We start from the raw sequence: 69,433 nt of genomic DNA, 5'->3' as shown, positions 1-69,433 counted from the left end.
CCACAAATGGTGACATTCATTTATTTAAAATCTGAGGTTTAAGGCTGGAGAGATGGCTTAGCGATTAAAGTGCTTGTCTCTGAGCCTAAGGACACAGGTTAGATTCTACAGGCCCCATGTTAGCCAGATGCATAAGGTGGTGCATGCATCTGGAGTTCATTTGCAGTGGCTAGAGGCCCTGGTGCACTCTTTCTCTCTGACCCTCATCCTCTGACCCTCTATATTTAGTAAATAAATAAATAAAACAATAAAAAAATCAGAGGTTTTAAAAAAGGTCTGGGCTAGGCATTGGGGTACACACCTTTAATCCCAGCACTTGGGAGGCAAAGGTAGGAGGACTGCAGTGAGTTTGCAGCCACCCTGAGACTACATAATGTATTCCAGGTCAGCTTGGGCTAAAGTAAAATCCTACCTCAAAAAACAAAACAAAACAAAAACAAAAACAAAAAAAAAACCAACAACAAACTATTTGATAGCCTAGTGTCTTATGATTTGATGTTACATTATGATGGCAGGGTGGGAGCAATGTGATCAAATCACCACTGAGTTCCTCTGAAGTGGTCAGTGTTAGGGCATGGGGCATGGGGCCCAGGGATCAGCCAGGCTCACTCTGAAATCAGGCTCTGACTTCCAGCTTGATTCCCTGAATGCTCTTCCATCTTCTCCCCCCTCCCCCCCCCCCACACACACTCCCAAACACCTGTCAAGCCAGGGCCAAAGGAGCGGTTGAGAAGTGTGCCCAGAGGTGTATAAGCTCCCCTAGCAGATCTTGTTCTTTCCTCAGCCCTGTCAGGCCTTTGGGAGCCATGTAGACCAGCAGCAGCCACCAGCCCCCATCCCCACCTCCACCAAGTTTTCTTCCTGAACATTTTTAGCCACTGATGCTCCCCAGAGACTCAAGTTGAGCCAAGATTGACTGGCTCACAGCCCAGCCAGGATCTCCCTCCCTTTCCTGACCCTCTGCCTGCTTACCGTCCACGGAGACCTCACGAGAGCGCACCAGGTCACTCTTGTTGCCCACAAGAATGATGGGCACATTGTCTGTTTGCCGTGCCCGACGCAGCTGGACTCGAAGTTCTGAGGCCTTCTCAAAGCTGCCCTTGTCCGTTATTGAGTACACAATGACATATGCATCTCCCATAGCCATGCAGTGACCAGGCAGCCAGCGGGCCCCATCCTAGAACACACACATACTTATTCAGCAGTCTTCGTGCCCCTACAGAAGCCTGTCACTCCTGGTGGGACTCTACTCCCACTCATTTCTTCCTCCACCCTCCACCTGGGGTCCAAGCCTGCATCCTACCTGCTCCCAAATGTCATAGACCATGAGTGATGCTTCTTCTCCATCCACTGTGATGGACCGATCATACGTGTGCCCTAAGCAGGAGACGGCCAAAAATCAGGTTACCAGTTTGTTGTGAAAAGCCCTCACTGGGGCTGTAGAGATTGCTTAGTGGTTAAGGCACTTGCCTGAGAAGCTTAAGGACCCAGGTTCAATTCCCCAGTACCCATGTAAGCCAGATGCATAATAAGGTGGCACATGCATCTGGAGTTTGTTTGCTGTGGCTAGAGGCAGTGGCATGCCCATTTTTGCTCTCTGTCTCTCAAAAAACGAAACAAAACAAAACCCTCACTGTCCAGCTTCCCATTCTGGCCACACCCTCCCACTTGTACTCAGAGCCCCCTTAATGCTCCCCTGCACTTGTAGGTGGCTGCTATGGGCAACAGAAGTGACAAGGCCCGGAGCTAGGGCTAGAGGGCATAGTACAACTGACCTCCACCTTCTTGCCCCCAAGCCAACAATGCCCTGGGTGTCCACTTCAGAGTTCCTTGCCCTCCTGCTGTCTGGGCCCAGCGTAACTGTGATCACAGTAGCTGGAGTTGGAATACTGACTGTCACAACTCCCTAAAGACCTTGGCCACCTCAGGCTCCTCTCTTAGACACTCCCTCTGGTTGTGTTCTTGCCAGCTGTAGCAGGGAGGAACGTCCTGCCTCCATGCCACAGAAAAGTCATATCCAACCTTTGGGTCTTCTATTCTGGGCATTTCTTCCCTACCAAGGACTAGCATGTGGCCAAGAGGGGAGCGGTATGAGGACAGTTAGCAGTGGCTCTTTTCGCTTCCTTTCCCCATCTTGAAATGGGAAGGTAAAGAAATAATTCTGAAGGAGTCCTAAATCCCATTGAATTTGTCACTTTCAGTCCAGGGTCCCAGCCTTCCAGTGCCCCTTCCCCACTCTGGGACCCCCCCCCCCTCTCCTTGAACAGCCGGATGCCCTCACCTGCCGCTTCTGCTTCGGACCCATCTTCCACGCCACCGAAGATGCGTGCCAGAGCGCTCTTGCCCACGCCGGGCGCTCCCAGCAGCAGCACCTTGTAGACGCTCTCGTCCGAGCCGCTGCCTCCCGAACTGAGCGAGTCGGAGGAGCCGCCCTCGGGCCAGTCGGGCCTGGGAGCCTGGGTCTCCTTTCCGGCCGCAGCGGCTGCCAGGGCGCCGGGCGTGAGCGCCGCCTGCAGGTCGCGCTCGTCCACCGGCATGCTCCGGCGGTGCAGCGGGGGCGCGGGGCCCCAGGGGGTGCTGCCCCGACGGCGCTCGCGCTCCCGGCCCGCGCCGCGGCTCCCACCCGCTGCGCTGCCGTTGCCATTCAGGGTCATCGCGTCCCACGGGGTCTTGGGCAACCAGGAACAGAGAGATGGCAACCTGGGTTGTGGAAGAGGCAGGACCCGGGAGTCAAGAAAGATGCTCGGGCCAGAGGACCTGCCCTAACCCTCTCTGGTACCCACTGCCAGCCAGCGGGGCCTTTGCGCCCTTAATCCTTGACCCAACTGGGCCTGGCCTATTCATCCCTCACCCAAATACTCAACCACTCGCACACAGACGCGGTCAGGACCGGGATCCGGGCTCCAACCCACTGGCAGATCTGGGTTCAGACACTTGGACCCTTGTCGCTGGCGCCGGTGCAGCCTGGCTCTGCTGCCTCCACAGCCCCTGGGCTGGCTCTGGGTCCCGGCTCGAGGGCAGCCTATTTAAACCTCCGCCCGCCTCCGCCCTCGCCCCCATCCCGCCCCCGCTCCTGTCCCCGGTCCGCGCCGCAGCGGGGCTGACGTGTCTACCCGCCCCCGGGAATCCCCCACCTTCCTTCTAGGACCTCACACCCGCCGGGGGCGGGGCAGGTAGCTGAGAAAAGGGAGGGAAGAGCGGGAGTGTGTTTTGAGAAGGAGCGTGATGGGGAGGATACAGGCGGGTAAACTGGACCAGCCAAGCACCACTCCCTCTGGGGAAAATTAGGTCTGGCCCTTTAAGAGTGAATTCTCCCTTTCCTGGCTCAGGACTGTCCTTTACCCAAACCAGTAGGCCAGTTATGGACTCAACACTCCCAGGCCTTAACACCCACTCCTCACAGGTCCAGATTGTAGCTAGAATTTAGGGGGTCCTAAACTGGTCTTTCTAACCTTCAACACTTATGCAACACTTACTCTAGCTTCAACTAGTTTATCCCCCTCTGTGTTCTGGGGAGTGGGAAGATTCTCCTGAAGAAGACTGTCCCTTCAGGGTGAGGGGCTGGTTACCCAATATCCCGGGGAGCTCTGAGAGGGTATCTGGGGAAGGGGAATCCTCTGTTAGTGCCTAGCTTGTATTCGGCAGAGGGAAGACAGGTCCAGAGAAGGGAAAAGATGAACTCAGTCCCCACCCCACCTCCTAGCATTGCCAAGCAGCTGCCAGCAACTCTGCTAAAAATATCTGCCTTGGCTATTCTGCTCCTGGGCTGGAGGTTGCCCAGGGTTGGGGAGATCCAGGCTGACAGTGTGGGACACCAGGAGCTACCCCCTTCATAGTCTTCAGGTTCTTTGTGCTTCCCTAGCCCCAGACTGGACCTTCTGCTCAATGCACTACACAGGACACATAAATGCAGAGTGTAGGCAAGCAGTGGGAAAGGTCAAAGCCACCACTGCCCAGAGCTCACCCCTCTCCAATGTCGGGCAAGAACTGGGTAGGGTGCTCGGAGGGAAGGAGAGGATATGGGGAGGCTGTCTAGTCCTGGCTCTGGCTCTGGCTCTGGCTCTGGCTCTCCCAGCCCCAGGGTACATAGCCATAAATTGGGCATCATGACCTATTTCCCCTCTTGCTCATCTCTTAGGGGAGAACTGGGGGTGGACAGGCTGTGAAGTACTTTGAGACAGACTTGCTATCAGATTCTGACGTTTGATTATAATGAGGTGAGAGGGCATCCACTTGAGGCTTAGGTGACATCACTGATAGACGACCCTAGTAGGCCATAGCAGGTTGTCATGGAGACCTGGGCCAGACTTTCTAACTGCTGCACCAGTTTCCTTGGCAACACCTAAGAGGACCTTGGATTGAGGAGAACCTGGCTAGGTAAGGTTATACTGGAAAGGTCCATGCCGGGCCTTCTTGCTCTTGGGGTCCCCAAAGTAGGCAGGAACTAGGCTGAGGGGCATAGGCATTCTCTTAATGGTGGAAGGTAATTATGACAGCCTGAACACCCCATGCTGGCTTTGGCTTTTTGGATAAAATTCAGTGGTAAGAGACAGTCATGGGCTCAGCCTTCCCTCACAGGACAGATGTTTCTAGAGACAGCATACTGCTTCCCATCAGGAATCCTGGCTAGTTATTTATGAATACCCCTCCCCCACGCACTGTATGGCTGGAAAGAACCCTTAGGTGTCCCAGAAGAGTGTCTGGCAGAAAATAGGTGTGGGGGTAGCTATGAACCTTCCCAGCAGGGGCTATGCAGGGAAACAGGCCTGGCTTTCCCCTCTTGTAATCTGAGCTTTTGACTTCAGCAGTGTGTCTTCATTGCCAAGGAAACAGCATCCACACAGGGCCACTCAGACCCCAGGCATTCTGGTGACTGTCTCAACAGACCAAAGAACATCATCACAAGTCTAGGTATAACCAGAAGCCCTAGGATCCAATATCAGGACATGACCTTGAGACAGTTCCATTCTCATTACCAGGTCACCCCAGGTCTCTTGGCTGAACTTGGCTGCCCAGAAGATACAAACTATGGCTGGAACCAGCCCTAGGACCCTCTGTCCCCCACTAGCAGTTTCACCTCTGCCCATTTGTCTTGCCCAAGCCTCAGTTTCATTCTGTGTAGACCAGGATAATGTCTCCCTGGCAGTGGCTCAGGACTGATACATGCTACCATCTTAGCAGGCACACCTACTCCCATCAGCCTTGGTTGGATGGGGTAGGTTGAGTGAATCCATAGATTGTCTCTTGCTTCTGCTTCACTTTCTTTACAATGATGGTTTACCCAGGAGGCTAGAGATTCCACAAAAAATACAGGTAATTCTTCCCCACCCCCATTTCTTCTTTGTGGGACCCCCAAGCTCTCTCCTCTTCCCTGAGATGACTAAATGTTGAAAAAAGAATTTGGCTGGTCATTAATCTTCATTGCCAGTTTAACTGGACTTAGAATCACCATAGAAACATGCCTCTGAGTGTGTCTACGATAGTGTTTACAGAAAGCTGTAAATAAGGAAGACCCATCTTTTTTTTTTTAATTTTATTTGCAAGGAGGTAGAGAATGAATGAATGAATGAATGTGGGTGCACCAGGGCCTTAAGCCACTATAAATGAACTCCAGGTGCATGTGCCACTTTGAGCATCTGGCTTTACATTGGTATTGGGAAACTGAACCTGGGTCCTTAGCCTTTGCAGGAAAGCACCTTAACAGCTGAGCCATCCCGCCACCTCAAGACCCATCTTGAATGTGGGCAGCACTAGTCTATGGGCTGGGGTTCAAGAGAAAAGGAGAAAGACAGTGGGCACCAACATTCATCTCTTTATTGTCCAACTACAGGTGCAACGCGACCAGCTGCCTCACACTTCTGAGGCCATGCCTTCCCCCCGTAATAGGTTGTATCCTCTCCAACTGTAAGCCAAAATAAATCCTTTCTCCCTTACGTTGCTTGTCAGGTACTTTGTCACAGCAATGAGAAAAGTACCTAATGCAGCTTGACTTGAGTCCCCACCCCTCCTTACACCACAGCCCCCATGCCCTCGGGCCTCTGCTCTATTCCAAGGTGGAATTCAGACCCTTGTGCAGGATAAGCCAAAATAGACATAGCTATGTGTGTTCATATGTCATCTGATCCCTGGGCCAATCTCATTTAGCTATGATTTGTTATTCCTAATGTGTATATAAATATAAATGTGTAGATATAGTAACCAAGGCCTGATGGTTCACAGGCCAGAAATAGCAGAGGCCAGATGTGCCTGATGGAGGGTTTCAGAGATCTTAAACCACCTGATACATGCATACCACTGCGTCCTCATACAGCCACTGGGGTTCCAGAAAGTTCCTCTGGTGCTGGTCCAGAATGCACAGATGGTGTCCTGCAAGCATCCAGGGACCAGGCACAGATGAGTCAAGACTGTCAAGGGGACTCTCCAAAAGGCTAGCCACTTGATGTCCCTCATCCACTGTGGCCTGGCCACCAGAAGAGCCAATAAAATGACTCAGCAACACCTGTCTACCATGCGATGCTCTCCCCCACTTCACCGTGGCCACTTCAGACACATGGGGCCTGGCAGGCAGAGGCTCACATGTGGTGAGGCCTGCAGCTCAGGAAGACTCCTTGGGCTTAATCACCCCGGTGGGTCACTTGTATCTCTGAAACATTCAGCTGCCTCATATGTGGAAATGGGGGATCCAGTGCCTGGAAGATCATCTGAGATAAGCCCAAGGCCAGTTTATATTTGCACAGAGCAGTCCCAAGAGATTTCCCTAGCTTCACTACATATCACCAATGATGAAATTCAGTGTCATGGACTGACAGCCTCATCTCCTTGGTCTTGGGCAGTCACATGGTTCAGCATGGCCTCAGCCATCAGGTGGCCAGGACACACTTGCTCAGAGGGAACTGTGAAGACAACAGCTGGGGTCTGGGGTGGGCTTAGGCCCTTCTGTGGAGCCCACAGCGCCCCCTGCCAGTTGAGTAGCACCTTTATTTACTCAGCTGGAAGTCTTCAGGAAACTATTCTAAAAGCTCATTTCTCACCTGCAAACTGGGAACCACTGCACAGGGCTAGATGGAGTACTGACTCCGAGGCAGTAAATGTAAAGCCCTCTTCCAATGCCCACACTCAGGGCAGGCTCAGTGTTAGCTAGCCCTCAAAACTGATTTGCCAAGCCAGGAATGGTGGCTCACATGTATAATCCCAATACTCAGGAGGCTGAGGCAGGACTGGGAGTCCCAGGTAAGCTGGGCTACACAGTGAGTTCAAATCTAGCTTGGGCCACACACAGAAACCAAAATGGCAGGAGGGAAGAACATATGACAAGCACCCAGCCAGGTTCCAAAGCAACAGGGTCAACTAACCATGGACTGATGACCTCCAAAACTATGAATCAAAATAAACTCATTTTCTTTATAAGTTGCTTACTTTAGGTATTTGTTGTAATGATAGAAATCTGACAACACAGTGGGGGGGGGGAGAAAACTATAGAAGCTAAATGGAAATAAACAAATGCAATACATAAACCTTGACTGGGCCTGATAACCACTTCTGGGAAATGTCTGTAAGACTGGATCTTAGACAGTATTGAGGAACTTCCCTCCTTTTTGCTAGATGAAAGAATTATGGTTATAAAGGCTTATAGATGTAGGACACAGGTGTTTTAAAGTGAAGGGTCATGTTTCTGTACACTGCTCTAAAAATATTATGTATTATATAAACACACATAAATAAGGCCAATGTTGCAACAGGTCACCTAAATCTACTGAATTGAATCTACTGGTGGTACTGGGTGTCCAAGTATATTTATTTATTATTCTTTCATTTTTATATTTTATCTATTTGAGAGAGGCAGTCTGACAGAGAGAGAACAAGAGAGAGAAGGGGGAGAGTATGAGCACATCAGGGCCTCCTGCCACTGTGAATGAACTCCAGACACATGTGCCACTTGTGCATCTGGCTTTACTTGGGTACCGGGTAACCAAACCTGTCACTATTTTGTACTTGCAACTTCCCTAATCAAAACACCAGAGCTTTTAGAAATAATGAACTACACCAGTGGATTCACACTGAGAAGGCACTCACTACTACACTACCCCTCCCCATTCCACATAATTCTACACTACCCCTCCCCATTCCACATAATTCTACAAAGATAAAAGACACTCAGGCAACCTGGGAAGTGAATATAAATTAAGGGTTTATTACAAAATGCACAATGTTGGTTTCTCATTGCCAGTGATTCAAGAAAACAGAGCCATGAGCTCTAGGTGGAGCTTGGGCCAGGACACCAGTGTGCAGGCTTGAGACCAAAAGCCAGGCTCAAGAGCGGGCTGACAGACACTGATTCACAACCTCTAGCAGGTGGGTGTTCTCCAGCGCAGCCGCCACTCGCTCCTTATCTGCAAGCTGTTTGTTCACTGGGTAGTCAGGAGGGTAAGAAAGGTAGGGTCAAAGCAAACACGGGGCCAGTCCACTAGCCAGCCCACCTCTGAGTATAGGCTACATCCACACCAATTTGGCTCTCCTGTCTCCTCCATTCCAGGACCCCCAAATGTAAGTCATGCTATCCCAATCACTCGAGCCTACACTCTCCTGCTTGAGACCCATCCTCCCAAGGCTACTCTTGCCTGCTCCCAGCACTGCTGAAGCCTGACAGTGACAATGAGCATGCAGGGAGTTTACAGGAAACAGAACTAGCTTCAATCTAGGATCTTTTCTTTCTTTTCCTTTCTTTTCTTTTCTTTTCTTTTCTTTCTTTTTTTTTTTTTTTTTTTTTTTTAGGTAGGGTCTCTCTTCAGCCCAGACTGACCTAGAATTCACTGTGTAGTCCCAGGCTGGCCTCTAACACACAGTGATCCTCTTACCTCTGCCTCCTGAGTGCTGGGATTAAACGCATGTGCCACCATGCCTGGCTCTAGGATCCTATTTTAATTGAAGAGTCTTACACTTTCACCCCCAATCTTGTCCAATAAACTGTGGCAAGGAGGAATATTCAAGAAGCCTAGTGCCTCAAATCAACACTCTTACCTCCAGCCCACACTTACCTGCATGCTCCGAGGCATGGGTCCCAGGTGTAATGTGCACATCCATCTGGGAGGAAGACAACTTGAGTCTGAGCAATTACCCACCTGCCTACTTTTCTGTCCCCTCTACCCCAGCCCCTCAGACATCACCTCCAACCCATCTTTCCTTCCAACCTCTCTTCTGGACTCTGGCTCTTCCAATGCACCCCAAGCCCACCTGTAGCCACTCAATCTCTACCCAACAAATCTGTCAGTATTGTTGATTGTTGACAGGCTTGCCTGTGCTCCATCCCCAATCCAAATTTACACACACACAGAAATCCCCATTACCCTTCTTGACACACTTCTCACTACTTAAAAAAAAATACGTTTATTTATTTATTTATTTGACAGAGGGCAGCGAGGGAGAGAATGAATCACTTTGTATGTCTGGCTTTAGGGAGATACTGGGAAAATGAACCCTGATCATCAGGCTTTACAAGTAAGCACCTTTAACCTCGGAGCCATCACTATAGCTCCATTACTAGTTTTCAGTTCAGATCTTTATTCTTTTTTTGTATTATTTATTTATTTACAAGGGGAAAGGAAAGAATGAACGAATAAATGAATATGGGCATGCCAGGGCCCCTGCAAACAAACTCCAAATGCAAGTGCCACTTTGTGCATCTAGCTTTATATAGGTACTGGGGAATCTAATTTGGGTCGTTAGGCTTTGCAGATAAGTGCCTTAACCACTGAGCAATCTCTGCAGCTCAGATCCTTTTTTTTTTTTTTTTTTTTTTAATTTCATGGGCTGGAGAGATGGCTTAGTGATTAAGGCGCTTGACTAGGAAGCACAAGAACCCAGGTTCCACTCTCCAGGTCCCACCTAAGCCAGATGCACAAGGTGGCACATGCGTCGAGTAGCTAGAGTCCCTGGCATGCCCATTCTCTCTTTCTCTCCCTCTCTCTCCGTCTGTAGCAAATAACAAATCTTAAAAAAAAAAAAAAGTTTTCATCTGTGTTGGGGGGGACACACCAGGGATTCTTGAACTGCAAACGAACTTCAGCCACTTATTGCATCCATCTTTACACGGGCTCTGGGGAACTGAACCTGGCTGGGAGGTTTTGCAAGCCGATGCCTTTAACCACTGGACATCTCCCCAGCCTGAGATCTTTATTCTTGTTGTCATATTAACTTGGAGACTTTCCTGTCAGTTTCACACCACTTGGTGGGATCCTTCCGTACTCTTTTCTGATATCCTCTCAGTGTCCATGCTTTCCCTGACCCCTCTCCTCAGTAGCAGACCCTCGACGTTGCTTCATTCCTGGGGCTCAATTCCAACTCACCTTGAACCGCTGAGGAAGGGAGCGCAGAAGCTTGACTTTGATGGACAGGCCAATAAGAGTGGCCATGCTACAGTGCGGGATGGTAGGTGTGAAGGCCACCGCCACTGTGCTCTCGGGGTCACTAACCTGGAGGATGGGAGAGACGTCAAAGATCACAAGGCCACCCCATCCCTTTGCTTAGTTGGTTGTTTTGGGTAAGCATCCACAAAATGCTCCCAAACAACCTTCCTGTTCAAAGAGGAGAACGGAGAGAACGCCAGCCCCCGATGTACAGTGGAACCTTTCTGCGTGCTCCAGCAAAGCTGCTCCCCTCGGACACCCCCGGTGACTCACCTGAACCCGAACTTGCTCTACTACGTTCAATTCTTCTAGCGTCAGTGGATGCTCCGGGTCGTTGATGGAGCGAATAAGATGTGTCAAGTGAAGGAAAGGGGACTCTACCTTTTTGCCCACTCACACCCTCCGCCAGTCATGCCTGGCTGGGCTGGGACACTCCTCTGCCCGGTTACCCTCAGCCCCCAAGACCCCGGTAGCGGCGGATATCGAAGATCTCGCGGGCGTCGATGCTGTCCGGCACTTGCTCGTCTTCCTCGCCCGCCGTCACCGGCCGCTCCCCGGAGCGTTCGTAGATGAGCGGGTTCGCGTTCTCCAGGAGACCACCGCCCACGCCCCCGCCGCCGCCGCCGCTGCCGCCGCCGCCCACCATCCCGGAGCCGCAGCCCACCCCAGTGGCTGTACACTTCCGCTCCTGCGGGAGCGCTTCCTGGGCACGAAAGAGGGCGTGGTGTGACTACGGGGTCGCGTAAGGGACAAGGCGGCGCGTCCAGGAGTTCGCGAGAATCCCTGCGGGACTCCTGAGGGACTCTGGCTGTGCGAGGTCGTGCGACCCGGTGGGGAGCTGAAAGGCAGAGCCCAGTGCCATTTGATGAAGGCACTAAAGGATGACTTTGAACCTTGATATCACTTCTTCCGGAAGAACAGGCTGCGTCTAGGCTTGCGTCCTGCTATCTCGGCTGGCTGAATAATTGGGAAATTTCCCGCTGTTGCGCCTGCCTCCCTCGTGGAACCATAGGCCCAGGAGTGACCTGCCAGGTTCCCAGAGCAGGGTGCAGCAGGCACTTGTTAAATATCTGTTAGATGGATGAGTAACTGTGAACTCGTCCTCGATCGGAAAGGGAAGAGTGAAAAGACTAAGGGAGCCAGGCGTGGTGGCGCACGCCTTTAATCCCAGCACTTGGGAGGCAGAAGTAGGTGGATCACCCTGAGTCCGAGGCCGCCCTGAGACTACCTAGTGAATTCCAGGTCAGCTCGGGCTAGAGTGAGACCCTACCTTGTAAAACAACAAAAACAAAATAAAATAAAAATAAGGAAGAGGGCTGTGGATGTGGAGCTCTTTTGCAGTGACAAGAGGCCCTGGTGTGTCCATTCTCATTCATTCATTCATTCTTCTCTCTCTTTCCCTCCCCTTGCAAAAATAAAATATTTTGACCAAAAGGAGTCTTGAAAGAGTAGGGAAGGGCTAACGCAGGTCCTTAACAGGGACTATAATGGATGAAGGACCGTGAAGGTAGTGAACTTGGGTCTCTAAAGCAAGGAGTTTGAAGAATGAAAAACTCACAGCTTCCGGGGCGCGGTCATGCAGTTCCCTTCACCCAGGTCAAAGGTCGGTCCATTCTCCTGTGCAATCCTGAGCTAGTACCAGTTACAGCTTTCTGCTCCCTTCTCTCTGCTTCAACGTCCCCATGGGACTGTGGCTACAAGGACAGTGAACACAGTGATTCAAGATTTGAGGAGAGGGTTCTGGGTTTCCCAGAGGGGCTGCACGAGCCACTTTGCCTCTTTGGAGGTGGCCATCCCTTGCTTGCTGGACAGAGCTTCCTGCATCCTGTGACCTCTGTCTGCTCAGTAAAGCTCTCCTGCAGAAGCATCCTTCTCAGGCCCACCCCTTGCCCTACTACCTGCTGCCTTGGCCCAACTCCTCCCCAGGGTGAGTGGGGCAGGGCTGTTATGATGCTGCCTGTAGCACACCTCCAGGCAGTGCAGATACAGGCCATGAGGCTGAAGATACTGTGGCCTGTGGGCTCCTGCTTCCCCTGGGGCAGGATGAGACTCCTGCAGGGAACAGGGATTGTGGTCAAAGTTACATCATTGTGAAGAAGCAAGACTGATACTGCAGATGGGGAGACACCATGGAGAAGAGCTGGCAGACAAACCAACTGACTGGGAAACGTGTGCCCACCCAATGACCCCCCCCCCCAAAGCATACTCATTATGGGCCATCTGCAACACAAGAAGGTTCAGAAATGTCCGAGAACATGGAACACTAAGGATCCAGTCCAGTATGTGGACTTGTGAGTTAGAAGCTTCTAGACAGAGGGGCAAGGGTATTTCCATTCTCTGTGTTGATGCAGGTGTAGCTGCTCCTCGCCATTTTATTGTTATTATTGTATAATAACAATAGTAATAGTACCTTACCTCTGCCATTTGGCTCTGAGTGCCCCCCTCCCCACTGACCAGAATAAAGCGACCCAGGCCAGGTTCCTGTTCCTGGGTATTACAGAAGAGTCTGGCCCCACATCCCACAGGCCCTGGGTTCCCTTCTCATGCATCCAACCTGGGTCAAAGGAGCAATTTGGCTTCTAGGCCAAAGAGCATGTACTCTGGGCCTGCCAGGCAGTCTGTTGGCCCTTATCAGAAGAGGAGCCTGGAAGGTACTATGCCCAGGGTGTGTTCAGTCTTTGATGCCTCTCATCCCAAGGCATCCTGGTGTGTGGACTCCAGTGACCTCCCATTAGGCCTCCTGAATCTAATCTGCCCTGAGGAGACTGCACTCACTTTACCCCATGGCCTCTCCCTGATAGACCTTCTCCCTTGCCTGCTGCTGGCCAGGCTCTGGGAAGTAACCCAGGCTTTCTAGGCAGGATGATCCTCTTGACCCACTCCTGTTTAAGAGACTTGGGCTTGGATTCCTGAGGTCAGGACCACTGGCAACCATTAGAGGGCACAGAGCTGAGTCCTATTTCATTCTGTTTTACCCAGGCCTGACTCCTTAGGGACCATCAAAGTGGCAGGGTCTTACATGAGTGTCAGTCCAGGATTTACTTGAGATGTGACATGCTTACTTTTCACCTAAACAGTCACAAACTGCCCCCTCAGAGTTAGACCCTTAAATCGTTATGAGATGGGTGGCAACTCAGGGCTGAATCGGGACACAGAGGGGCTCTGGGACTGCATCTGGAATCCCCACTTAATCTTGTACAGCAGGTTGTCAGCAATGCTCTCTTGGGCCTGTGTCCCTACCTGCCTACCTGTAAAAGAAAACTAGCTTGGGCTGGAGAGATGGCTTAGCGGTTAAGGCACTTGCCTGTAAAGACAAAGGACCCAGGTTTGATTACCTCAGACCCACATAAGCCAGATACACATGTATCTGGAGTTCATTTGCAGCAGCTGGAGGCCCTGGTGCACTCTCATTCTCTCTCTCTCTCTCTCCCCCTCTCTCTCTATATATATATATATCGGCCTGTTTCTCTCTCTCTGAAATAAACAAATAAAAATAAATATTTTTAGAAAAAGAAAACTAACCGGATCCCATTCTTTATCACTCCTGTGTTTTATAGTCCTGTCTCCTGCCCCAGTACCTCCCAGCCATCTGTGGCACTCCTATTCTATTGGACCTTCATATGAATATTTATTTATTTATTTTTATTTATTTATTTATTTATTTTTGCTTTTTGAGGTAGGGTCTTGCTCTGGCTCAGACTGACCTGGAATTCACTATGCAATCTCAGGCTGGCCTCCAACTCATGGTGATCCTCCTACCTCTGCCTCCCGAGTGCTGGGATTAAAGGCGTGAGCCACCACGCCCAGTCATATGGCTAATTTTTTAAAAATTTTTATTCTTATTTAATTATTGTTCTTAATGTCTTTGGCCCCTCCAATAAAAACTCTCTGTAATATTTTGTCATGATACAAAGGTACCACATACTGCTCAGCCTGCCTCTGAGGTCCCCAAACCATTTTTTCTCTGTCTTTAAGTAGCTGGATAATTTGTCTTAAAGACCCTGAGATGTTCATTCCCACAACCCTACCTTTGACTTCCAGGGACACCACTGTTGGCAAAGTCCTTTCATGCATTATGTTGAAGACCAAGCATAACAAATCATGCGCCATGAAAGCAGTCAACATGGAAATTTTTGTGTTGCCCACTTGTGGACACCAGGGGGCAGACGAAGATAATGTTCAGTTTGGAGTTAGAGAAGAGCCCTTTCCTTCAATGCAGGAGGACTAGTGCCTGTTAATTCCACTGGGGGGTGGGGGGGGGGTGAATGCATTATTATGCTCCTGCTGCATACATGCCTCTGTGTGGTTTTTCAGTACTACTGATGCACAGGACACTTAACCAAAGGGAGTTCACGGAACAGTTTTTAGACTTTCTGTAGTTGTCTTATTTATTTATTTTAGTTTTTTGAGGTAAGGTTTCACTCTAGCTCAGGCTGGCCTGGCATTTACTATGTACTCAGGGTGGCCTCAAACTCACAGCGATCCTCCTACCTTTGCCTCCCAAGTGCTGGGATTAAAGTTGTCTTCTTTTTAAAGACTTTTACTGGGCTGGAGAAATGGCTCAGCGGTTAAGGTGCTTGTCTGCAATGCTTAACAACCTGGGTTTGATTCCCCAGTACACACAGAAAGCCAGATGCACAAAGTGGTGCATGCCTCTAGAGTTCGTTTTCAGTAGCTGGAGGCCCTGGAACATCCATTCTCTCCCTCCTTCGTTCCCTCCCCACTTTTTACTGTGACGCAATATTTAAAGACTTTTACTCCTGAATGAATTGTAAGTGATCAAATTTACCTAATTGCTTGCATAGCTTGGTAAGTTTGAGAAAAATTTTGAAACATTCAACCACCCCAACTTCAAGTATGAGAACGTTTCCTTCACTTGAAAAATGCCCTTGTGCTCTTTGATGTTCATCAATGCTCTGAACCCTGCTGCCTGGCAACCAGCCCACTGCTTCTGGTGCAGCACTTTGGAAACTGCACATACTTTGGAGACATTGGAGCCTTTTCTATCCCATCATGGGAAAAAGGAAAAATTTTTGGCTCTGTCAGTAAGTACATTGTCTTTAAGATTCAAGTTGTATTTTCTTTTGGTTATGAATGTAACAGATTATATAAACACATACATTTCATCTACTCACCAGTGGTTGAACATCTGAGTGACTTCTCATTAGGGATACTTTTAATCACATTATAAACACTTTCAGAAGGATTAAAGAAGGATTTCTATAATCACATACTCTCATTTCTTTAGGGTGAAGACCTGAGAGTAGAATTGCTGACTCATACAAGTGTGTGATTAACTTTTAAAGAAAAGGCCAAACTGTTTCCCAAAATGACTATAGCATTTTGTATCCCCTGTAAGAAAGTACCATTTGTTTCATGTCTTCTTTTTAAAAATATTAATTTATTTGAGAGAAAGAGAAATATTTGACATAGAGAGAAAATGGGCATGCCAGGGCCTCCAGCCACTGCAAATGAACTCCAAATACATGCGCCACCTTGTGCATCTGGCTTAGACAGGTACTGGGGAATCGAACCTGGATCCTTAGACTTCTCAGGCAAGTGCCTTAACCACAAAGCCATCTCTCTAGCCCCTTCATGTCTTCTTCTTAAAAAAAAAAAAAAGTTATTTATTTGAGAGAGAGAGAGGAAAAGGCAGATAGAGAGAAAGAGAGAATGGGAATGCCAGGGCCTCCAGCCACTGCAAATGAACTCCAGACACATGTGCCACTTTGTACATCTGTATTACGTGGGTCCTGGGGAATTGAACCAGGGTCCCTAGGCTTCACAGGCAAATGCCTTAACCGCTAAGCCATTTCCCCACCCCCCTTCATGTCTTCTTGAGGACTTGAACACACTTGGCCTTATGAGTTTAAAATCTGATTACAATGATGATGATGTTAGAGGTGCCTCAATGCCGATGTTTCCCTGAACTTTTAGCTTCTACATCTTTCTTGCATGTGTTCTCTCCCATCAGTATATGTAGGTTAGTACTCACAATCACCACTCCCACACACTCAGAGATGCTCCTGAGACTCTTCTGTGCTCCATATTTTCTATGATCTTGGCCATCATCAATGCAGGGCCTCTCAGTGATGGTTCAGTAAGTGGCAGAACATATGGGAACTGTATACCTAGCAGTGGTCACAGCAGCTAAGATTAGGAAGAAGCACTGGGCTGTTCAAGTAACATAAAGCAAGGGGCTCCATGACCTTGAGCTGGGTTAAGCCAGAGACCTCTCAGGCCCCATAGCCCAGCTGTTCCTTCAGGGAATTGTGGGTAGAGAGAACATTCTATAGGTTACTATGTCAATGCTGAGAACAAATACCTGACCAAAAACAACTTAGGGAAAGAAAGGGTTTGTTTTCATTTACAACACTGAGGTGTGGGAAGCCAGCTTGCTACATGATCAGGAAGTCGAACCAGAAGTGGGCCAGGCTAAAAACCTCAGGTCCCACCCGCAGTGACTAAGTCCCTCCAGTTAGGATCTACCTTCTAAAAGTTCCAAAACCTTCCCAAGCAGTGCCACTTGCTCATGATTAAGTGTTCAAATATATGAGCCTATGGGGCAGCATTTTACCTTTCAACCACAGTATTCTGCTCCTGACCTCCAAAGGCTGCACAGCCAACTCATGATGCTGAACACATTCAGTCTAATGTCAAAGGTCCCCATAGTCTTTAAAAGTCTCCATGCTGGGGCTGGAGAGATGTCTTAGCAGTTCAGACACATGCCTGTGAAGCCTAAGGACCCATGTTTGACTCTCCAGATCTCATGTAAGCCAGACACACAAAGGTGAGGCAAGCACAAGGTCGCACATGCCCACTAGATGGTGCAAACATCTGGAGTTTGATTGCAGTGGCTGAGGCCCTGGTGTGCTAATTCTCTCATTCTCTCTCTCTCTCTCTTTCTCTTTCTCTCTCTCTCATAAAATAAAATGAGATAAAATAAGTCTCCATTCTGGCTGGGCCTGGTGGTACATGCCTTTAATCCTAGCACTCAGGAGGCTGACTCAGGAGAACTGCTGAGTTCAAGGACAGCCTGAGACTACATGGTGAATTCCAAGTCAATCGGGCTACAGCAAGACCCTACTTCAAAAGAAAAAAAACAACAAGGGCTGGAGAAATGGCTTAGTGGTTAAGGCACTTGCCTGAAAAGCCAAAGGACCCAGGTTCAGGATCCCCAGGACCCATGTAAACCAGATGCACAAGGGGGCAAATGCATCTGGAGTTCATTTGCAGCAGCTGGAAGCCCTGGTGTGCCCATTCTCTCTCTCTCTTTTTTTTTTAAAAAAATTTTTTTTTGTTTATTTTTATTTATTTATTTGAGAGTGTGTGTGAGAGAGAGAGAGAGAATGGGCACGCCAGGGCTTCCAGCCACTGCAAACGAATTCCAGATGCGTGCGCCCCCCTGGTGCATCTGGATAACGTGGGTCCTGGAGAATCGAGCCTCAAACCGGGGTCCTTAGGCTTCACAGGCAAGCACTTAACCACTAAGCCATCTCTCCAGCCCCATTTTCTCTCTCTCTTTCTCCCTCCTCTCTCCCTCCCCACCCTCTCCCTCCCTATTTCTCTCTCCCATATAAATAAAGAAAAATAAAAGCTATTTTAAAACAACAACAACAACAACAAAAAGGGCTGGAGAGATGGCTTAGAAGTTAAGGCACTTGCCTGCAAAGCCTAGGGATCCAAGTTGGACTCCCCAGAACCCACATAAGCCAGACACACAAGGTGACACTTGTGCAAAAGGTTATACATATACACAAGGTGGCACATGCACACATCTGGAGTTCACTTGCAGTGGCTAAAGGACCTGGTGTGCCAGGTCTCTCTCTGTCTCACATTAAAAGTTTCCTTACTGTTCAGTAGTCCAAAATCTTACCTGGGGCTGGAGGTAGCCTCTGAATTGTAAACAAAACACAAGTTACATACTTCTAGCATATAATGGTACAGAATAAGCATTTCTGTTCCAAAAGGGGAGGAATGGAATATAGCAAGGAAAGGAAAAAAGCAAGATCAAAACCCAGCAGGGCAAATACCACACCCTGTAGCTCCGTATATACTATCTTGGATTTGTGATGAGATTCACTGTATTCCAAAAGTCTTGAGTAGTCCCACCCCTCCAATTCTATTGCCTGTAGTGCTCATATCTCATCATGAGGGCTGTTGTCTCCATTCTGACTCTGTGATGTTTCTTGGTGGACATCCCATGGTCCTGACATCTCCAGCATCTTGGGGCCTCCACTGCTAACCAGGGTTCACCTTCACAGCTTCATGCATTGGTCTTCCAGGGCTTCTTTGCAGGGAATCCAACACTGCCATACATTTCTTGGAGTCAGCAGCTCATTGGAACTGTTGTTCAATATTATATGGCCCTCTCAACCTTGGAGATTTTGTCTTCAAAATGTGTACAGCATAGAGAGCACTGTCAAGTTCTGTTCAGGCTCAGGATGAAACCTGGCCTTGGACCACAATTGTAGCAGCTTCTTTATTAGGAGTATAGACAGCAGGAAACTCCTTCTGCATTCTCCTTTCAGGCCTTTGCCATTCAAAAGAATTCACATTCTGAGCTGGGGAGATGGCTCAGTGGCTCAAGGAACTGTTTGCAAAGCCTGCTGGCCTAGGTTTGATTCCCCAGTCTCCATGTAAAGCCAGGTACACCAAGTGGTGCATGAATCTGGAATCTGTTTGCAGCAGCAAGGCCCTGGTATACATCTCTCTTTCTCACACACTCTCTCCTTGCAAATCTATCAATCACTAAATAAAAGAAGTACATAAATTTTTAATTTTTAAAAATATTTTAAAATTTTAGTATTTATTTTATTTTGAGAGAGAGAAAGACACAGCGAGAGAGACAGAGAGAGAGAATGGGCTCACCAGGGCCTTCAGCCATTGTAAACGAACTCCAAACGCATGCAGCACCTTGTGCATCTGGCTTACGTGGTCCTGGGGAATTGACCCAAGGTCCTTTGGCTTTGTAGGCAAATGCCTTAAATGCTAAGCCATCTCTCCAGCCCCAATTTTCTTTTTTCTTTTTTTTTTTTTTTTTTTTTGGTTTTTCGAGGTAGGGTCTCACTCTGGTCCAGGCTGACCTGGAATAAACTCTGTCATCTCAGGGTGGCCTTGAACTCATGGAAATCCTCCTACCTCTGCCTTCCGAGTGCTGGGATTAAAGGCGTGCGCCACCACGCCCAGCTCCAATTTTCTATTTTTTGAAAAAGCATTCACATTCTTGCTACAGCCTTCAGTGTTTTGGATCTTGCCCTCGGGCATCTTTCCTATTGTCCCAGTGCAGAACTAACTTACTTACTTATTTTCTTTCTTTCTTTCTTTCTTTCTTTCTTTCTTTCTTTCTTTCTTTCTTTCTTTCTTTCTTTCCTTCCTTCCTTCCTTCCTTCTTTCTTTCTTTCTTTTTTGAGGTATGATCTTGCAAGCAAAGAACAGTAGAGAGAAAAGCGACAAGACAGAGAAAATGGACACACCAGATGCATGTGTCATTTTGTGCATCTGGCTTCACACGGGTACCAGGGAATCAAATCCAGGTTGTTAAGCTTTGCAGGTAAGCGCCTTAACTGCTGAGCCACCTCTCTAGCCCTTTGGTTCTCTTTTAACTGTGCTACTCTTAACAATTGTAACCACTTTGTCCAGAACTTTAAACTTGCTCAGATTTTTTACCAGACATATGTTTTTGTATCTTTCTAATCTGTATTTTGCTCTCTTTCATTTTAAATTTAAATAAAAACAGCCAAAAGCAGCCACTCACAGATTCAATTCTATTCTGCTTTGAAATTTCCTCTGCCAAATACATTAGTCTTCACTTTTATGTAAATTCAGCCTCACTGAAGTTCTCAGGACATGGGCAGAAGGCAGCCCAATTCTTTGCCAGAACATCATAAACTTCCACTAGCCCAATTCTCAAAAGAACACTTATTCCCCTCTTAAAACCCCATGAGCTCTGTCACCATTGCCCACATTTCTCACAGCTTTATGACCCTCTAAACTCACACCAGAATGGCTCATTAAACTCTACTTACAGCATTCTAAGGCTTCTGTAGCCCAAAGTTCCAACTGCTTACATGTTCTTTCCTCAAACCAGTTCCAAAAGGAACTAGGAATCAAATGGTATAATGGCCCCACTCCTGATACCAATTTTGTGTATGAGTTACTTTCTCATTCTGTAAACATGACCAAAAGCAACTAAGGAAAAGAAAGGGTGTATTTTTCACTTGGAATTTCAAGGAGATGTTTTATCAAGTCAGGGAAGTCAGGGGAAAAGCAGGAAGCCAGCTTCTCTCACTGTCAGGCAGGAAGCAGAAAGATAAGCAGGAAGTGTGGCTGAGCCCCAGTAAGCCAGTTCCTCCAGTAAGGCTTTACCCTTGAAAGTTTCATAGGGTTCTCAAGCAGTGCCACAGGCTGGGAATTAAGGGGCCTACCAAATGAGCTATGGGGACATTTTAAATCTTTTATTTTATTTATATTTGTTTATTTATTTATTTGACAGAGAAAGAGGGAGTGGGAGAGAGAGAGAGAAAATAGGCATGCCAGGGCTCCAGCCACTACAAAAGAACTCCAGATGCTTGTGCATCTGGCTAATGTGGGTGCGTCCTGTGGAATCAAACCTGGGTCCTTTGGCTTTGCAGGCAAGCACCTTAATGGCTAAGCCATCCCTCCAGCCCTATGGGGACATTTTACATTCAAACCACAGCAGCATCTATACAGACAGGGGCTGGAACCACAGATTGGAGCAAAGTACCTTGAAGGGGAGATACTGAGTCCACCATAGGCCTTAAGGACTGGGAAATAAGAAAAGCCCTGCTTTTGCTCTGTCTGGGGGAGAAGCACCCAGAAAGGCACCAAAGTGGAAGGCCTGTAATACCCGGATGTGGATGCTATGCACTACCAGGACTGGAAAGACAATGTCAAGGAGGCACATTCTCAGCTGGCACTCAAGGCTGTCTAAAGTTGGTCCGCACACCACTTCCTCCAGAAAGTCAGACTGGGCTGGATGGGAGCTCTAGATCCTAACAGCCTTGATGTATGTACACAGGTTTTCTGTGTTTCTGAAACTCCTGCTTATGGGCCTGTAACTGACCCCACTCCCACCCAGCTAAATCATAGGCCTTAAGACCACTAAAGGACCCCCACTGACCGGCATTCCAGAAGGGCTCAGAAGCCTCGCTATGCCCTCTAAGGAGACCAAAGAAGGAGCACAGAGGAGGTGACATTGTCCTGGCTCCTGTTAGCTCTGCTTAGTCACTGTGCAGTTTCGCAACAACTATCTTGCCCTGCCCACTGAGCTCCTGCCTCCTTCTCTTTGAGTCCAAATTCCTGGAGGGACAGACCCATTATATTTTGCTTCCTGTTGGTGAAACACAGTGCTTCCAAGATCAGTACAGACTCAAGTCTGGAGCTAATCATGCCACTGAACCACCGACTTTCTGAATGCCTGAATGCTGTAGCCTGTGGTCTCCTGCTTCTTCTCTGCGTGCAGGGTGAGACTCCCTAAGGGGACAGTGAATAAGGGTCAGAGCTGCCAATTCTGTATAGTTACCTACCCAGACCATGGTTGGGGAAGAGGGAGGGAGGACTTACTCAGGACAGTACAGGAAAGTACACCATCCAGTGCATTCACCAAAGCTCTCAGGGAGGGTCACACACAGGTCAGAAATGCAAGATACTCAACTCTGAGGACCTCGGTTTGATTCCCCAGCACCCACGTAAGCCAGATGCACAAGGTGGCGCATGCATCTAGAGTTCATTTGCAGGGGCTGGAAGCCCTGGCACATGTATTCTCTCTCTCTCTCTTTTTCTCTCTCTCTCCCTCCCTTTCCCTCTTTCCCTCTCTCAAATAAATACATAAATACAGATAAAATATTTTTTTAAAAAAGAAACAAAAGTAGACAAAGAAGAATGTGTGTACCTATCCTGGTTTTCTCCTGTGGATCCCAGCTACCTCCTTTTCCAGGCTGGACTTTGCCACTTCCTGGCAGGAAGGATGCTTCATCTCACTACATACCATTTCCTGGGGGACTTCTCTTTGAGGATGAAGCGACACCATTTTCAGCAACAGGCATCAATGGCTGGTGGCCTCCATGAGTTACATGGACAGAGATGCCATGTGACAAGACATCCATCTTGTGTAGCTATCACACAAACTGGGGACAAGGGTGTGACTTTGGACTTAGGCATATGATAAATTGTCCTCTGGTGTCCAAGAGTGGCCATTGCCCTGGCCTCAGTCATACCAGTTGGCACCAAACACACTGATTCATGTGAAGCATGTGGGGCGAGGACAGCAACAGATCACCAGGGTGGTTGGAGTTTTCTTGCTTATCTTATGGGAACAGGTCAGACCTTCTGTGCTTCAGTGACAGAATGTAATGCTGTGGGAGAGAGTGGGAACTGGTGGAGATGACACACCCAGCAGGGAAAGGTGGGCATACTGGACACCTTCATGCCTATCTGAAGAGTGCACAACATTTATGGCAAGAACCAGTCCAAGGTAGAGGAGCATTAGCAAACCCACTGTGTTCATCATTAACCTGTACCAGTACCAGGACTTGGGGTCATTTGGTGACCTTCTTTTTAAAAAAAATTCCTTTTCTTTTTATTTATTTATTTGTTTGGTGGAGAAAGAGGGAGGAAGGGAAGGAGAGAGAGAGAGAGAGAGAGAATGGGCACGCCAGGGCCTCCAGCCACTGCAAACAAACTTCAGATGCATGTACCCCTTTTGTGCATCTGGCTAACTTGGGTCCTGGGGAATCGAACCAGGGTCCATTGGCTTTGCAAGCAAACACCTTAACCGCCAAGCCAGCCCTCTTGTTTTATTCTTATTTTCCTTTTTATTTATTTATTTATTTGACAGAGAAAGAGGGAGAGAGAGAGAGTCGTTTGGTGGCTTTCAATTACCCCTTCACTCCCTGATCCCCACCAGAGCAGGCTGAGCTTTTTGTAGTCGTATTGTACATGCACATCCCTATAGCTCCTCTCCCGTCACTCTTGGCATGGATGATGTTTTCTTGTCACCTTTTTCCAGATCCCAGAGGATGGGGAATCTTTCCATCTGATTCCCACAGTCCTTCTAGTGGTTCAGAGAGCCTGGGAGAGTTGATAGAAAGACTTTTGCCGTCAACTCGTGTGACCCTTTGCTGGAAGATACTAGGGCTGATCAGTGGTGCCAAGTCCCAAGACCCCTCAGTAAGCCTGATTGGATGGGTAGGGCCTGACAGTGTGACAGGCAGAAAGTGATTAGAAACTGTATTTGCAGTCCAGGGTCTCTGACAAGTCTGAGTTGAGAGTGACAGGGAGGAGGAAACACAGTGTGGTGGCAGTTGATTGAGCAAAACAAACAGTGATGGCATCTCTCCATCCACAGGCCAGGACACAGTCAGCCCCATCAGGGCCACAAACACTGGGCAAGTGCGAGGCAGCCTCGTCCACTTGAATGGTACTAAAGTGGGTATCCACACCTTCCTGGGAATTCCCTTTGCCAAGCCTCCTCTAGGACCACTGAGGTTTGCACCCCCTGAACCTCCTGAGCCATGGAATGGTGTGAGAAATGGGACATCACACCCAGCCATGTAAGTCCTCCTGGGGCCCAAATACTGTAGACCTTGATGGTTGGGGAGGAAAGTGGTGTGCTTTGAGCCCTGGGCCAGGCTGTAGTGGCTCCTCCATCCATGTAGATTCCCACCTACATTTTCCAAAGAGCCTGTCAAGGTTCTGACTAGAGCAATTCTGGCAGGCTCCTGGCTCAGGGCTTTGTATCTACAGGGTATGAGCTCTAGGTACTGCAGAGAGGAATAAGGGCACATTTGTCCTGAGATTCAAGTTAAATCATGTGTTCGCTATCACTAGGGTCTTTGGAGAGGTTCAGGTTTGCTCTTTTAACCAGGAAGAGGCTCTAGGTATAAGCAGTAGAGACTTATGTCTCTGAGGAGAACATGTGTTCCCCAAATATCTGTGCCATCCAAAGTCATTTTGTTAATAAAATTGAGTGTCAGTAGACAAGAAATAAATGTATGGGCTGATAACTGAAGAGTGTGGAAAAGACAAGGATTCCTGAGAGTCTGGACTGTGGATGAGGGAGGACCCACTACCAATGGGTTACTAACCTCCGCTCATTCATGCAGCTCCTGTAGGGGGAGCTCTTCTTTTCCAGACCTTAGTTGATACAGGGCTAAGTAATAACTGTCAAACCATGTGGTCAAGGGTTGCCATAGAGACTTTCAGGCATATCAATTTCCCATCCTCAGAAGGAATGAGATATAAGACCCCACCAACCTTGAAGCCTCCTGGAAGCCTAGGCTCTATCCCAGCTTCCTCAGAGCTTATGGCCTGTACTTTGGTAGGAACAGGCTTTCAAGAAGGATCTTATGTTATCAGGACCATCATGATGAGCAAGTTGATGGCTGGGAGTTTGTGGTTTTGACCACTACCCAGTCCCTGGAATAACTGTCTGACATTGTTAACAGGTGTCTGCAAAGTACCTCAGAAATGGAATTTTTCAGGATCCTGTTCAATGTCATCCCACCTTCTATCCCCGTGTCTGAGGACTGCCTGTACCTCAGTGTCTATTCGCCTGCCCATGCCCATGAGGGCTCCAACCTTCCTGTGAGTGTCGGGTCATGGTCAGCTTAGAGTAGAAGGACATATCTTTCTTATTTTACTTATTTATTTACTTACTTGAGAGAGAGAGAGAGTGAGGGAGAGGCAGATATATATACAGAGAGAATGGGTGCACCAGGGCCTCCAGCCACTGCAAATGAACTCCATATGCATTGCACCACCATGTGCATCTGGATTCTGGGGAGTTGAACCTGGATCCTTAGGCTTTGCAGGTAAAAGCCTTCATCTCTCCAGCCCTAGGAGTACGTTTTCTTATGCAGGACAGCTAGAAAGGCTAAGGTCAGCCTGGGACTTGCTTCACTGTGGACCCTGATGAGAAACCTCTCACTGTCATGTCCAAAATGGCCTTCTTACTCATGGTGGCCAATTAATTTATAGCCACAGGGATAAGGATCCCTGGAGGCTCTTAGAGATAAGAAGCTGTGGCTTGATGGAATCAGGACTAACCTTACCAACTTGTGCCTAAAAAGCCTACTCACGGGCCCAAAAGATGAACTTTGAGGTCATCTAAGTCCCTCAAAATGGATCATGTGCTTGGTCCATAAGAATAGAGGATACCTGTGGCACTACCAAAGACATACCTCTTTTCTTTCCATCTAAAAGGGTTTGTGGCAGCTTCAGTAGATGGGGCAGACTAAGGGCTGAGAGGCCTTGTCTTCCTGACAAAACTTGGATCACTTGCCTAGACACAGATCATGGCATCTGCTTGGATCTACCTAAGTGGGCAATTTCAGAGAGCCAAGGCAATGCATAGTCTAGGGTACAGCCCAGATGGGGATTGGGCAGGGTGGGAGCCCCTGGCATCTGTCTGGATTTCTCCAGGTGATGGTGTGGATCCATGGTGGTGGTCTAGTTTGTGGCATGGCTTCCTTGTATGATGGATCCATGCTGGCAGCCACTGAGGACGTGGTGGTGGTCACAATCCAGTACCGCCTGGGTGTCCTGGGTTTTTTCAGGTGAGCCTGGGGTTGGACTGAGCCATGGGCGAGAAGCAGGACAAGGACAGTCCTGTGACCCCTGTCTCTGCCACTTCTCAGCACTGGAGACCACCATGCCAGCGGCAACTGGGGATACCTGGACCAAGTGGCCGCCCTGCGCTGGGTCCAGCAGAACATTGCCCACTTCGGAGGCAACCCTGACCGTGTCACCATCTTTGGCGAGTCAGCAGGAGGCACAAGTGTGTCTTCACACGTTGTGTCCCCCATGTCCCGAGGACTCTTCCACGGAGCCATCATGCAGAGCGGGGTGGCTGTGCTGCCTGGCCTCATCTTCAGCTCCCATGAGGGGGTCTACAGAGTGAGTGTCCTCAGCCACTAAGCCCAGACCCTCTGCCTCAGCCTCACTCTCGGAGCCTCTGGTTCTCCATCTGCTCTGTGGGCACAAGGACAAGGGAGGTGCCTTGGGCACTTCTTCCTTTTATGTAATTGCTGAGTAGCTCCAAGTTCAGAATCCATATACCTCTGCCTCACACTGATTATTTTCTCTGGGCAGTAAAGCCGAATCAAGGGTCCAGAGCAATGTATCCAAGGGTTGGGGTTGCTCCTCTGGCTGTCACCTTACAAGGAAGTAGGAACAATTTCACACCTGCCACAATCCACACAGTATACTCTATGAGATTTGAGGGCTTGAGGGACACCTACACTCAGCTGGGGTGTTGGTAAAACCCTTCCCCCTACATGAAAGGATGAGCCAGACCTTGTCTGGTCCCTTTACAGGTGGTGGCCAACCTCTCTGGATGTGATCAGGGAAACTCAGAGTCCCTGCTGGGCTGCCTGCGGAGCAAGAGTGGAGAGGACATTCTGGCTATTTCCAAGGTTTGAGTGGTGTTAGTGGGTATGAAGGGGAGCAATACGATGTGGGGCAGGAAGTCCTTACTACTCTCACGAACTATCTCTTCTCTGTGGCTTGGTGTCCTTGTAGCCTTTTAGGCAAAATGGAGACCAAGTTCAGTTTAACCAGGTATCCTATCTCTTGAGATGGGTATGAGCATCAAGAAGGGGTGGAATTAACTCATTCAGCATCAGACAATCTCCATCCCTGACTTTGAATGTCCCCTCAGGCCTTTACAATGACCCCTGGTGTGGTAGATGGGGCCTTTCTACCGAGGCACCCTCAGGAGCTACTGGCCTCTGCTGACTTTCAACCTGTCCCCAGCATCATTGGTGTCAATAATGATGAGTATGGCTGGATCATTCCCTTGGTGAGGCCCAGTTCCGCTTTCCAGTGGACTGAGGAACGTACTGGGCTGGGCTGGGGGGTTGGTCACAGCTCCAGGCCCATGCCAACTTGAACCTATCCACCCACTGTCCAGTTCATGGGCTTTGCTGATACCCTGAAAGGAGCAGACAGAGAAACCATCCATGCTATTGTGCAGAACACACTACGACAGTTGGTAAGGTTCCTGAAGTTGTACCCCAATGAATAGGAAACTTCCAGGTGTCTGCCCGTGCCAAGACCTCCATGAGAAAAGACTGATGAATACTTCGATTCCTGGGTGGGTTCACCTTAGAGTTTGTCTTTTTTTCTCTCATCTTGTCCCATCCCAAGTTCCATCTACTCACCCTAAGCCAGCTACTTCCTTGCCCTGGAATTCTAACATGCCTCTCCTTGATTTCCCCCTGGGCTAGATGTTTCCTGATGTCAGTGACCTATTGATGGAGGAGTACATAGGAGACATTGAAGACCACCAGACTCTCCAGGCACAGTTCCAGGAGATGATGGAGGACTTCATGTTTGTGATCCCTGCCTTGCAAGTAGCACATTTTCAGCGTGAGTAATCTGTAACTGAGGCCTGATGCTCAGAGTGCACCTCAGAGCTGTGGGTCACAGGCAAATTGTGTGATGTCCTGGTTCCCCCCATATCTTTCTCTGGACTTAACAGTCAGGCACTTGGTGGTACTCATGTCAGTAAATGTTCATGTCTGGTGTAAGACACTGCCATTTTGCCCAAATTCAGATGCAGAAATCGAGTTGGTGAGATTAGTTATTTGCCCAAACCACATAGAGAGGAAGTCCACATAGAAAGTCCAATGCCATGACTTAACCATGGTCTTTCTTACAGCCTCTTCTCTGGTGTGAGGCTCCTCACCCATTGTCTACATGCCAGCTAGCTTGAACCAAGATATCTTGTCATCAAGGGTGAGACAGGGCATCTCTAAGTGAGGAGTCGCTATGTCCCAACCTGTCCATGTCCCCAGGTTCCCATGCCCCTGTGTACTTCTATGAGTTCCAGCATCGCCCCAACATCTTCAAAGACATCAAGCCGCCCCATGTGAAGGCTGACCATGGTGATGAGGTTCCCTTTGTCTTTGGATTATCCTTCTGGGGCAATAAGTGTAGGTATTCCTCATTCTGCAGGAGTTGGGTCTCTAAAGGGTGATTTCTTTCACCAGATATGGCAACTGGCTGGAGGGAGGGCTGGATCAGGTATGCTTAAAAGACTGCTCATAGTTTAAAAGACTGTTGCAGGGTTAGAGTCCAAGCCCTTTCCTACTCCACCCTTGGGGCGGACCAATCATGCATCAGAGTAGAGGGATATTTTATTTATTTGTTTTTTGAAGTAGGGTCTTACTTTATCCCAGGCTAACCTGGAATTCACTATGTAGTCCTAGACTGGTCTCAAACTCACAGCCATCCTCCGACCTTGGCCTCCCAAGTGCTGGGATTAAAGGCATATCCCACTATGCCTGGCTATTTTAGTTATTTTAAAATTACTTTTATTTATTTATTTGAGAGAGAGAGAGAGAGAGAGAGAGAGAGAGAGAGAGAGAGAGAGAGAGAATGGGTGTGCCATGGCCTCTAGCCCTGCAAAAGAACTCCAGACACATGTGCCATATTGTGCATCTGACTTACATGGGACCTGGGGAATTGAATCTGGGTCCTTTGGTTTTGTAGGCAAGTGCCTTAACCCCTAAGCCATCTCCCCAGCCCTATTTTAGTTATTTTTGAGAAAGGGTCTCACCATGCTGCACAGATGTACTAAAAGTATGTAGTCCAGGCTGGCCTTGCTGTGCTCTTGCCCAGTTTCTAGAGTGCTGGGATTTTAGGAGTGTGACATTTCTTGGTGTCAGGCAGGTGCTTGAAGGGCACGAGTGTCCCTTAGATGACTTCCTTGTGCCTAAGGGGAGGAGGGCACTCTGGGGCAGGAGTGATCCTAGGAAAGATTCAGTTAGAGGCTAGACTGGCAGGGAAAGGAGAGCAAGGGCAGGCCTGGAGCCTGAGTGATGGGGATGGGAGGAAACCAGGCCTGGGCCCAGTGTCAGGCTAGAGCTGGGACGGGGAGAGCGGAACATGAGCAGGCAGCTGCGTGCAGTGGCCGGGACCCCAACCCTTGTCCTGTTCCTCTCTGCAGTTGACTTCACTGAGGAGGAGGAGCTGCTGAGCAGGAGGATGATGAAGTACTGGGCCAACTTTGCCCGACATGGGTGAGACGACACCCCGCCCTTATCCTCCCAGGGGCTAGTCCCCATCCAGGGCTCCCCTTGCCTGTGAAGGCCTCATTAGCATGCAAGAGTCCTTCACATGACAGCCTCCCCCAATGCCAGGACCCACTCAGACAGGGGCCTCTTGTGGGTGCATGTCACTGGTAATCTCCCAGTGATCTGTTTGATGGGACACAGTGTTATCATTTTTGTCTGCCTCTGAGAGAAATAAATGAATGGATCAGATGCCATTGTCTTACATGGAGCAGACACTAGTGGGTGGTCTTTGCTTACCTATATCACCTGCTCCTCAGTCCTCACAGATTCTGGCCTGCTTCACCCATTATTTTATTCTGATCCAAATCAAGGGGACAGATCTGAATACAGCAGGGCTCAGAATGACTCCTGCCCTGCCCCACTGGGAGGGCATATCCACAGGAACCCCAACAGCAAAGACCTGCCCCATTGGCCCATATTAGACCAGGACGAGCAGTACCTGCAGCTGGACATCCAGACTACAGTGGGCCATGCGCTGAAGGCCGACAGGCTGCAGTTTTGGACCAAGACCCTGCCCCAGAAGATGGTGGAGCAGAAGAGGGCTGAGAGCCACCACATGGAGCTGTAGCACTTGTGTTGGGTTGCCAGGATGCCAGGTTGTCATGAGGGCAGATCAAATCAGCCTGAGGTGCCCCACACACTCAGAAGAGATATAACTGACTCCATCTTTCATGTGTCCATGCATCTCCTTTCCATTTTTCTACTCAAACACTTATGAGAGCAATCTCCTTGCTACCAAACATCCCTTGGCCATGTCTTGTTTCACAGACACATAAATGTCTCCACAACAGTGTGTATTTATAAACACCAATGGATACTCACCTTTTTCCACACTGACTGAGTTTGGACCCCTTCCTCCCTTCTTTTCTTTACCCCATCTTTTTTTTTTTTTTTTTTCAGAAGTAGGGTCTCGCTCTAGCCCAGGCTGACCTGGAATTCACTATGTAGTCTCAGTCTGGCCTCATACTCACGGCAATCCTCCTACCTCTGCCTCCCAGGTGCTCGGATTAAGGGTATGCAGCACCATGACTGGCTCCCCATCCTTTTTCTCTTCTTTTCCAAGCCCCAGATCATTTTCAAATGAAGCAGATACTTGGTGGAATGTTGACCACGCTGTGAGTGTGGATGTGTCAAAATTCTGTATTCCATAATGGGGAAGGGGTCGTGATCAAAATACATTATGTACATGTATGAAAATTGTTAATAAAATATTTTTAAGCTGAAGAGATGGCTCAGTGGTTAAAGGTGCTTTCTTGAAAAACTTGAGGGGCCACATTCAATTCCCAGTACTGACATAAGGCCAGATATAGAGAGTGGCACATTTGAAGTCCCTTTGCAGTGGCAAGAGGCCCTGATGCGCTCTCTCTTTTTATGTATTTATTTATACTCTCTCTCGCTCTGTTTGCAAATAAATAAAAATATTTTAAAAAAATTTTAATTCTATGTCCAAGCTGGGGAGGTGACTCAGCAGTTAAAGGTGTTTGCTAATAAAGCCAGTTGGCCCATTTTAATTCTCCAGTACCCACATAAAGACAGTTGTACAAAGTACTGCATGCATATGGAATTCATTTATAGTAGCAAGAGGCCCTGACATGCCCATACTCTCTCCTTGCAAATATTTAAATGAAAATACATCAAAAAAAAAAAATCCTGGTGGTCATAGTGGCACACATCTTTAACCCCAGCACTTGGGAGGCAGAAGTAGGAGGATCGCTGTGAGTTTGAGGCCAGCCTAGGCTAGAATGAGACACTCCCTCGAAATAAAAAAAAAAGAAGAAGAATTCTATGTTCATCACTGAGTAAATCCTTTGTTTTCTTATATCTATAAATGGTCAGTAGAAAACTTGATTAACTTGACTAACCAAATCTCAGTAAATTTAAACTGCTGGGATAGTTAATCTTGATTGTCAACTTGATGAAAAGTGAAATCAAGGAGACGCGCCCCTAGGTGTGTCTGGGAGGGAGTTTCCTGGAAGGAAACTGAGAAGAACCTGTCCCAAAGGAGGTGGCACGTTTTGGCTTTGGTCCAGATCAGGCTTTCAGTGCCAGACTGGGAGTACTCAGGAGGTTTTTCAGAAACTTTTAGATCACCTATGCACATCTTGAGCTGAGAAATTTCAACTCTGAGCTTGTTCTTTTTTTTTCTTTTCCTTTTATCCAGAGATGGTAGAAGCAACCAACCAACATCATTCATTGTATTTCTTTCTTTTTTTTTTAATTTTTTTTTTTGCCTTTTAAAATGTATTTAATATAAGGGAATAACAGTACAAATGTTGTGGTACTGAAAGAATCCAAATTTCTCAAGGTGTTAATTTTTTTTTTTTTTTTTTTTTTTTTTTTTTTGGTTTTTCGAGGTAGGGTCTCACTCTGGCTCAGGCTGACCTGAAATTCACTATGTAGTCTCAGGGTGGCCTCAAACTCTCGGCGATCCTCCTACCTCTGCCTCCCAAGTGCTGGGATTAAAGGCGTGCGCCACCACACCCGGCTACAAGGTGTTAATTTTTATAAACAATTCTTCAATTAAAATAAAACAGTATCTTGATACATGGATGTTCTACTAAGCAAGATCTAAAAAAATTATAAACCAAGTAAGATAACATTTCCAATGTTCACAAAGAAGCAACCTGTACAATTCCTGTGATAAAATGTGTCCTGGTACACAATTATGAGCTCTGTAAAAATGTATGTTTTCTAAAATTTGGGTGATTAGGGAAGCACATACAGGTTTCAATTTCCTAAAAAGAATACTTGCGGTAAGCCATTTTACGACTATCTATGCACTGACATTTTTGTTCCTCTGGAAAAGAAAAAGGAATTTCATTAACATTGTAATTTATTTTAATGCAAAAATATACATGTGAATATTTAGCTTCCTGAGCGACCAGTCATACAAACATGATATAATGAGAAAAGTCTAATTTGTTTAGAATAGTAGACATGTAATGTATTCTTGATTAGGATTAAACTCAAGAGAAATGTCACAGAATTTATCCTTCAATAAGTTAGCCATTATGGCCTATCCTCAAACATAACCAAGATCCTTTCTCTAATAAAATCAATCATGGAAACGTTGTATTTTTAAATTTATTAACAAAATAAAACAGCCATTTCAGACTACTAACTTGGATGTTTTCTATCACACACACACACCAAAATGAAGAAATTTATTGCAATACAAAAGGATAATCAGTAATTAAAGTACTTCTTTATAATACAACCAATCTGTACAATTTGCCATTTCAAAATTGCCTGAAATGATTAGGAATTGTACTTATTTTGAAAAACAAAAAAAAACCTTTCCTCTTTATAAAACCCTGAGGTGGAAGGTTATCAATGTAATAAAACTAGAACCACAATTCTTATTTCTGTATGAAATTGTATTAAGTTTTTTTTAAAAAAAATTATATAGAGGACACAATGTCTGTAATGCTGGAATGTAGAGGCATGGATACTTTTGACATACCTCTCATCCCGAGCATGCAGGTGCAGCCACAGCAATGGCCAATGCTACCTGGATGGATAATCCAGAGGACCCCTGGCCAAGTGATCTCAGTCATGCTAACATTTCTTACAGTATTCCCTCAACTTCATAATCTACCTTCTGGTCTTTTGGACAATATTCAGCCTGAGCAAAGCCTTTCTGATAATGAGCCATCACAGGGTTAATAGTGACCTAAAGATTAAGATTGTACTGACCTTGGCTTATTACCTTGCTAGGAAGCCACAACAGAAACTGCTTCAACAAATTGAGAAAGAGGTTTAATGCAATGTTTGTAGCTATAAGGCCTGGAGTGACCACCCCACTACACACACTCAGTCGACCTTGACACCAGCCTCATAAATAGCAAGGATGTTGTAACTCAGATGACGCCTTGAACTTGTGGAATGTTCTACAGTGGGCTTGGCCTGACAGGAAAGGCCTTCATCACAAGTTAAGCTCATGGCTACTTTTGCTGAAATGACACCTTGCATGAGGATGAAAACATTCACAGAAGAGGGATTATCCCATGCCAGCTTCATGCTGGTGTTGGGCATGAGATGAAGCAATTTGTTGATGCAAAAAGACAGACCTTGGATAAACATGGACCCCCTATATGTCTGTATCTTAAGGAGTTGAGGGTGGATGGAATTTTCCAAATTCATGTAAGGCTGCTAATACTAGGGGAAGGCAGACCCGACTTTCCCTTACTGCCATTAAACTATCCAAGCCAATCAAGCGAAGATTCTTGGATTATTGTGATACTGAATGCCCAAAGGTTGTGTCCCATGCTACAGAGGACATAAACCTTTTGAAGGTTTCTTCAGAATCTTCTACTGTTGACATGGGAGGCATCTACTTTTGACAGCATAATTAGAAAAAAAAATTGTAAAGAAATGTGGTTAATTTGTAAAACTGCTTGTAGAGTTTTTCAAAATATTTCCAGACAACCTTAGTCAACAGGGCCTGAAATGGCCCTAGTCATGTCCTAGGAATACTATTAGTGTCGAGATGAGCGCCATTTTCCATCTCTGCTACTGTCCCATCTGTTATCATAGTCATGGCTCCAGCCGTCATGATTTCTGTCTTCATAGAAGAAATCATCTCTGCCTCCCCTGAAATGATAGTCAGACCCATGATCAGTGTAACGCTGCTCACGGCTATGGTGTCTATCTGCTAGGTAGGGGTGAGAATTCTGTCTGGGTTTACGCAGTGATGACGGTGTATCCTGGCGCCAATGGGAGCTTGAAGACTGGTTCAAAGTATGATTATGTGACTGAGTTGATGGTGAAAATCCTGACTGATCCACATGTGGAGAGCCAAATTTCCCAACATATGACATCGGTCTCAAAACACTGTTCATCACTGCCTGTCTCTGATAATTTTCCGGAGAAGAGAATGACCTCTGAATTATCTGTGATGATGGAGTCATATTATCCACAGTCCTTTCATATCTGCTGCTAGGAGATGTGGTGGTAAGGGCTTGAATTTCCAACATGATGCTGGGGATATGATAAACCAACATCCTGAGATGTATGACTACTTCCTGATCTAAACTGAATTTTGATGGGCCTCCCAAAAAGCTTGATTCGATTTAGTAGATTCATTGCATAAGGAACAGATACTTCATGTTTGAAATTCACAAATGCAAACTGCTTGGGTTTACCATCTTTATCTTTTGGAATTTTCACACTTATTACTGGTCCAGCCTGATGGAACAGCTCGAACAGTAGCTCCTCGGTCACTTTGGTGACCAGGTTGCCCACAAAGAGAGTGCGATCCTCCCCATCTCCCCGCCTGCGCCCCAGGGTCGCGGCCCACGGCCTCCACTGCGCACTCTCGGAAGCCCTCCACGTCCCTCGCCCCCCAACGTCACCACGTCAACGTCCGTCTCGCTTGCTCTCCCCGGAAGTTGGGGCGCGCCCGACTGCCTTTTTTTTTTTTCTAATTTTTATTAGCATTTTCGATGATTATAAAAAAATCCCATGTTAATTCCCCCCTCCCCCCCACTTTCTCCTTTGAAATTCCATTCTCCATCATATTGCCTCCCCATAACAATCATTGTACTTACATATATACAATATCAACCTTTTAAGTACCCTCCTCCCTTTCCCTTCCCTTTATGTCTCCTTTTTAACTTACTGGCCTCTGCTACTAAGTATTTTCATTCTCATGCATAAGCCCAGTCATCTGTAGCTAGGATCCACATATGAGAGAGAACATGTGGCGTTTGGCTTTCTGGGCCTGGGTTACCTCACTTAGTATAATCCTTTCCAGGTCCATCCATTTTTCTGCAAATTTTATAACTTCATTTTTCTTTACTGCTGAGTAGAACTCCATTGTATAAATGTGCCACATCTTCATTATCCACTCATCAGTTGAGGAACATGTAGGCTGGTTCCATTTCCCAGCTATTATAAATTGAGCAACAATAAACATGGTTGAGCACATACTTCTAAGGGAATGAGATGAGTCCTTAGGATATATGCCTAGGTGTGCTATAGCTGGGTCATATGGTAGAAAAATCGTCAGCTGTTTTAGGAACCTCCACACTGATTTCCACAAGGACTGGACCAGATTGCATTCCCACCAGCAGTGTAGAAGGGATCCTCTTTTTCCACATCCCTGCCAACATTTATGATCATTTGTTTTCATGATGGTGGCCAATCTGACAGGAGTGAGATGGAATCTCAATGTAGTTTGAATCTGCATTTCCCTGATGACTAGTGACGTAGAACATTTTTTTAGATGCTTATATGCCATTCGTATTTCTTCCTCTGAGAATGCACTATTCAGCTCCATAGCCCATTTTTTGACTGCTTGTTTGATTCCTTATTATTTAACTTTTTGAGTTCTTTGTATATCCTAGATATTAATCCTCTATCAGATATATAGCTGGAGAAGATTTTTTCCCATTCTGTAGGTTGCCTCTTTGCTTTATTCACTGTGACCTTTGCAGTGCAAAATCTTTGTAATTTCATGAGGTCCCAGTGATTAATCTGTGGTGTTATTGCCTGAGCAATTGGGGTTGTATTCAGAAAGTCTTTGCCAAAACCAATATGTTGGAGGGTTTCCCCTACATTTTCCTCTAGCAGTTTCAGAGTTTCAGGTCTGATGTTAAGGTCTTTAATCCATTTAGACTTAATTCTTGTGCATGGCGAGAGAGAAGAATCTATTTTCATCCTTCTGCAGATATATATCCAGTTGTCCCAACACTATTTGCTGAAGAGGCTGTCTTTTCTCCAATGAGTATTTTGGGCATTTTTATCAAATATCAGGTGGCTATAGCTACTTGGGCTTACATCTGGGTCCTCTATTCTGTTCCACTGATCTACATGTCTGTTTTTGTGCCAGTACCACGCTGTTTTTGTTACTATGGCTCTGTAGTATAGGTTAAAATCAGGTATGGTGATACCACCAGTCTTATTTTTGTTGCTCAGTATTATTTTAGATATTCGAGGGTTTTTGTGATTCCAAATGAATTTTTGGATTGTTTTTTCTATTTCCATGAAGAATGCTTTTGGAATTTTGATAGGGATTGGATTAAATGTGTAGATTGCTTTTGGTAAGATTGCCATTTTAACAATATTGATTCTTCCAATCCAGGAACAAGGGATGTTTCTCCACTTTCTAGTGTCTTCTGCAATTTCTCGCATGAGTGTTTTAAAGTTCTCATTGTAGAGATTCTTTACTTCCTTGGTTAGGTTTATTCCAAGGTACTTTTTTTTTTTTTTTTTGATGCAATTGTGAATGGGAGTGATTCTCTGACTTCATCCTCTATGTGTCTGTTGTTAGCATATATGAAGGCTACTGATTTCTGTGTATTTATTTTGTGTCCTGCTACATGGCTGTAGGTTTTGATCAGCTCTAACAGTTTGCTAGTAGAGTCTTTAGGGTCCTTTATGTATAGAATCATGCCATCTGCAAATAATGATAACTTGATTTCTTCCTTTCCAATTTGTATCCCTTTTATGTGTGTCTCTTGCCTTATTGCTATGGCTAAGACTTCCAAAACTATATTAAATAAAAGTGGAGACAGTGGACACCCTTGTCTTGTTCCTGATTTTAGTGGAAAAGCTTCCAGTTTTTCCCCATTTAGTAACATGTTGGCTGTAGGCTTGTCATAAATAGCTTTTATTATATTGAGATATGTTCCTTCTATTCCCAGTCTCTGTAGGACTTTTATCATGAAGGGATGTTGGATTTTGTCAAATGCTTTCTCTGCCTCCAATGAGATGATCATGTGATTGTTGTCCTTCAACCCATTTATATAATGTATTACATTTATAGATTTGCGTATATTGAACCATCCCTGCATCTCTGGGATAAAGCCTACTTGGTCAGGGTGAATGATCTTTTTGATATATTCTTGTATTCTATTTGCCAATATTTTGTTGAGAATTTTTGCATCTATGTTCATGAGGGAGATTGGTCTGTAATTTTCTTTTTTTGTTCTATCTTGCCTGGTTTTGGTATCAGGGTGATGCTAGCCTCATAGAAGGAGTTTGGTAGAATTCCTTCTTTTTTTATTTCCTGGAAAAGCTTAAGACGCAATGGTGTTAGCTCTTCCTTAAAGGTCTGGTAAAATTCAGCAGTGAATCCATCTGGGCCTGGACTTTTTTTAGTTGCGAGATTATTGATAACTGTTCAGATCTCCATGTTTGTTATAGGACTATTTAAGTGATTAATCTCATTTTGATTTAATTTAGGTAGGTCATATAAATCAAGGAAACCATCCATTTCTTTCAGAATTTCATACTTTGTGGAGTATATGCTTTTATAGTATGTCCCTATGATTTTTTGAATTTCTCTGGAATCTGTTGTGATGAAACCTTTTTCATCTCTGATTTTATTAATTTGTGTCTCTTCCCTCTTCCTTTTTCAGATTTGCTAAGTGTTTATCAATCTTGTTTATCCTTTCAAAGAACCAACTCTTTGTTTCATTAATTCTTTGGATTGTTTTTTTTTTGTTTCTATTTCATTAATTTCTGCCCTAATCTTTATTATTTCTTCCCGCCTACTGACTTTTGGTTTGCCTTGTTCTTCTTTTTCCAAGGCTTTATGGTGAAGCATTAGGTCGTTTACTTATGACCTTTCTAATTTCTTAATATAGGCACTTAAGGCTATAAATTTGCCTCTTAGAACTGCCTTCAATGTGTCCCAGAGATTTTGATATGTTGTGTTCTCATTATCGTTTGACTCCATAAACTTTTTGATTTCCTTCTTGATTTCTTCATTGACCCACTCATCATTTAGTAGTGTATTGTATAGTTTCCATGATTTTGTGGATGCTCTATAGCCTTTCTTGCTATTGATTTGTAGTTTAATTCCACTGTGGTCAGATAGAATGCAAGGAATTATTTCAATTTTCCTGAATTTGTTAAGACTTGCTTTGTGTCCTAATATATGGTCTATTTTAGAGAATGTTCCATGTGCTGCTGAAAAGAATGTATATTCTGCAGCCTTTGGATGAAAAGTCCTGTAGATATCTGTTAGGTCCATTCCTTCTATGACCTCATTTAGTCCAGATGCCTCTCTACTTATTTTTTCCTGGGATGACCTGTCCATTGATGAGAGTGGGGTGTTAAAGTCACCCACCACCACTATGTTTGGTGTTATCTGTGACCTTAGTTCTAATAGTGTTTGTTTCATGAATTTGGGAGCTCCCATGTTAGGTGCATATATGTTTAGGATTGTAATGTCCTCCTGTTGGAGTGTGCCCTTAATCAGTATAAAGTGACCTTCTTTATCTTTCTTGACTAACGTTGGACTAAAGTCTACCTTGTCAGATATTAGGATAGCAACCCCTGCTTGTTTTCTAGGCCCATTTGCTTGAAACACCATCTTCCAACCTTGCACCCTAAGATAATGTCTATCCTTTGTAGAAAGGTGTGTTTCTTGGAGACAACAAATTGTAGGATCCTGCTTTTAAACCCAGTCTGCAAACCTTGTCTTTTCATTGGGGCATTGAGGCCGTTGATATTAAGAGATATTATTGAAAGGTGTGTATTTATGTTTGCCATTTTATGTGTGTGTGTGTGGTTCCAGTTCTACCTGTGCTCTCTTGTGTCACTAGTATTTGAGTATTGCTTGTTTTTTTTTTTAATTTTAATTTTTATTTATTTATTTGACAGCAACAGGCAGAGAGAGAAAGAGGCAGATAGAGAGAGAGAATGGGCACGCCAGGGCTTCCAGCCACTGCAAACGAACTCCAGACGCGTGCGCCCCCTTGTGCATCTGGCTAACGTGGAGCCTGGGGAACTGAGCCTCGAACCGGGGTCCTTAGGCTTCACAGGCAAGCACTTAACCACTAAGCCATCTCTCCAGCCTGAGTATTGCTTGTTTTTGCTAGGTTCCTTATATGTGTGCTTTTCCTTTTCTTCAGCATGGAGGATTCTATCAAGTATTTTCTGTAGAGCTGGTTTTGTCTTCAAATACTCCTTTAACCTGCTTTTGTCATGGAATGTCCTTATTTCTCCGTCTATTTGAATGGATAACTTTGCAGGATAAAGTAACCTTGGTTGACAGTTGTTATCTTTCAGAACTTGGAATATGTCACTCCAAACCCTTCTGGTTTTAAAAGTTTGTGTTGAATAATCTGCTGTAATCCTGATGGGCTTGCTTTTGTAGGTAACTTGATTTTTCTCTCTAACTGCTTTCAGTATTTTTTCTTTAGTTTGTGTGTTTGGTAGTTTGATTATAATATGACGAGGAGAGGTTCTTTCCAGGTTTTGTCTGGCTAATGTTCTAAAGGCTTCCTGTATCTGCATTGGCACTTCTTTCCCACTTTGGGGGAAATTTTCTTCTATGATTTTGTTGAAGACACCTACTATCCTTTTGGAGTGGAATTCTTCTCCTTCTACTATGCCCTGAATTCTTATATTGGATCTTTTCATAGTGTCCTGAATATCTTGAAATTCCCACTCATACTTTTCTATAAGTTTGTCTTTCTCTTTGTTGGACTGTATTTGATCTGCCACCTGGTCTTCTAGCTTAGATATTCTGTCCTCTCCTTCATCCATTCTACTGGTGAGGTTTTCTACAGAGTTTTTTAATTCATTAACTGTGTTCTTCATTGCTAGTAATTCTGACTGGTTTTTCTTTATTATTTCTATTTCCTTATTTATGTCTTGTATTGCCTTCTTTATTTCATTAAATTGGTGTCCTGCATCTTCTTTGATTCCTTTGATTTCCTCTTTCAGTTCCTGTTTGACTCTTTTGATTTGTTCTCTGACTTCTTTGAACATATTTACAGTCATTCTTTTGAAATATTTCCCAGGCATTTCCTCTAACTCATTCTCACTGGAGGTCATTTCTGATGCATTAATACTTTTAGGTGTATTTATATCGTCTTGCCTTCTAGTGTTCCTTGTGTTATAATGTATATATTTTTGCATCTTGGATTAAGTTAATGCTTGGATTTTCTAGCTAGCTGTGTATTCTTAGCTGTATCCAGTTGATTTGATGTTATATATTTTCAGGGTAGGAGCTTAAGGTATTAGGTGTGGCTCTTAAGACTCTCAGAGTATCTACAAAGGTGCTCCTAGGGGTTGAGTTTCCTTGCTATGGGAGCATTCAAGTAGGCTGAGTGGAATAAAATACAGGTAGATTCTAAAAGTTAACTAAACACTGTATACATTCAATCAAAAACAGCCCCAATTATGTATGCCAGAGTAGATATTATTACAACCAGATCCTCTATCAACATAGAGGTTAAGATTTCTGGTCTGTTGAGGGATCCAAGTCAGCTTGTGACCAAGTGAGACCCTTCCCTGGTGCAATCCCAGTTACCTTGGATGATTTTTGTCTCAGTCAAGTTGCTGCCTGGTCGTCGGGCTGCTGTTCTGATTTCTGGAGCTGGGCACTGGGTTTTCCTGCGGGGCAACCAAGCCTGGCAACTGTGGCCCTGCAGATCCCCCCCCACCCCCCGCTGGAACTGCTTGCTGCTAAAGCTGCCTCTGCTGGGTCTGTCAGCTGCTGAAGCTGCTGCTGCTGGACCCACCGCTGCTGCTGCCTCTGTTGCTGCTGCTGCTGTAGCTGCCACTTCTGGAGCCACTGCTGCTGCTGAAGCTGCTGCTGCTGGGTCTTCGCTGCTGCCGCTCCTGGGTCTGCCGCTGCTGCTGCTCCTGGGTCTGCTGCTCTTGGGGCCTCTGTTACCGGTGCCAGAGCTGCTGGGTCCCGCTGTCGCCCCAAGTTGGTGTGGCCGGTCCGGGACCACTGCTTTGTTTGCTGGAGCTGGGCTCAGGCAGTGGGGGAGGGGAGGGAGCCACAGCTGCTCTGGTTCTCTCGCTGCTCTACATGTTCCTCTACCTCGCGGTCTGCTCCTCCGCTGCTCACCGCTGCTCTCCCTTCATGTTTCCTGAGTTGCAGAGAGCATGGTGTGAGGGGAAGCTACCGCACCTGGCTTTTCCTGTGGCTGGAGCCGAGCCTGGCGGCTTTCTGGTGCGCTGCTGCTGTGGTTGCCGGAGTTTCTGGGGCCGCTTTTGCCGGCCTGTGCGGGCTCTGGATGCTCTGGATCTCTTCTACTTCTCTGCTGCTGCTTCAATTTCCTATACACTTCACTTTTTAGTAAAAGTGTGTATTTTGCTGGGTTTTTTTTGGTCTTTTTTCCCCCTAGGCTGCTTTGGCGTGGTACCTACGCCACCATCTTAACCAGAAGTCTGTATTTCTTATTTTTCCACAAATATTCAAAAGGTTGATATAGTGAGTCACTAAATTCCTTTTTCCCAAGAAATTAATCATGGCCACCACATGCATCTATCTCAGATAGTTCTCTTTTTAAAATTTTTTTGTTTATTTTTATTTATTTATTTGAGAGTGACAGAGAGAGAGGCAGATATATAGAGAGAATGGGCATGCCAGGGCCTCCAGCCACTGCAAACTCCAGACGCATGCACCCCCTTGTGCATCTGGCTAACGTGGGTACTGGGGAATTGAGCCTCGAACCAGGGTCCTTAGGCTTCACAAGCAAGTGCTTAACCACTAAGCCATCTCTTCAGCCCTGATAGTTCTTAAATCACTCAAAAGTAAATTATAAGAAAATAAAAAGATCAATAAATAGGTCAAGTTCTAGTGTTGCTGGGACAAAGCAGCTGATGGGGAGTACATTTTTTGTTTTTGGCTTACAGTCTCCAGGGAAAGCTTCATGATGGTACAGGAAAGCATGGCATGAGCAGAGGCTGGACATCACCTCTGCCACAGCAGGTAGACAACAGCAGCAGGAGAGTAAGCCAACTAGCTCTGGCAAACTGGGGGCTAATAGACTTCAAGATCCACCCCCAGTGAGATACCTCCTCCATCAAGGGTCCATCTCTCAAACTGATACCAGCAGGGGACTAAGCATTCAGAACACATGAGTTTATAGGGAGTATCTGATTCAAACCACAGCTTAAATTAGAGATTATCAGGGCTCTCCTTGCTCCCAGGAAAATCTTTAGTAGCACTAAAGTTGGAGAAACAGCTCCAGATAATATCAAGCCCACTAGAAAAATTCATCCTTTCAATTGTTTCTTTAGAACCACCACTCATAGCACAGTCTGATTAGTGAGGCTCTCTAAAGGAACAGAGCTAGTAGAATATTCATTCTATGCATCATAAAGGGGATGTAAGCTGGGTGTGGTGGCACACACTTTAATCGGTTGAGTGGGAGGATTGCTGTTGTGTTGCAATTACCTTCATTTGCTAGAACAAAGCACACTGCCAGAAGCAGTTGATGGGAGGAGAGTTGTTTATTTTGGATTACAGTGTTGTAAGGAAGCTCCACGATGGCAGGAGAAAGAGGGTACAGCAAAGGCTGGACATCACCTCCTGGCCATCAGCAGGTGGACAACAACAGCAGGAGAATGAGCCAAATTCTGGCAAGGGAGAGCTGGCTATAACATCTCTCAGCCTGCCCTCAACAACACACCTCCTCTACGCAAGGCTACATCTCCCAAATTACCATCAGCTGGGGATCAAGCATTCAGAACACATGAGTTTATATGGGAGGCACCTAATTGCAACCACCACATGTGGATTCTAGACAAGCATGGTATACAAAGTGAGACCCTGCTTCAAAAAAAAACTTTGTAAGGGCTGGAGAGATGGCTTAGTGGTTAAGACGTTTGTCTGTAAAGCCAAAGGACCTCAGTTCAATTCCCCAGGACCCATGTAAGCCAGATGTACAAGGTGGCGCATGCGTCTGGAGTTGGTTTGCTAGAGGCTCTGGCACACCCATTCTCTCTGTCTCTGTCTGTTTGTCTGCCTCTCTCAAATAAATAAATAACTTTTTTTTTTAAAAAAAAAGCAGGGTAACAGATTTCTTAGATTAATTCATAGGATATGAGCTGGGCAGTCCTACAATAGCTGTCAGCAGACTGGAGAGTCAGAGAACCTGGAAACTGCTCAGTCTACAAGTTGGATACCTCAGCAGTCCCAACCTGGCACTGAAGACCTGAAGGATTTGTAAAGAGGGGCTGGTCTTCAGTCCATGTTGGAAGGCTGGTGAAGCTGGGTTCCAATGTCCCCAAACGCTGGTGGCACAACCCTTCTGTACACACCAGCAAGTAGAGCAGACAGCCAGGCAAAGGGCACTGAATTGTCTTGAAGATTCTTTCTATGTAGTTCACCACTGAAAGGGCTGCCCTTATCTCCCTGGTTAGTTAATCCTTCCTGGAAATGCCTTCATGGATCCATCCAAGAATGTCTCTTACTTGATTCCTAATCTGATCAACAGAGCTTAACCCTCATGTGAAGTAACCAGTTTTATGAGCCAAACAGATTTGCTGTGTGTTAAGGATTAGCTCTTGGGCTCAAAGATTGTGACTTGTATTCTCATTGGTTACAAGAGACAAACAATAATAGTCATGTAAGAAATTAGAATAGGGACAGGCTTTGGTGGCACATGCCTTTAATCCCAGCACTCGAGAGGCAGAGGTAGGAGGATCACTGTGAGTTCAAAGCCAACCTGAGACTACATAATGAATTTCAGATCAGCCTGGGCTATCCCAAAAAACAAACAAACAAAAAATAAAAATATGATGATGGTCTATTTTTAATGTATATAAATACGTCACATAAGACTTGAGTTTAGGGGCTGGAGAGGTAGCTCAGTGGTTAAGTTGCTTGCTTGCAAAGCCTGATGGCCTGGGTTCAATTCCCCAGTAGTCACATAAAGCCAGATGTATAAAGTAGTACATGCACCTGGAGTTTGTTTGCAATGCCAGGAGGCCCTGGCATGCCTATTCTCTCTCTGCCTACAAATAAATAAAATATTAAAAAACTAAAAGAGACTTGAGTTTACAAGTTTAACAAACAGGGGGCATTAGCTCCCTGCCATTTGATTCCTTTGTCCATACTGCAAATTTCCTTACAGGCTGCTTTGTGGTTCAGTGTAAAGGGTCTACAGATATCCAAGCCCCAAGATATAGATAAAAACCTATGACTGGTGCCTGAATTTGGCCATTTCCTTCTTACAGCATAAGATTCTTAGGAAAACCATAATTTCTTGGGCTTCATTGTTTCAATAGTCTAAATAGCCAAAGGAAATGGTACTAGTGTCTACAGAATATGTTCTTTTCTGTCAAACCAGTTACAGTGTCTATCATATTGATAAAGGAATTTGGGGTATCTTTGAGAGTGATGGGGCTATTTTTGGCTCTTAATTGGGCATTAGGGTGCCAGATGGTCACACAAAACTTTTACTGAGTCAGTGGCCTCAAGATTTTGTCTTAAGAATTCAATTAATAAAATCCACAGACCACAGAGGACGAAGTTTAGAATGATTTTACTGGGCTGGAGAGATGGCTTAGCGGTTAAGCACTTGCCTATGAAGCCTAAGGACCTCAGTTCGAGGCTCAATTTCCCAGGACCCACGTTAGCCAGATGCACAAGAGGGCACATGAGTCTGGAGTTCGTTTGCAGTGGCTAGAGGCCCTGGCGTGACCATTCTCTCTCTCTCTCTCTGTCTATCTGCCTCTTTCTCTGTCTGTCACTCTCAAACAAATAAATTAAAATAAACAATTTTTTTTAAAAAAAAGAATGATTTTATTATAGAACCTAAGACAAGGAAAGAAGGTAGAACTCCTGCTGTAAGGCAAGAAAGGGTCCTCAGAAATTGGAAAGCCTACTTGGTATTTCTGATTGGGGTTTTTCATGGGAATTTACTGCTTGCAAGCTGAGCTCATCAGTCTACCCCTCATGTCAGGTATCCAAGCCCCATCTCTTAGAAGAGGGTAATCTTCCAGGAATCTTCTTAGGAGGCAGAACTTCCTTTAGGGAAGAAGAGATAAGGGAAGACCAGACCCTTCTTCTAAGACTCTGACCATCAAAGTGGAAGCTGTAGGACTCTTGTAGGGAAAAAGAGATAACAGAGAAACCTCATCCCCTTACATGCTCAAGGACATTTCCTGCTTTTAGTTTACCTAGTTTTTTTTTTTTTAATAATTTTTATTAGCATTTTCCATGATTATAAAAACATACCCCATGGTAATTCCCTCCCTCCCCTCACCCCTAGTTTACCTAGTTTTTTAAGGTAGGGTCTTGCTCTAGCCTAGGCTTACCTGGAATTCACTATGTAGTCTCAGGCTGGCTTTGAAATGATGGTCCTTCTACCTCTGCCTCCCAAGTGCTGGGATTAAAGGCGTGTGCGACCACACCTAGCCAGGTTTTTATATCTTAAGAACAAGACTGATTGGTTTCCATACATATGTAAGTTAGGTGTCAAGTTAAGATGAACCTAGTTTGTTAATTTGTACATATATGGAGGATCCTAATTAGCCAAGGCATTAGGAGTAAGAATGCAGCCTCAGTAAAAGCTCACTAAAAGTCTCAGGCAGGAAGAAGAACCAGGTATTTAAAAAAAGGGGGGGGGGGTGGAGATATGACTCAGTGGTTGAAAGTACTTCTTGTGCCAACATATCCAACACCCTGGCTCCTGAATTACTGCCCACCTAAGAGTTGAGAAAGGCTTTGTTGCCCTCAAAGACACCCCAGATTCCCATATCACTTTGACTGAATGTCATAGCATATATGAACATGACACATTTTATCCGCTCAACACTCGGTGCACAACTTTTACTACATTTATTTATTTATTTATTTGAGAGCGACAGACACAGAGAGAAAGACAGATAGAGGAAGAGAGAGAGAATGGGCGCGCCAGGGCTTCCAGCCTCTGCAAACGAACTCCAGATGCGTGCGCCCCCTTGTGCATCTGGCTAACGTGGGACCTGGGGAACCGAGCCTCGAACCGGGGTCCTTAGGCTTCACAGGCAAACGCTTAACCGTGAAGCCATCTCTCCAGCCCAACTTTTACTACTTTTAATAAAGCTGTTATCAACATTTTCAAACATGAGTTTCTGAATCAAATACTTCCATTTTCTTGGGCTAAAAACTTGAAAGTAGAATTGCTGAGTCATGTGTGTGTTTAATTTTTAAAGAAAATGTCAAATAATCTTCCAAAATTATGATAGCATTTTGTTAGATAGATGATAGGCATTGCCAAGCTTGGAGGCCATTGAGGATGGACCCTTCCTTCATAATAAATATTAAACCATGATTCCCTTTACATAGTAACATAGAAAGGAAAATGTTGTAAACAGTTTCCAGTTTTCATGTTGCTAGGATGGAATCCAAACCAGCCACATATTACGGGAGGAAGGGACTTATTTTAAGCTTACAGTTCCAGGGGAAGTTCTAAGACATAAGAAGCTGGGTCCCCTTCATAAATCTAAGCAGAAAGCCTGGCATGGTGGCACTCAGGAGGCAGAGGTGGGAGGTTTGCTGTGAGATTGAGGCCACCCTGAGACTACATAGTGTATTCCAGGTCAACCTGAGCTAGAACAAGATCCTACCTTGAAAAATGAAACCAAATAACAAACAAAAAACCCAATAAATCCAAGCAGAAAGAGAAACCATCACCAGCCAGCAAAACAAAAGGAAGCAAGCAGGGATCCAGAGATCAAACATCTCTGCATACCTTTGGGCTGAACCCCAGGATCCATCCCTGGTGACATCTTCTCCAGCCAGGTAGTTGGAGACCAAGTTACAAGATTTAATAAAAACACCTCAGTCAGCTGGATGTGGTGGTGCACGCCTTTAATCCCAGCACTCGGGAGGCAGAGGTAGGAGGATCACAGTGAGTTCGAGGCCAACCTGAGACTACATAGTGAATTCCATGTCATCCTGAGCTAGAGTAAGACACTATCTTGAAAAAAAAAGAAGAAGAAGAAGAAGGGGAGGAGGAGGTTGTGGAAGAGGAAGAAGAAGAAGAAGAAGAAGAAGGAGGAGGAGGAGGAGGAGGAGGAGGAGGAGGAGGAGGAGGAGGAGGAGGAGGAGGAGGAGGAGGAGCAGCAGCAGCAGCAGCAGCAGCAGCAGCAGCAGCACTCTAGAAATGGGCAACAGAACATACCTAACCCTTAAGCCAGTAGCTCAGTTCCAACATGATTCTCTGCTTTCTTTCTTAAAAATTTTTTTTTAATATTTTATTTATTTATGTATTTGAGAAAGAGAAAGAGGCAGAGAGGACAAGAGAGAATGAGCACACCAGGGCCTCCAGCCACTGCAAACAAACTCCAGACACATACACCCCCTTGTGCATCTGGCGTATGTGGGTCCTGGAGAGTCAAACCAGGACTCTTTGGCTTTACAGGCAAACACCTTAACCACTAAGCCATCTCTCCAGTCCTCTCTGCTATCTTTTGTTCCCTTTTGAAAGTTCACAATCCTATTGCTGTAGACTCCACATGCTTAGGCTACAAGGACACTGAGAAATCAAACTGGAGCTGAGCTGAAAACTTCCTCCATGTAGACCAGCTAACAGAAAGCTGGCAAAAGCTACCCTGCATGCAGACCTATGGGAGAGAGAAGTCATCAGTGGAGATAAGTAACAGTGGACACTGCAAGCCTTAAGTTTGGCCAGCCAGGCCAACTGTGCCAGTGGGTGTAATAGTGACACAACATTTAGGAGGAAACCAAATGCTCACTGATTGGTCTGGCGACTTGCTCCACGGGAGGGAATACATGCCTGGTACAGAAAACTTACCATGGAGGTCATGAGCCTGCTACGCCAGCCGGTGTCTGGCTAAATGCATATGTTATGCTCACCAAACTGCCCAGTAAGCACATCTCTTAATGTTCATTACCATATATTAATGCTACTCTCACTTTTGGGTAAAAGAAGCTTCTCTTTTTAGATGGTGGTGACCTCTGGGAAGACTCAAAAAGCACCATATTGCTGAGAAGAAGTGACAGAGGCATGTTTAGCACTGAAACATCTCTATCAACCTTAGGATCCATTGAGAAGAGGTGGCAGAAAGGATGTAAGAACAAAATGAAAGATATGACTACTTACAATACAATCTTCCAAGCACAAAGTGATGTAGATGTCCATGACCTCACAATGCCTGGTACTACCTACACAGGACCCTCATAATAGGAGGAAACTATGATGATATCAAAATAAAAGAGAGACTAATTGAGAGGAGATATGAGGGAGAGTAGCTTTGTGAAGAGGAAAGTGGGGGAGGGGAGTGAGTTATCATGGTTTATTATCTCTAATTATGGAAGTTCTCAAAAAATATATTAAAATATTTTTTAAAGTTAATAATCCAACACAATTCTCTCTGCACTTAGCAGTTTATTTTATTTTTTACAGAGAATGAGAGAAAGAGAGAGAGAGAGAGAGAGGAGAGAGAGAGAATTGGTGGGCCAGGGCCTCAGCCACGGTAATGGAAGTCCAGATGCTTGCACCACCTAGTGGGCATGTGTAATGTTGCACTTGCTTCACCTTTGTGTATCTGGCTAATGTGGCATCTGGAGGTCCTTAGGCTTCACAGGGAAGTGCCTTAACCACTAAGCCATCTCTCTAGCCCTGCACTTAACATTTTCGAATTCTTACCAGAATAGCCCTTAAAACTTGGCTTACCACTCTGGAAAGCATCTTCAGGCCCAAGTACCAATTCCATTAACACTCCTTTAGTACACAATTTCCAAAAAAAACAAAATCCACATGATCAGATTCATCACAGCAACACCTCATTTCTCTGGTACCAAACTTCTGTTGTAGGCTTTTTACATGTTGCTGAGATGAACATCCAAACGAGACACAGATTATGGGAGGAAGGGATTTATTTCAAGATGACATATCCAGGGAAGGTTCCATCTATGGTGGAAGAAGTTGGCTCCCATTCATTAATCTAAGGAGAGAGAGAGAGACCACCAGCAGCCAGCATCACCAAAAGGCAGCAAGCAGAAAATCTGGCAGCAAGCAGGACCCACAGAGCTCAAACCTTTCTGAATACCTTTGGGCTGGAATTCAGATCTACCTCCAATCACAGCTCTGGGCTGGACCTCAGGATCTTCCCTCAGTGACACCTCCTCCAGCCAGGCAGCTGGAGATCTAAGTTAGAATCTTTAATAAAACATCTGAATCTATGGGGGATATATATTCAGACTACCACAAAAAGCATCACAATTGCCTCTTCTTAAGATTTAAAATACCATATGAGGGCTGGAGAGGTGGCACAGTGGATAAAGGTGCTTGCTTGCAAAACCTGATGACCTGGGTTCAATTCTCCAGTAATCACATAAAGCCAGATGTACAAAGTAATGCAGGTGTCTGTAGTTTGTCTGCAATAGCAGAAGGCTCTGATGTGCTCATATACACTCTTTTTCTCAAACAAATAAATGAATAGGGCTGGATAAGGTAGTTTAATGGTTAAGGCATTTGCCTGCAAAGCCAAAGGACGCTGGTTCGAATCCCCAGGACCCACATAAGCCAGATTCACAAGGTGGTGCATGCATCTGGAGTTCACTTGCAGGGGCCTGAGGCCCTGGAGTGCTCATGCTCTCTCAACCTCTCTTTCTCTCTCTCAAATAAATAAATAAAATATATTAAAAAAAATTTTAAATAAATAAATGAATAATAAAATACAATACCAGATGAAATGGAGTAGGGTGCAGAAATTAGGGCTTTATTGAGGCTCATTAAAGGAAAGTTACTTCCCCCCTGCTCAAAGGAATGAAATTTGTGTTTTACCTTTGGGTCTGAGAGAAGACATGTTAAGTTAACCAAAACAATGCTGGAGAGAGGGCTTAGAAGTTAAGATGCTTACCTGCAAAGTCTAAAGTCCCAGGTTCAATTCACCAGGTCCCATGTAAGCCAGATCCATATGGTAGCACATGAATCTAGAGTTCATTTGCAGTGGCTAGAGGTCCTGGCACATCCATTCTCACTCTCTACCCCTCTCTCTGTCTCTACTAAATAAATAAATTAAAATAAATCTTAAAAAAATAATTACCCCAAAACAAAGATTTAATCTAAATAGGTTGATCAATCACCTGACTCAAGTGAAGATATGCTAAGGTGACCAGAGGAATAATTATCCCCTCAATGAGATCATGGCCTTACACCTGCTAAACCTGCTCGCTTACAGGATGTTACCTGTTTCCCTGGCAACATTAGAAAGGGAAACTTCACAATCACTACTACATAGGATTTAAAAAACCATATGAAAGGGAAGAGGCATTTCCTCTTGACCAGAGAAACAAAATCCTTCTACCCTGGGTGGAGACATGACATTCTAAGCTATCTAAAACTTAATATAATCCTTTCCTTAAGCAGTAATTGAGCCTATCATCCAGCCACCTCTCACCTAAACATATGCTAATGAGGTGGGAGGAATATTTACCCTTTTAATGAGATAATGTACTTAAACCTACAGAAACCCCTCCTTCAATGTAGTTGCTGGAAGACCCTCACTACTGTGTCTGCCTCTTTACAAAATTCTAACTCAGCCAGGCATGGTGATGAAAGACCCAGAAACTAAATTAACGCCATGAAGGGATTCAGTAAGGTGCTGCCCTGGCTGGGCCTAACTTTCAGGTTTTCCATTTAGGCAGAAGGCAACCACCCTGCCATATGGTTAGGGAGGGTGCCCACCCAAAGGCTGGAGTCACCCCCTAGCTTAGATGTGCCCAGGACATGCCTGAGGCCTGTCCATTCTGCTCTTTCTGCCCCAGCCAATCACAGTGAAGACTACCTCATCTGCCTGGGGTTCCCCTAGCTCCCACCTCGGTCCTGCCCCCAACCTTGCTCAAGGAAATCCCAAGCCAATCAGAAAAATAGTGTTTAAATCAACCAATCATGTACCCATCCCCTTCTTCTAGGTTCAAATCCCAATAAAACCCTACCCTCCCGCTACTCGGGAGACTTGTATGGCACCACTGCCTTGGAGAAGTCAAGGGACCTAGCTTAAGCCCGAATATTAAAAAAAAAAAAAAAGCTCCTTGTCCTTGCATATGTGTTTGGTTCCCCTTGGTGGTCACTGGGGGTGTCGAGAACTGGGCATAACAGTGACACATGCCTTTAATCCTAGCACTGAGGAGTCAGAGGTAGGAGGGTCACTTTGAGTGAGTTTGAGGCCACCCTGAGACTACATAGTAAATTTCAGGTCAGCCTGGGCTAGAGCGAAATTGCATCTCAAAAGAAAAGAAAAGAAAAGAAAAGAAAAGAAAAGAAAAGAAAAGAAAAGAAAAGAAAAGAAAAGAAAAGAAAAGAAAAGAAAAGAAAAGAAAAGAAAGAAAAGGGCTGGAGAGATGGCTTAGCGGTTAAGCGCTTGCCTGTGAAGCCTAAGGGCCCCGGTTCGAGGCTCGGTTCCCCAGGTCCCACGTTAGCCAGATGCACAAGGGGGTGCACGCGTCTGGAGTTTGTTTGCAGAGGCTGGAAGCCCTGGCGCGCCCATTCTCTCTCTCTCCCTCTATCTGTCTTTCTCTCTGTGTCTGTCGCTCTCAAATAAATAAATAAATAAATAAAATTTTTTAAAAAAAGAAAAGAAAAAAAAACACAAACAAACAAAAATTCTAACTCAGGAAATGTAACTTCCCCTTTGTCTCCTTTCTTTCTCTTGTTTGGAAATCATAAGTGTGGTTGCTCTGATACTCTGGGGCTTTTTTTCAATAAATTGCCAGTGTTTTACTCACTCCTTATCAACTGTATGTCAAATTTTTCATGGCCACAAGACAAAGACTCTACGAAAATCTGCAACATCAGTAACTCCACATCTTCACCAACACTTGGTCATAAGGGTCTTAAATCTGATTATACTGATTGTATGTAGTGGTGTTGATGCAGGATTTTGGGGTGCAGGAGAGGCCTCCCAAACTTGTGAACCCCAATTTTATTAGACTTGATAAAAACAAACTCGAGACAGATAAATCGTGAATTATTGAGTTTATTTAGGGAGAAATATCATAAATCCTGAGGTTCATTTAAGGGAAATTGGGGCTTAGGAAAAGGCCTGAGCAGATTCATAAGCATGTGGAAGACAGGATCTAGAAACTCATGTACAGAGATTTAGAAGAAATATGCACTCATGTGGGATGCACAGCTTCCACCCTGAGCCTCTACATGAAAGAAAGTTAAGAAACTAACTGGTGATGATTTGAGGAAGAATGTCAGGATGTACCAATGAAGACACTGAGAGATTCAAATGAGAAATAAAGAGAGTTACACTCATGATCACCTGAGTTAAGGGAAATCACACATGTAGAAGGTCCAGAGTTTAGAGGAAGTACTCATGTGGTAGATCCAGAGTTTAGAAGTACGCACGTGGTAGACTTGGAGATCAAAGATGAATCATACTTGTAATTAAAGTGAGAAGTTACCCCAAAGTGTAGAGACAGCAGACTTACATGTGTCCAGACAGAAGAGATCACAGGGCAGAGAGAGAGCAGAGATCCACACAAAAGAGCCTTTATAGTCAATTAAAAATGGATTGTCATGCTGCAGAGATGGCTTAGCAATTAAGGCTCTTGCCTGTGAAGCCTAAGGACCTATGTTCAACTCTCCAGGTCCCATGTAAACTTGACATGCAGTGACACAGGTACACAAGGTTGCACATGCATATAAGGGGGCACACACATCTGGAGTTTGATTTGAGTGGCTGAGGCCCTGGCATACCAATTCTCTCCCTCTTACCCTCAATATCTTGCATTTAAAAAAAGGCCAGTCTGTTGGGCTTGCCTCAAAACAACAACAACAACAAAAAAAGACAAAAAAAAAAAAAAGACAAAACAATGGATTATTTGGCTGAAGTGATGACTTAGTAGATAAGGTGCTTGCCTGAAAAGCCTAAGGACCCAGGCTTGATTCCCCAGTACACAGGTAAAGTCAGATGCACAAAGTGGCCTACACATCTGGAGTTTGTTTGCAGTGGCTAGAGGCACTGGTATGGGCTTGTCTCTGTCTCTGTCTTTCTTCCTGCTTGCAAATAAATAAATAAAAAAGGAAAGAAAAAAATGGATTCCTTGGTCAGACTCAGGAATATATATAAATTTCCATAAGTACCAACCTATACATACAAAAACACATGTAGGACTTCATTTCACATTTTCCTATGATCTTGGCCACCATCAATACAGGCCTCTGAATGATGGTGCTGCATTAAGTGGTGGAGCACGTGAGTGCCATCCCCCCAGCCATGGTACACAGAGTTCAGGATTAGGAAATTAATATATTGTTCAGGTAATGAGAAGAAGGGAATTCCATCACTCCAAGCTTTGAGGACCCGAGGCGTTCTCGGTTCACAAACAGCTCAGCTATTCCTTAGGTCTAGGAATTGAGGGTAGAGAGAGCATCAGACCAGGTAGGGTTGGGACTACAGATCAGACCAGAGTGCCTTGGGAGGGAGACAGACACTGAATCTACAGCAGTCTTTGTTGATTGGGAGAGGTAAGAAAAGCCCTGGCTATGCCATGCCAGTGGGAGCACACAGAAGGAGCCAAGGAGTACAGTGCCAGGCTGTGGGCGCCCACCATTAATGAGGCTGGAAAGATAGCCAAGAACCAGTTCTCAGATATTGCTAAAGGCTGTCTGAGATGTAGTCCCACGCCACTTTCTCCCGGAAGTCAAGACCGGCTGGATGAGAGCTCCTGACCTAGTACTCTGATGAGTCCTGGCTGGGTTCTGAAACTCCTGCTAATGAATCTGTACCCCTGGCTTTATTGTGGGCCCGGAGAGCGCTGGTGGAACCAGCAGAGTCCCATTGATCTCAGTCATTGCTGGCTACCAGGGTCACTAATCTATAGGGCTGGGGTGACTAGAGGATGGGTACTTCAGAACTGACAGACTGCAGTGTGCTTCAATGAAACAGCCAAGGCCTAAGTGAGAGGGATCACGTCCACCACAGATCACGACTGAAAGAGATGGGGGACCCTGCAGGTAGACTCAGTAACCAGTGAGTTCCGAAAGCAGGGAGGTGTTTACAGGATGGAAGACACTCAGAGCTCTCTGCTCTTGCTCAGGCAGTTTCCTTTCCCCAGACTGAAGTTCTCAAAGGCCCGTCCTGTTCTCCATCTGTGGGATGCATAGCACGCACCTCCTCTGAGGTACTCCCCTCGATTCTCCACTTAGCTTTCTTTCCTTCCTTTTATCCCAACACATCGCATTCCTTCCTATCACCCCACACTTTCATTGGGACTGTTACTACAAGGACAGTGACCATTGTGACTCCACGTTTGAGGAGAGGCTTCCTGGCATTCCAGAAGGGCTCAGAAGCCACAGTGTGCCCTCCAAAGAAGGAGCAAGACTAGAAGGTGGCATTGTTCTGACTGCTGACCATGGCTCCTGTTAGCTCTCCTTAGTCAGTGCAGTTTTGCAACAACTATCTTGCCCTGCCCACTGAACTCCCTGCCTCCTCCCCTTTGAGTCCAAATTCCTGCCTGGTCAGACCCATTTCATTCTGCTTCCTGTGGTGACACACGGTGCTTCCAAGAGCAGCACAGACTCAAGCCTGAGTCATGCTGCTGAACGTACTTTCTGGATGCCTGAATGCTGTGGTCTGTGGGCTCCTGCTTCTCTGTGCGCAGGGTGAGACTCCCTAAGGGGACAATAGAAATAAGATTCAGAGCTGCCAATTCAGCATAGTCACAGACCAAGAACACGGTGGGGGCAAGAGGGAGGGAGGAGCTGGTCAGGATGACAGGTGACAGTATAGGAAAGTACACCATCCAATGCCTTCACCAAAAGCACTGATTGATCTGATGCCTGTAGCACACAGAGGATCAGAGATGCACTGAGGAGGCAGCATGCTAAGAGAGGCTGTGTGTGTGGGGGGGGGGGGACACTGGGCGTCCACATCACAAGTACCAGGCAGAAGGATGAGGACAGAGGAGCAGGTGGAACATTTTCCTCTTCTGTATGTGGCTATGAGAGTAGCTGCTATTGATTTCTGGGCAATGACAGTAATAATACCTTCATGCTGCTAAAAGTTTGTCACCTTCTTGATCAGAGAAGTACCCTGAGACCCTGCAAAGGTACTCTAGGCCAAGATCCTAGTCCTGGGGGTTACAAAAACCTTTGGCTTCATATCCTACAGTGGAACTGAGGAAACAGGGTTCCCTTCCACTTGGAAATTGACTTCTAGGGTAAAGGCCATGTGCTATGAGCTGCCAGGCAATCTGCAAGCCCTTATCAGAAGCTGAGCCAGGAGGGCACTGTGTTTATTGGATGTGTGCAACCCTTGATACCTCTCACCCAAAGGTGTTCCACTGTGGGCCCAGGCCACCTCCAACAAGACCTTCTTAATCTTTTCCATCTCAAGGAGGCTGTGTCATTTCTCATTGACCCTTGCTTGTTGGCCAGGGCCTTCTAGGCATGAAGGAAGATCTGTCTGGCTTACTCATGGCTGGTTGCTTTTCTCAACATGCTTCATTTGGATTTCTGGGTTTGGGGTCACTGATAACTTTCAAAGGCACAGACTTGTGTCCCTTCCTCATCCACCTAGGCCTAGCTCATTCACAGGGACATCAAGGTGGCAAGGTCATGCACATAGTCCCAGGATTTACGTAAGAGATGAGTGAGCTGGTACGGCACCACACACCTATAAATAAACCCAGCACTCACAGAAGCTGAGGTATGGGAATCTCCAATTACAAACTCAGCCTGTTTCAAAGAAACAAGATGCTATCTCAAAGAAAGAAATAAACAAGCAAAAGCAGAAAAAAATAAAATAAAATAAATGTTTGCCCTGCTCCATGGTTTTCTCTGCTGGTCACAAACTGCCTCCTTTCTGGGGCTGGGCATTCCTGGTGAGCTTCTCAGAAGGATGAAGCATTATAGATGTAGCTAGTCTCCTATCAGGACCTATTCTGAGCAGGTTTTGCCTTTTGCTATAAAAAGGCATCAGGAGCTAGAGAGATGGCTTAGTGGTTAAGGCATTTGCCTGTGAAGCCTAAGCATCCAGGTTTGATTCCCCAGTACCCATATAAGCCAGATGCACATGGTAGCACATGCATTTGGAGTTTGTTTGCAGTGGCTGGAGGCCCTGGCATGCCCATATTCTCTATCTTTCTCTCTCTCTCTCTCTCTCTCTCACTTCCTCTCATAAATAAATAAATCAATAGCATCCGGCATTGGTGGCTGGTGGCCAGAAATGCCATCTGACAAGGTACTGTGTGTGAGTAGAGAGCATGCCACCTGGGATATCAGTGTGATTTTGGACTTAGAAAGATGATAAAGTGTCCTCTGGTGCTTGTAAGTGGCTTCTGCCCTGGCCTCACCCACGCCAGGTGGCATGAAACGCATTGATTCACATGAGTCAGATGGGGGGGGGGAGAGCAACAGAGCCGCCAGACTGACTTGTGTAATGGGGGGAGGGAGGAGGGCTCTTCTTATGGGAACAGGTCAGATCTGCCAAATTCTTCAGTGGCAGAATGTGACACCTTGAGAGAGGTGTGGGAGCTGATGAAGATGACAAACCCAGTAGGGCAAGGTGGGCCTCACTGGACACCTTCATGTCTGCACCTTCAGGTGTGAAGAGGATTGGGGCCTTCTAAGGAGGAAACAGCACCCAGGGGGTAGGGCCCAGTCTGAAGTACAGAAGAGTTATCAAACCCATTGCATCCATTGTCCACATCCACCAGTATCAGGACTTGGACAACCTAGGTTATCTGGAGTTGTCACTTTCAGTCACCTCTTCATTCGCTGATCCTCACCTTAACAAGCTGGATTTTTAATTTTTTTTAATTTTTATTTATTTGTTTCACAGAGAAAGAGGGAGAGAGAGTGAGAGAATGGGCATGCCAGGGCCTCCAACCACTCCAAACGAACTCCAGACGCATGCACCCCTGTGTACATCTGGCTCACATGGGTCCTGAGGAATCTAAACTGGGTCCTTTGGCTTTGCAGGGAAATGCCTTAACCGCTAAGCCATCCCTCCAGCCCAACAAGCTGGATTTTTAAAGCCTGGTCACCCTGCCGTACATCTCTCATCGCTCCTCTTACATTGATCCACGGAAGTTGCTGTCCTTTTAGAATTTTTTGCAACCTCCAGCATGAGGTCCTAGAAAATAGAAAAAAAAATATATTAGTCTGATTTCCACAGTCCTTCTAGCAGCTTATATAGCCTAGGAGGATTATGGAAAGAGGACTTGTGCCATCAACACATATGACCCTTTGTTGGAGGCTTATAAAGCTGGGTTAGGGCCCTCAGTGAACCTGTTCAGACTGGTGATTGGCAGTGGCTGTGTGGAGACAGTGTGATGGCAGGGAGGGTTTGAAAGCTCTATTTGAGATGAGGTGACAGGGAAGGGGAAATACAGTGAACCACCAAGGGCTTGGGTAGAGTGTTATGTGACCTCTTCTCGCTCAGGCCAGGACTCGAGCAGCCCCATCAGGACCACGTACACAGGGCAGGTGCGGGGCAGCTTCTTCCACATGAAGGACATCGATGCAGGAGTCCACACCTTTCTGGGAATTCCATTTGCCAAACCACCTACAGGACCTCTGCGATTTGCGCCCCCTCAGCCTCCTGAACCATGGAGTGGTGTGAGGGATGTGAACTCCCTCCCGGCCATGTAAGCTCTCCTAGGGCTGAAGGGGCTTTAGGCCCTCGTGGGGGGAGCTGCCGTGAGCTCTGGGCCAAGCTGCAGTCGTCAGTGCGGCTTAGCCTCCCATCAGTTTCCCTCTTTGTTGAGATGATTCCCACCTGCATTTTTCTGAGGGATGTGCTGAGGTTTGGGGTGGAGTGGCTTTACTAGGCTCTTGGCCCATGGCTCAGCACCAACAGGGTGCTAGCTCCGAGTAATGCAGGGAGGCGCAGAGATCCAGTTGTCTGCAGCCTAAGGGTAAGACAAGCGTTATCTGCCACATGTCGGGGATCTCTCTGCGAGAGGCTCATGTTGGGTGTGTTAGCAGGAAGAGCTTCTGAATCTAGGGGCATATACTACAGTTATGCGTACTTGACAATCCCACCCTCCACAGTCACTGTGCCAACCCACAAGACCAGGTACAATTGGCTCCAGAGCAAGTATGTATTTCCACCTGGAGACTGTGGGGGAAGGAGGTTCCCTAAAAGTCTGGATATGGCATGAAGGGCATCCGCTGGCCTGTGGGACAGTACCATCCATTCATTCCTGCAGCCCTACATGGGTGTAGCATCCACTGATACAGGCCTCAATGGTTCAGGGCAGAAGTGGTGAATGTCTCCACACGCAGCCAGTAGTTTCCATAGAGACTCCCAACAGTCTCAATAACCCAACCTCGAGAAGAATGGGATCAAAGGCCCCCAATAATCTTGAGGGTGTACCTGGAAGGTCTGAGGTACACCTCAGTTACCCCAGAGCCTATGGCTTTTACCTGGGTGGGAAGAGACTTTAGAGAAGAGTTGTGCACCATAGGAGCAGAGGCTGAAGGATGCTGAGGTCAAATCTGTATTCGGAGTCTGGTCTTAACCTCTGTGCTTCTCCTGGAATAAACTGTCTTTCATTGTCACCAGGTGCCTGCAAAATGATATGCTTAATGTAGAGGGTCTGAAGTTAATGAAAATGATGATGCCTTCTATCCCTATGTCAGAGGATTGCCTGTATCTCAACATCTACACACCAGCCCATGCCCATGAGGGCTCTAACCTGCCTGTGAGTGACATGCCATGGTTTGATGGTAATATGAAGACATTTTTTTTTTCCTGCATGATAGTTAGAAGGGACAGGACCCTAATGAGAAGCCTTTTTTGGGGCTGGAGAAATAACTCAGTGATTAAAGGTACTTGCTTGTAAAGGCTGCCAGCCAGGGTTCAATGCCCCAGTGTTCACATAAAGCCAGATGCACAAAGTGGCACATGTGTTGTTTGCAACAGCAAGAGGCCTACTCTCCCCCCCTCCTTTGCAAATAAGTAATTTTTTTAAAAGAAATTAAAACCAAAACAAAAAGAAAAGAAAAGCCTTTCCATATTGGGTTCAAGAAAACCTTTTTACCCACAATTGGTAGCTGATCCCTGGGTATGAGACAGGCTCTGAGAAGTCAGGAGCTGTGGCTCTTTGATTAATACAGGAGTCACTCTACCAACTTGAGCCCTGGAGACCCACACAGGGGCCCACAGGCTAAACGTTGAGGTCTCCCAAATTTATAGTTCATTATCTATTGTGCCAATGAGTTGTGAGGACTCTTGATTAATAATCAGGAGAGACACTCCTTTTCATTCTACTTCAGAGAGGTTTGAGAGTGATGGCAACATTATTCTACCCTTGGAGCCATTAATCCAAGTTTTGATTTATAGTGGGGAACAGAAATATACAATGGGACTAGAGACCACTGTCATAGCCCAAGTCATGAGGCCCTGAGGAGTTCTGTCTATGTGTCTAGTTGCACAGGAGCAAAGGTGTTGGTAGTCTAGGGGGCAGCTCAGGGGCGGGGTGGGAGCCCCTGGCATCTGTCTGGATTTCCCCAGGTGATGGTGTGGATCCACGGCGGTGCACTGGTTGTGGGCATGGCTTCCATGACTGATGGATCCAGGCTGGCAGCCACTGAGGATGTGGTGGTGGTCATGATCCAGTACCGCCTGGGTGTCCTGGGCTTCTTCAGGTGAGCCTGGGCCAAGGCTGGCCACCGGGGGCTGAGCAGAACCAGGACTGTCCTGTGACCCCTGTCTCTGCCACTTCTCAGCACTGGAGACCACCATGCCAGCGGCAACTGGGGCTTCCTGGACCAAGTGGCCGCCCTGCGCTGGGTCCAGCAGAACATTGCCCACTTCGGAGGCAACCCTGACCGTGTCACCATCTTTGGCGAGTCAGCAGGAGGCACAAGTGTGTCTGCCCACGTTGTGTCCCCCATGTCCCGAGGACTCTTCCACGGAGCCATCATGGAGAGCGGGGTGGCTGTGCTGCCTGGCCTCATCTCCGGCTCCCATGAGGGGGTCTACAGAGTGAGTGTCCTCAGCCACTAAGCCCAGACCCTTGGCCTCAACCCTCGTCCTCTGGTGCTCTGTTATACTATCTGTTTAGGACAGAAAATAAGGATCACTGGAACCGCTTTCTTCCTAGTCATTTTGGTGGGACTTAAGGGTTAGAATGTATATGCCTCTGTTTTATATAGGCTATGTTACCTGGCCAGGAAAGCTGCACCCAGGACCCCCTACCGTGAGCAAGGCAGGTAGAATGGTACTCTGAGCCATTGGAAAGTGAGACCAGTTTCATACATGTTGTAACCCATACACAATATGTTGTTATATGTATGGGGCAAGAGCATCCAGCTGAGGTAGGGAAAACCCTTCTCCCAGCCTGGAAGGATGAGCCTGCCCCTATCTGGTCCCTTTACAGATTGTGGCCAACATGTCCAGATGTGAGCAAGTGGACTCAGAAGCCATGGTGGGCTGCTTGCGAGGCAAGAGTGAAGAGGAGATTCTGGCTATTAATAAGGTTGGGAGAATTGTGTAGTGTGGAGGAAGCAGAATTTGGGCGGCCAGTCCTTACTTCTCTGAACCTGTTACCTAATCTCCACGGCTTACTGCCATTGCATCCATGGGAATAAAACAAACATCAAGAGAAGCTAATGCAGGTGTAGGATCTCTTGAGGGTGGGGGTGTGAACATCTTGAGATGAATTAAGTAGGGTGGAGGTAACTTAGTGGACATTGGAATGTGTATTCAGCATTAACCTTGAAGGCCCCCTTAGGTCTTCAAGCAAATCCCTGGTGTGGTGGATGGAGACTTCCTACCCAGGCACCCCCAGGAGCTATTGGCTTCTGCTGATTTTCAACCTGTTTCCAGCATCATTGGTGTCAACAGTGATGAGTATGCCTGGATCCTTCCCATGGTAAGGCCCAGTCTCTGGGAGCCTATGGACTCAACGAGTGGATGGTGGGAGCTCAAAGATTGGTCTAGGTCCATCCCATCCCACACTTCAGGCTGTCCTTTTCCTCCTCCCAGGTCATGGGCTCTGATCACATGATAAAGACAATAAACAGAGGAAATTTGCAGTCTACTCTGAAGGGCACAGCATCACATATGGTGAGACTCCTTGGGACTTGCCCCAACAGAGAAGTCTCCCCCGCCAAATATATCCTGCTCAGATAGCAATACCCAGAATATAAGAGGCCAGGGTATGTGTATGTTTCTGGATGGAGTTACCCCAGAGCCTATACATTTCCCCTATACCTTATCTCATCCCAGGCCCCATCTCCTCACATGAGGCTGCACCCTCCATGTCCCAAAGCCTCTCTAATTACTTTATTTTCCTGATCTTCCTTGGCTAGAATTTGCCTGCTGAGTGTAGTGATCTGTTGATGGAGGAGTACATGGGAGACACCAAGGATTCCCAGATCCTCCAACAACAGTTCCAGGAGATGATGGGCGACTACACATTTGTGATTCCTGCTCTGCAAGTAGCACATTTTCAGAGTGAGTTCATCTGCAACTGAGACCTGATGTCTAGGTGTTGTGGTTCTTTCTAGTTGCTGGGACAAAGCACCTGACTGAAAGCAGCTGGTGGGAGGAAAAGATTTATTTTGGCTTGAAAAGAAGTTCCACGATGGCAGGGGAATGCATGGCATGAGCAGGGGCTAGACCTCCCCTCTGCCACAGCAGGTAGAAAATGGCAGCAGGAGAGTGAGCTGAACTCTAGTAAGGGGGAGCTGGCTATAACAACCCAAAGCTCACCCCCAAAACATACTTCCTTTAGCAAGTCTCCTCCTAAATTTCCACCAGCTGGGACCAAGCATTCAAAACACATTAGTTTGTGGGGGACATTTGATTCAAAGCACATTAGGGGTCAGCTCAGAGCCATGGGCTCCAAGTTAGCTGTGTGGTGTCCATTCCCCACCCATGTCTTTTTAAAAAATATTTTATTTATTTATTTAAGAGAGAGATACAGAAACAGGCAGGTAGAGAAAGAGAGAGAAAGAATGGGCATGCCAGGGCCTTCAGCCATTGCAGACAAACTCCAGATGTGTGCACTCCCTTGTACATCTGGCTTATGTGGGTCCCAGAGAGTCGAACCTGGGTTCTTTGGTTTTGCAGGCAAGCACCTTAACCAATAAGCTATCTTTCCAGCCCCCCTCCCATGTCTTTATCATGTCTCTGGTACCAGGCACCTGAGGGCCCTCATCTCAGTAAATCCTTATGTCTAGTGTAAGAGACTGACATCTTATTCAGGTACAGATGATGAAGTAGAATAGTGATACCCTAGGACTCTGACTTGCCCAAATTACTCAGCTGGGAAGACCAGGGTCATGATTTAACCAAGCAAGGCCTTGTTTGTAGCTCATGCCCTTGCCTGTGGCTTCCAGCCAACCACTGAGATTCCAAATAACTTTAGACCAAGGTATCCTGTCACCCACAGTGAGGCAGGGCAGCTCCAGTTGAGAGGCCACTATGTCACATTCCACACCCACAGGTCCCCACGCCCCTGTCTACTTCTATGAGTTCCAGCATCAGTCCAGCTTCCTCAAGGACTTCAGGCCACCTCACGTGAAAGCCGATCATGGCGATGAGGTGGCCTTCGTCTTGGGATCCTTCTTCTGGGGCATGAAATGTGAGTTTTCCTTGTTCTTGCTGAGCAGGATGGGGCCCAGGTGGGTGCCGTGGGATGAGCAAGCTCACTTTTCAGCTGAGGAAACAGGCTCTAAGTGAGGACAGGACCAGGTGCATGCCATGTTACAGCTTTAAAGGCTATACTGGCATTAGAACCTGAACCCTTCCTGGTTCATCCTGCGTTTCTTCATCCTGACTGTGGTGTCAGGCATGGCCTCAGAGAGAGGCTATTTAACACCATTATGGTGAGACTGGGAAGATGCTCACTGAGTAAGAGCACTTACCATGGAAGCTGAGGGCCTGATTCATCCTGAGTGCAAGTCTTCAGCACTCATACGAACAGCTGGGCATGGCCTCATACTCCTGTAACCCCAGACTGGAGAGGAGAATCACTGGGGCTCACTGGTCAGCCTGTCTGCCAAAAAATGGCAGCTCTGAGTTCAGTGACAGACTCCGCATCCAAAAAGGCACAAGATGACATAGAGGACACCTGGTATTTTCCTCCAGCCCCCACATATGTGTGCACAAAGGCTCATGGATCTGCATGCATGTGCACAAAAGAAAAGTTATGATTTGGTTCCTTAAATGACTTTACTATGTCAGAGGAAAATAGGTGCACACTGGAGCAAGAATGAGCCGGGGGAAGATTTAATTTAAAAGCTTGGAACAAGTACTGTATCCTGGGTGGTGTATTGGAAGGGGATCAGGCCTGGGGCCCAGGGTCAGGCTACAGAAGGGACGGTGAGAGTAGAGCATTAGTGGACAGCTGTGTGGGGTGGCCAGGATCTGGACCCTTGTCCTGTTCCTCTCTGCAGTTGACCTCACTGAGGAGGAGAAGCTGCTGAGCAGGAGGATGATGAAGTACTGGGCCAACTTTGCACGGCATGGGTGAGACGCACCCCACCCTTATTCTCCCAGGGGCTAGTCCCCATCCAGACCTCCCTTTGTGGTGGCCTCATTAGCATGCATGAGTTCTTTTCATATGACAGACTCCTCTGCAATGACAGGGCCCACTCAGGCGGGGTCACTTTCCAGTGACCTGGAGGGTGGGCCACAGCGCTCTGGTACTATTCTTTGGAGCCTGCCTTTAAGAGGGAGAGACAACATAGGCCAGGTGGCCTTGCCTTACATGGAGCAGATGCTAGTGGGAGCTCCTTGACTCTCTCTATATAAAAACCTACCTCATGGTCCCTAGTACCCCCTGGTCTGATTGGTCCATTGCCCAAATCAGGGGATCATATTTGGACTCAGAGTGGCCATTACCATGTTCTGATGGATGGGTGTGTCCACAGGAACCCGAATGGCAAAGACCTGCCCCATTGGCCTGTGTTTGACCAAGATGAACAGTACCTGCAGCTGAACACCCATCCTGCCGTGGGCCGAGCCCTGAAAGCCAGCAGGTATCAGTTCTGGACTCAGACCCTGCCTCAGAAGATCCAGGAGCTAAAGATGGCTCAGGGCAAGCATGCAGAGCTGTAATGATATGTGTCATAAAGATGTGTGGGTTTGAGTGCAGGTGGGACAGTCTGAGATTCCCAAATGATCGTCAAGAAGCCTGGGTTGATTGAAACATCTATGCAGCCACTCCTAACTTCTATAGTCATCTATTCGGCCAACATATATGAAGAACCCTAAGCATCATGCTCCTTAGGAAACCTTCCTGGGCCATCTGTTATTAGGGCCACTCAATAAATGCTCCCATTGAATGGAATTTCAAAGGGGAAAGTGGGGGGGGGGTGGTATTACCATGGGATATTTTTATAATCATGGAAAATGTTAATAAAAATTGTGAAAATAAATAAATAAATAATTGGGGGAAAAAATAAATGCTCCCATAATTGTGGGTATGTGAGCCCCAATTTACCCCCACATTTCTCTGTACCCCACAGGGTCTAAACCCCTTCCTCATCTAATCTTTTCCTCTTCCTTTATTTGTTCTTCTCCAAACCCTGACCCTCTTTAAAAGCTTTGGGGACTGTTGACAGCATAGTAGTGTGTGTGTGTGTGTGTGTGTGTGTCCCATGTTCATCTGTCAGCAAGTCTCACATTTTCTCATAAGTATGTGTGACTGTTATAGACAGCTCCACATTGCTGGGCTGAACATCCCAACCAATACAGTTTGTAGGAGGAAGGGGTTTAGACCTGGTGGGGAGGGAGCTCCATCAGTGGCAGAAGAAGCTGCAGAGAGAAAAACCAAACAGCCCCAAAACACCAAAAAAAAAAAAAAAAAAAGAAAAGAAACAAAGAAAACAAACAAAAAAAAGCAGCAAACACAAAACGTACAGCAAGCCGCAGTAACCCCGCCAGACCTCAGACTGCTCCGCATATCTTTAGGCTGGAACTCAGCTTCACTTCCAAACACACCTTAGGGCTGGGGCTCAGGATGACACCTCCTTCAGCCACAAGGTTGGAGATACAAATTACAAGCTTTAATAAAACACCTGAGGCAATGGGGGACACACATTCAAACTACCACAGTGGCCATTAGAAAACTTGATTGCCCAGAGATCTATTGTCTTCATAAATTCAGGCTGCTGTTCCAAAAAGATCATAGATTGCAGGGGTTGGGGATTTAGCTCAGTGGATGAATGCGTGCCTAGCAAGTGCAAGGCCCTGGGTTCAATCCTCAGCACTGGGGAAAAGAAAAAAAAGATCATAGATTGTGAACTGGGATCTGTGGACCCAGATTTAGGAAGCTAAAACAGGAGGATTATATGAGCCCAGGGTTCTGGGCTAGTCTGAGCAATATAGCAAGACTCACATTTTAAAAATATTTAATTTTATTTATTTGAGAGAGAGAGAGAGAATGAGGCAGAGGAAGAGAAAGAAAGAATGGGTGCGCCAGGGCCTCCAGCCACCGCAAATGAACTCCAGATACAAGAGCCACCTTGTGCATCTGGCTTATGTGGGTCCTGAGTAATCAAACCTGAGTCCTTTGGTTTTGCAGACAAGCACCTTAATCACTAAGCCATCTCTCCAGCCTCCACATTTTTTTTCAAAAAATAATCATAAGCTGAGTAACATATAAACAGCCGAAATATATGCAGTTTTGGACACTGAGAAGTCCATGCTAACAAGATACTAACAGATTTGCAGTGTAGTGAGAGCTATCTCTCTGGTTCAAAAATTGTACCTTGTGTCTTCACTGGGAGGAAGGTGAATACAATGACACTCTTGATTTTCAAGGGTCCCAACTCATAATATCATCACATTAGAAATTAGGATTCAGCACATGGATTTGTGCCATATACACATTTCAATTATAGCTCTTCAAACTCTCAGTTATCAACCACTGGAGTTGCCAAAAAAAACTCTCTACGTAACAGATGGGCATAGTGGCTCAGGCCTATAATCCCAGCACTCAGGATGCTAAGGGAGAATTATGGTAAGTTTGAAGCCAGCCTGGGATACAAAGTGACACTGTGCCTCAAAAAAAAAAAAAAAAAAAAAAGAAAGAAAGAAAGAAAGAAAGAAAGAAAGAAAGAAAGAAAGAAAGAAAAAGAAACTCTAGAGCTGGGGAGATTGCTTAGTGGCAATTGCCTACTAAGCCAAAGGACCCAGGTCTGATTCCCCAGGACCCACATAAGCCAGATGCACAAGATGGCACATGAGTCTGGAGTTCCTTTGCAGTGGTTGGAGGCCCTGGCACACTCATTTTCACTCACTCTCTCAAATAACTAATATATATATATATAGTGCTGGTAGATAAAAATCTCATCTGTGATTGCCTTTTTAAAACACCATCCATTCATCTCCTTCTTTCCCAAATGGTGAATGGTCCACTTTTGTGAGAAGCAGGACTAGAGTTATAGTTATCTTTTTGTTTCTAGGACAAAGCACCTGACCAAAAGCAGCTGATGTAGTAAAGTTGTTTATTTATTTATTTTATTTTATTTTTATTTTTTTGGTTTTTCGAGATAGGGTCTCACTCTAGCCCAGGCTGACCTGGAATTCACTCTGTAGTCTCAGGGTGACCTTGAACTCTCAGCGATCCTCCTACCTCTGCCTCCCGAGTGCTGGGATTAAAGGCATGCGCCACCACACCTGGCAAGTTGTTTATTTTGACTTATAGTCTTTAGCAGAAACTTCATGATGTCAGAAGAAAGCATGGCACGAGCAGAGACATCACCTCTGCCACAGCAGGTGGACGTGAGCCCAGTTGTGGCAAGGGGGAGCTGGCTATAACACCCCTAACAACACTTTCTTCACAAAGACTCCACCTCCCTAACTGTCACCAGCTGGAGACCAAGCCTGCAGAACACATGAGTTTATGTGGGGGGCGGGCATCTGATTCAAAGTACCACAACTGGGTGTGATTATTGGCTCAAGATAGGCCAGGAGGTAGGGGATAGCCAAAAGATTCAGGAGGTTCCTCAGTGACCTATCTTCCGAAGTCTTCTGTTCTCAGGAGTTATGTCAACAGTGTGAAGCATCATTTGTATGAGCATACCACATCTGCAAAGATAAGGTTAGCTGTGGGGTGTATTCCTTCCTGTGAATGCAGGACTGGAACCTGATACTACTGCCACTGGGGCCTGAATGTATTATTTTTAAAATTTTATCTGCTGTGTGTGTGTACACATGGGTCTCTTGCCACTGCAAACATTTGGCTCTACATGGATTCTGGGGTATTAAACCCAGGCATCAGACTTTGCAATCAAGTACCTTTAACTGCTGAGCCATCTCTCCAGCCCCTGAATAGATTAGTGAATCCTTGCTGCAAATATGCTTCTATGTGGGTCTCAGTTCTTCCCCATGTACTGATATTTCCTCCAAGTGGATCCCAGAGCACTTTTTCAATTTCTAGTAGTTGTTATGACTTGAATCTCAAACGTTCTCCACAGGCTCATGTTTTGAGTGCTTGGTCTGAAACTGCTGGGATATTTTGAGGGCTAGGAAGCCTTTAGAAGATGGAGCCTATCTGGCAGAATTAGGTCACTAACATCTTACTTTTGAAGGTTATACCCACCCCTGGTTTTAGTCTAGCTTTCTCTGTTTCCTGGTCTGCACCATGTGAGCAAGTACTAATAATACAAGCTCCTGCAACCACAAGTCCCCACTACCACAGACTGAGTCACTGCTGCCATGATGGCCCAGAACCATCTGAAACTGTGAGCCAAAATAAATCCTTCTTCCCTTAAGCTGTTTCTGTCAGGTACTTTGTCACAGCCACAGTAAAAGTAACTATTACAAAAATTTGGTACCAAGAAGTAAATTTGTGTGTGTGGTGGGTGAGTGGGGACTGGGGATTGAACCTAGATCCTCACACATGCTAGGGTAAGTGCTGCGTCATTAAGCTGTATCATCAGCCTGATATTGTTATGATACATATGACTATTGTTCTTAAACCTTTGGATTTGGTTTGCAAGAAAAATATGGAAGTTCTAAGTGGGGTCGAGGGAAGAAGATGGAGAGAAGGGGGACAGGAGGTAGATTAACCAAAACCAAAGACATTATGGAAACCCTATATGGAAATGCACTTCTTTGTTAGCTAATTAAAAATATAATTGAGGGGCTGGAGAGATAGTTTAGCAGTTAAGGCACTTGCCTGTGAAGCCTAAGAACCCAGGTTCAATTCCCTAGTACCCATATAAGCCAGATGCACAGGTGGCACATGCATCTGGTCATCTGCAGTGGCTAGAGGCCCTGGCATGCCCATTCTCTCTCTCTCTTTCTGTCAATATGTATCTCAAATAAGTAAATTAATAAAATATTTTAATATATATAATTAGGGACTGGGAGATTGCTCAGTGGTTAAAGACACTTGCTTGCAAAGCCTGCCAGCCAAGGCTCAATTCCCCTGTACCAACATAAAACCAGATATACAAAGTGGTACACACATCTGGAGTTTGTAGTGGCAGGAGGCCCTAGCATGCATATATTCTGTCTCTGTCTCTCTGGTAAATATATTTAAAAATATTTTTTGAGGCAAGCCCAATAGACTGGCCATTTTTTATGCAAGAGAATGAGAATGAGAGAGAGAATTGTTGCACCAGGGCCTCCAGTCACTGCAATCAAACTCCAGACACATGCATACTTGCATCACTTTCTGCATCTGGCTTACATGGGACCTAGAGAATCAAACATGAGTCCCTAGGCTTTGCAGGTAAGCACCTAAACTGCTAAGCCATCTCTTCAGCCCAGTAAAAATATTTTTTCCATAAAATCACATCATTTTTTAATAATATGAACCTAAAAGAATTTCCTAGAAGTCAAATTTCATTTTACAGAGGAAAATTTCAGCACATTAATTGTTCAATTGCGATTAAGAATATTTCAGGGGCTGGAGAGATGGCTTAGTGGTTAAGCACTTGCCTGTGAAGCCTAAGGTCCCCGTTTCGAGGCTTGATTCCTCAGGACCCATGTTAGCCAGATGCACAAGGGGGAGCACACATCTGGAGTTCATTTGCAGTGTCTGGAAGCCCTGGCGCACCCATACTCTCTCTCTCTCAGCCTCTTCCTCTCTCTCTCTCTCTCTGTAACTGTCAACTAAATAAAATAAACAAAAAAAAATTTAAAAAAAGAATATTTCAAAGATTTTCAATACTTTGCGGACTCCAGCCTTCAAAGAAGCCTGAGTTTGCAATAAAAGTTTTAACAATATAGGTAGAGTGTTTTTCATCAATGTTCTCCTACTGCCTTGTTTTGAATGGTAGTTAATAATTTATC

The 69,433-nt window shown here is 46.0% G+C and overlaps 5 protein-coding genes across 7 annotated transcripts in view; 2 read left to right on the top strand and 3 right to left on the bottom strand.

Annotated features, from left to right (window-relative positions):
• Rrad (RRAD, Ras related glycolysis inhibitor and calcium channel regulator) overlaps positions 1–2,991 on the bottom strand; it is a 3,877-nt gene extending 886 nt beyond the window's left edge. Inside the window, exons 1-4 of the mRNA XM_004663472.2 lie at positions 2,864–2,991; positions 2,282–2,700; positions 1,304–1,377; positions 973–1,177 (exon numbers count right to left, since the gene is read on the bottom strand). Of these exons, the coding sequence (XP_004663529.1) occupies positions 973–1,177; positions 1,304–1,377; positions 2,282–2,654 (652 nt within the window). The 5' untranslated portion in view covers positions 2,655–2,700; positions 2,864–2,991. The remainder of the gene's footprint in view (positions 1–972; positions 1,178–1,303; positions 1,378–2,281; positions 2,701–2,863) is intronic.
• Positions 2,992–8,171: 5,180 nt separating this feature from the next.
• Positions 8,172–11,049, bottom strand: Ciao2b (cytosolic iron-sulfur assembly component 2B). The gene is made up of 5 exons (XM_004663471.2): positions 10,887–11,049; positions 10,677–10,756; positions 10,344–10,469; positions 9,036–9,081; positions 8,172–8,408 (listed from the first exon to the last, which is right to left on the bottom strand). The coding sequence occupies exons 1-5, from the start codon at positions 11,047–11,049 to the stop codon at positions 8,311–8,313; spliced, it is 513 nt and encodes a 170-aa protein (XP_004663528.1). The 3' UTR covers positions 8,172–8,310.
• Positions 11,050–21,761: 10,712 nt separating this feature from the next.
• LOC101609022 (pyrethroid hydrolase Ces2e) lies at positions 21,762–30,394 on the top strand. 3 transcript variants are annotated; one of them, XM_004663467.2, is made up of 12 exons: positions 21,762–21,889; positions 23,773–23,977; positions 24,872–25,010; positions 25,848–25,981; positions 26,063–26,321; positions 26,741–26,839; positions 27,085–27,225; positions 27,337–27,417; positions 27,653–27,794; positions 28,223–28,360; positions 29,377–29,449; positions 29,885–30,394. In XM_004663467.2, the coding sequence occupies exons 1-12, from the start codon at positions 21,814–21,816 to the stop codon at positions 30,069–30,071; spliced, it is 1,674 nt and encodes a 557-aa protein (XP_004663524.2). In that variant the 5' UTR covers positions 21,762–21,813; the 3' UTR covers positions 30,072–30,394. The 3 variants fall into 3 exon arrangements, with proteins under 3 accessions (XP_004663524.2, XP_044996756.1, XP_044996751.1); XM_045140821.1 differs by having other exon boundaries at positions 29,815–29,953; XM_045140816.1 differs by lacking the exon at positions 28,223–28,360.
• Positions 30,395–33,981: 3,587 nt separating this feature from the next.
• Positions 33,982–34,582, bottom strand: LOC101599545 (RNA-binding protein 7). Its single transcript, XM_004672196.2, has one exon. The coding sequence runs from the start codon at positions 34,504–34,506 to the stop codon at positions 33,982–33,984; it is 525 nt and encodes a 174-aa protein (XP_004672253.2). The 5' UTR covers positions 34,507–34,582.
• Positions 34,583–54,703: 20,121 nt separating this feature from the next.
• Positions 54,704–64,508, top strand: LOC101608728 (acylcarnitine hydrolase-like). The gene is made up of 12 exons (XM_004663466.2): positions 54,704–54,828; positions 57,611–57,815; positions 58,736–58,874; positions 59,687–59,820; positions 59,902–60,160; positions 60,555–60,653; positions 60,909–61,049; positions 61,163–61,243; positions 61,489–61,633; positions 62,628–62,765; positions 63,580–63,652; positions 64,057–64,508. Exons 1-12 carry the CDS (start codon positions 54,759–54,761, stop codon positions 64,241–64,243), a joined length of 1,671 nt encoding a protein of 556 aa, XP_004663523.2. The 5' UTR covers positions 54,704–54,758; the 3' UTR covers positions 64,244–64,508.
• The last annotated feature ends 4,925 nt before the right edge of the window (positions 64,509–69,433 follow it).

Source organism: Jaculus jaculus, chromosome 1, assembly GCF_020740685.1.
Source record: "Jaculus jaculus isolate mJacJac1 chromosome 1, mJacJac1.mat.Y.cur, whole genome shotgun sequence".
Taxonomy (NCBI): Eukaryota; Metazoa; Chordata; class Mammalia; order Rodentia; family Dipodidae; genus Jaculus; species Jaculus jaculus.
This window is presented reverse-complemented; position numbering and strand designations above follow the sequence as displayed.

What these genes read in the sequence shown, in the direction of transcription:
- Ciao2b (XM_004663471.2), bottom strand. Translation starts at nt 11,049, where the DNA reads ATGGTGGGCGGCGGCGGCAGCGGCGGCGGCGGCGGGGGCGTGGGCGGT. An exon ending in CGACGCCCGCGAGATCTTCG is followed by an intron (nt 10,757 to 10,886) that starts ATATCCGCCGCT and finishes TTCACTTGACAC; the next exon opens with ATCTTATTCGCTCCATCAAC. An exon ending in CCCTTCCTCAGCGGTTCAAG is followed by an intron (nt 9,082 to 10,343) that starts GTGAGTTGGAAT and finishes TCTTCCTCCCAG; the next exon opens with ATGGATGTGCACATTACACC.
- LOC101609022 (XM_004663467.2), top strand. Translation starts at nt 21,814, where the DNA reads ATGCCACTGAACCACCGACTTTCTGAATGCCTGAATGCTGTAGCCTGT. An exon ending in ACATTCTGGCTATTTCCAAG is followed by an intron (nt 26,840 to 27,084) that starts GTTTGAGTGGTG and finishes ATGTCCCCTCAG; the next exon opens with GCCTTTACAATGACCCCTGG. An exon ending in ATCCTTCTGGGGCAATAAGT is followed by an intron (nt 28,361 to 29,376) that starts GTAGGTATTCCT and finishes TCCTCTCTGCAG; the next exon opens with TTGACTTCACTGAGGAGGAG.
- LOC101599545 (XM_004672196.2), bottom strand. Translation starts at nt 34,506, where the DNA reads ATGTTGGTTTATCATATCCCCAGCATCATGTTGGAAATTCAAGCCCTT.
- LOC101608728 (XM_004663466.2), top strand. Translation starts at nt 54,759, where the DNA reads ATGCTGCTGAACGTACTTTCTGGATGCCTGAATGCTGTGGTCTGTGGG. An exon ending in GTGAACTCCCTCCCGGCCAT is followed by an intron (nt 57,816 to 58,735) that starts GTAAGCTCTCCT and finishes CATTGTCACCAG; the next exon opens with GTGCCTGCAAAATGATATGC. An exon ending in ATGCCTGGATCCTTCCCATG is followed by an intron (nt 61,050 to 61,162) that starts GTAAGGCCCAGT and finishes TCCTCCTCCCAG; the next exon opens with GTCATGGGCTCTGATCACAT.